Consider the following 72,089-nt stretch of genomic DNA (forward strand, 5'->3'; position numbering starts at 1 on the left):
GGTTACAACTCCACTCGGCATACCGAGGCAAATTTAAAGCGTCGAGCTTAGAAGAAGTTTTTTACCCCTCCTGTGGAGGGCTGGAAGGTGCAACAAACTCATCAAGATCAATTCCATCTGCGATCCGAGTGGCAGCAGCAAGGAAAGTTTCCATAAAGGACCTGAAGTCGTGTTTCTTGGTGTTGGCCACCCGGAGGGCAGCCAACTTGTCTTCTCGCGCATCTTTGCAGTGGACTCGGGCCAGACACAGAGCAACATCTGCACCACACCGAGCCGAGGACTTTTTCCACTCTTGCACTCGACCAGGGACAGCGTTCAAACGAGCCATCAGCGACTCGAGGTCGTTCTGGAGTGTCTCCCCGGGCCAGAGCGTCGAGTCGATGTGAGATGTGGCGACCTTCAGCCTTGCAAGATAGTCCACGGCAGCTGCAACACGGGACTCCAGTCGGAAAACATTCATGGCAACTTCATCGTTCACCAGAGAATTGACGGGGTCAAGGTTTGGCTCCAGCCGGCTAGTCTCTTCTTCAAAGTTTTGACAAAATTCTGCAAGGACGATCACCGAGTCAAGGCAATGGTCGAATGAAAAAAACCACAGTTGAAAATGATTGTTGAAGGTTTACCTTCAAGCATAAGAAACAGCTTCTTGGCAAGACCACTCAGGAAGACCTCCAGATCATTTTTCTTCCCAAGAACAGCTTTCAGAGTAGCATTTTCTTGCTCAAGCTTTGTGACTGAAGCTAACTTCTCGTCAACAAGCTTGATCTTCTTAGCTAGTTCAAGGTCTTTTTTCCTTTGGGCCTCCCTCACCTTACCTGAAAGTTACAGCAAGATCAGATTTTGAAACAAATGAAGGGAAAAAGCAGTCGTCGAGGTCTCACCAAACATACCTTCGGTCTCCTCCTTTGCCTTCGTCAGATTCTCCTGAACCAGCTTCAAATTCAGCTCGAGCTGAATGTGCTTGTATTCCAGTTCAGTGTAGCGAGCCGCAAGGTCACATGAGTTCTGCGAAGAACCAATCGACTAAATGTCAAAAATAATTCACTTCCGAGTGGAAAAGGAAAAATCACGTGTTTCTAAGACTACAGCCGAATTCAGCATTCGACCGTAGTCTCGGGGACTACACCCAGTGGGTGCACTCAGCGTGCCCCCACTAATCCTAGTGAAGACAGAGTCGACCAGTCGACCGGTTTGCGAAATCCAGTCGCCATAGTCGAATGACGGAAAGACTGAACTTATAAAGCCTAAGGCCGACTGCCAGCAGTCGACCTTAGCCTTGGGGACTACACCCAGTGGGTGCACTCAGCGTGCCCCCACTAATCCTAGTGAAGACAGAGTCGACCAGTCGACCGGTTTGCGAAATCCAGTCGCCATAGTCGAACGACGGAAAGACTGAAATTATAAAGCCTAAGGCCGACTGCCAGCAGTCGACCTTAGCCTTGGGGACTACACCCAGTGGGTGCACTCAGCGTGCCCCCACCGGTTTGCGAAATTCATTCGCCATAGTCGAATGACGGAAAGACTGAAATTATAAAGCCTAAGGCCGACTGCCAGCAGTCGACCTTAGCCTTGGGGACTACACCCAGTGGGTGCACTCAGCGTGCCCCCACCGGTTTGCGAAATCCATTCGCCATAGTCGAATGACGGAAAGACTGAAATTATAAAGCCTAAGGCCGACTGCCAGCAGTCGACCTTAGCCTTGGGGACTACACCCAGCGGGTGCACTCAGCGTGCCCCCGCTAACACGGAGTTTAAATCGACACACCCAGTGGGTGACTACTATAAATTCTGGAAAGAAAAGTTTTTGATAGCATATCCTAACAGAACAAACGGTGGTCGACTGACCTGAACATTGCTTTGGAGGGCGGAACTGGCGTCGTAAGCTGCCTGGCTCGCATCCCGGATGGTCTTCAACTGCTCCATCATGATCCCTGCCTGGCGTATCGCCTCCTTCACTGCGCCAGCTTGGTCCTCTGGGACGTGGTGCGTCGTGAAGAGGGAGGGCTGCAGAGCACTCGTCAGTGGATCTGCGAAGGACACAGTGTGTCGAGTGGTGTTCTCCTCCTCCGCGACCAGAGTCTCAGGCACCGTCACATCCTGGGGCACCCTGCTGGCAGACGCTTTCCTTCTCATTCTGTGCTTCAGCGGTTCCTCATCTTCATCATCATCAGGGAGAGTGATAACAACATTGGATGGAGCTACAGAAAAGAATCAGAATTAGAGATCATGAGTCAGTCGACTAGAAACGGGTTAAGAGTATAGTACCAGGTTTTGAGGTTGCTGCGTCCTCCATCTCATGATCGTCAGCCCGGGCTGAGGTCTCAGAAGTAGCAACACTGCAACTCCAAAGAGTCAGTCGACTAACTCCAGCGCCAACCAGAGATAAAGTTCACACAAAACAAGAAGACTTAAGCAACATGATTACCCTGATATGGTGGGGATGGACACCTTCATCTTCGGCAGGTGCTTGGTCGGCTTTGACGGGGCCGCCCTGGGATGCTTCGACGCCTTTTCAGTCGACACCGGAGAGGTGGTCCGAGGGCGCTTGGTCGACTGGGTAACAGTCGCAACCCCCTCGCCGCGTTCAGTCGCAGGGTCATGGACAAGTTTCGACCGCCTTTTCGAGCGCGGTGGTGCGACCTCCTCCTCCTCCTCCTCTTCCTCGTCCTCATCGTCATCATCATCATCGTCATCATCATCATCATCAGCCTCAGCGGCGTCCGAGTCCCACTCCTCCTCCTGGCTCTCGCCCCCGCTCGCTTCTCCCTCCTTGGTCGGAGCCTGTGCTCCATTGGGCATCGAGTACAGCTCAGTGAGGGCCTGATAGACATCAAGACAAAGATCAGTCGACTGATCGGCAGAGAAAACAGAAATAAATGCGACGAGAATACAATGACATACCTTGTTTGGATCACTGTGGCAGTCGAGTGGAGGAATCCTTCTGGCTCCGCGAGGGTTATCCTTGTTCCCAGTAAGAGCGGCCATCCACCTTTCCAGAGTGGCATCGTCGACTGCTTCTGGATTGACCCGAGTCACATCCTCAGTCCCGCAGTACAACCACATGCAATGGCTCCGGAACTGAAGAGGCTGGATACGACGCCTAAGAAAAACCTCCAGGAGATCCATACCCGTCACTCCCTCCCGAACCAACTGAACTACACGCTCCATCAGCATCTTCGCGTCAGCTTTCTCCTCCGGAATCACCTTCAGAGAGGAGGGCTTGTTCACTCGACCCATGGTGAACTGAGGGAGTCCACTCGACTGCCCCGGCGTCGACTGATCCTGGCAGTAGAACCAGGTCGACTGCCAGCCTCTGACTGACTCGGGAAATGTCATGGCTGGGAAGGTGCTCTTGTTCCTCACCTGGATCCCCAGACCCCCACACATTTGGACAACTCGGGTTTTTTCGTCGCCTGGGCTCGCCTTCTTCACGGTCTGAGAGCGACACGTGAATATGTGCTTGAACAAACCCCAATGCGGTCGACAACCCAGGAAACTCTCACACATGGACACAAACGCGACAAGATAGGCGATAGAATTCGGGGTGAAGTGGTGGAGTTGCGCTCCAAAGAAGTTCAAGAAACCACGGAAGAAAATGCTCGGCGGCAAAGAGAATCCGCGGTCGACATGGGTAGCCAGAAGCACGCACTCACCCTCTTCCGGCTGGGGCTGCCACTCTTTCCTCGGAAGCCTCGCAGCTCCATGAGGGGTCAGGCCCTCGTTGGCCATGTCGAGGAGATCCTTCTCCGTGATGGTCGACTGGATCCAATCTCCCTGGACCCAGCCTTTCGGCAGGCGAGATCTAGACGAAGACCCGCCGCGGCTGGTGGATCTCCCCTTCGCCTTCTCCGTTGCCGACGCCTTCTTCGCACGTTCCAGCGCCGCCGTCTTCTCCTTGACCATGGCTATCGGCGAGGCGCGTGAGGAGAAGTTGTGCGGAGGCGAGAGCGAGCGCGTTGGGCGGAGACGAAGGGAGCAGAGAGAGAATGCTGAGGCACTGTTCAAAAAACCCTCGTCGGGCGCATTTATAAGATCCCTTCCGAGTGGATGACAGGTGGGCCCGGTCGATCTAATCATATCCTGAAACAGTTGCGCGAGCGTGATACGTGGCGAAAAAAGCGGCGCGGGGATCGAGGCGTCTATGCCCCGTCCCATCCGAGCGCCGCGGTCCGCTCCGCTTCGCGCGCTCCCCCAAATTCCGTATCCCGCGGAATCCGCGAACGGCAGATCAGTCTGCCAGACGCGGGATTTCCTGCGATCCGTCGCTCGGAAATCAGCGAAGTCCAAAAGATCACTCGACGAAGAAAAAGAATGGATCGAGTCGACTGAAGAAAAGTTGTTCACTATCAACAGAGAGAATTTTTTGGTTCAAAACAACGCACGACCAGTATGCGAAAGCTAATCGGAAACAACATCAACTCCTTCATCACTCAAGCCTCAATCCATTCGGGGGCTAATGATGGAGTCACGTACCTAGGGTAGGGTCACAGACCTGATCTAAGTACCCTGCCCGAGGACACCCTTAGAAGAGATCACCTTCCAGTCGACCTACGAGGGACTCACTCGACTGACGTGAAGGACTCGACCACGAAGACTCACTCGACCACCAGAAGATCAAGAAGCACTCTGCACCGCAACGGTCTGTAATTAAGTAGTCTTTATGATAGTTAAGACACTTTATGTGGGGCGTTACCTGTAACGCCCCGGACTTAATACACCTTAAACCCTTCATTACGTGGGCTGGCTGGGGTCCTGGCGCACTCTATATAAGCCACCCCCCTCCACAGGCAGAAGGGTTCGGCACCCTGTAACTCATATACACATAATCCACTCGACCGCCTCCGGGCTCCGAGACGTAGGGCTTTTACTTCCTCCGAGAAGGGCCTGAACTCGTACATCTCTTGTGTTTACAACCTCTCCATAGCTAGGACCTTGCCTCTCCATACCTACCCCCACTCTACTATCAGACTTAGAACCACGACAGATATACCCCCGGCCTCTGCATCTGGACGATGCATGCAGCCATTTTATTAATTATTCACAAAGACCATACCAAGTAATACATCAGTCAGCCTGAAGCCACCATCTAGACAACACCCGTTGTTATTCCTATCCCTTCGATGAAGGTGTGCCGAATACCAAACAGACATTGCACCAAACCCTAACATCTAAAGCCGGATGCCCCAGCCCAGCCACACACCGGGACTGGGTCACACACCGGTCCGGTGCACTCTCAAAGGTCACCGCAGCCGTCTTCCACCGATCCCTCTCCAGAGCAAGCGCTGACGCATCACCATTGCCAGGCCTGCTGTCGACGCCACCACATGCCACCCAGCGCTACCACCCTGCACGTATCCATCCACACGCGCCCGTCGCCGAAACTCCGCAGCGCCATGCCACCGAGATCCGCCGCCGGCCATGCGGTAGATGTAACACCGCTCGTCCTCTTGTCCCCTCCAGCCAGCAGTTGCTCCAAAAACGATGCCCCCAGGAGGGAGAACGACACCGCAGGCGTTGTCATCGTCCGATCCCGTAGACCCAGATCTAGGGTTTCCCCCGGAACATCCCTATTGAGACTACTGCTGAACGCCACCCAACCAAGACGGGCCCACCACCTTCCCATGCTCACCGAAGGCGACACCTCCATGAAGATGACGATGCCGCGAGAGTCGCTGCCGCCCAATCCGGAGGGATTTGGGTTTTCACCCAGGTACACGAGCAAAGGAGGGAGGCAGAGGCGGAATGGAGGACCTTGACGGCGCCTATATGTAGGGGACAGCGCCCGCAGGCGTCGCCGTCGTCGTGGCCGGATCGCCTGCAGGCGTCACCGTCGTCGTGGCCGGAAGATCCGGCTTTGGATTTCTCCGAGCTCCACCCTTCCCCATCCCTTTCCTCAGACGCGGCACCGGCGGCAAAGGGCGGCCGGAGACCAAATTGTGAGGCTTAGCTTAGCGCCGCCCCATCCCTTTCCTTCTTTCTTTTCTATTCTGCAGGGCACATGTCTATCAAGTACAATAAAAGTATTGTAGTTAACTTGTTGGGTATATCACTGCTGTTGCCTGGTGTGCATTTTACGTGTAAATCCGAGATGCCTAGAAAGGTTGGGAGGTGAACTTTTACTGGTGCTTCCTCCTGCAATTTCAAATGCTCTGACAAAGGTTAGCTTAGCTGCTGTGTTGGAATGGGCAATAGCAGACAAGTATACTGCAAAGTTAATACAAGCTGATTGAAGTGATTTATTTTTACCTCGCAGTTGTATTTTGTTGGCAGATTTTGGTGGAGTTTGATTGCTGTTGTGGATTGGTGAGACATTGTCACTTGCAAACAGAGTTCTGCTGCAGATAATTTTGGTGAGTAGCTAAGTTTGTAGTTTGCCAAGTTTAATTTATTTGACTTTCCTGTGCAATTTCAAGGAAAGTCGACAGCTTATCTGAACAATGGCCTGTAATTGTAAACAAACCTGTAAGAAATGACATTATTTCATGTCTGGGGCAGTTTTATTAACTACATAACAATTTTAGCAAACCAAAAAGTGTACTATTTGATACAGGGCTTCTACTTAGTGCGCGTTAAATGCCACAGTACTTTGTTTTTCGGATAGTGTCAGTATAATAATTTAAGCAAGTAAACAATAGAAGGGGCAGAATTTACCCATTAGTTGATAGTGACTTTCTTATTGTTTTATTGAACATATTATTCCAGAGCACCGTCCAGCAACAAGTTGAACCCATTTAAAGCTTCCTTCAAATAGGATGGATCCTGAGAGATCTACTAATGCCCTTAACACCTTCAAAGATGCCAATCACTTTTTTTTAATATTTTGTGAATTTTATTAAATTCATACAAATGTGAAAATGTATCTCAGTCACATGATGTTTTTTTATACGAAAAGTCACGTGATGCATACAATATATTTCTTTTCTGTAATCACACCTACCATGATGAATAAAAGCTCATTACATCTTCTTACATAGATAGTTAAAGGTTCTTATACAGCTATACCAATCAAGATAATCAATGCTATACATACTCTGCCAATTCAGAACCCATCCCTATGAACCAACCGATGGCACATACATATCTTTTCATGTGACTCTTGTCCAAACTAAAAAGAAAAAGAAGCTGAGTATGATCATTCGGTATGTTTATCGTTACATTATACTCAGATCTATAAATATCTCATAAGATATAAAAATGCTATTTGAAGATATGTGGCATGAGACTAGGCAGATGGCCCCAGACGCTTCTTCCCTGACAAGGATGCTTCAGGCTTATCATCCACACAACTTGGAACAAAGCGAACCAGATGAACAAACGCAGTGTATGGTGGTAACCTTGATTCCCAAGAGATCAGCCTAAAATCTCCCTTTGGTTGAACAATATGGCATGCTTCTGCTAGCAAGTCCCCTAATATGACTTTGGGTAGACTACTATCCGGACAGCCAGCAGAGGGTATAAGGCATGATGGAGTAGCAGGAGACAAGAGGTGGTGAGGGCCGAAGTGCACCGGACGGCCTTGATCGAAAAGGCCATTTGGATGGCAGCCAGACCTGGATATGTTCACCTTCCTTGTGATTCTGATCTTGTTCAATGTGCTAAGCCAGAAATGGGCATTCAGATTCTTTCTTACTGCATATCCAAGCAAGTTAGCTGAAACGAGTGATCCTTCGAACACCACAGCGAATTCTTCCATTATCGTTGCTAACTGCGGATGGTCTCCCGGGTTCATGCTTCCGAATGCGAGCATCTTGAGCAGGTACCTGTACTCCTCGAATGCTAGAGGGTTTAGAGATATAGTCTGGACAGTCCCAAGTTTCTTCAAGCTTTCATTTCGGCCTAAGATTATCACTTTGCTTCCTCTGTCCATGCTCGTAACAGATGAATAAAATGTTTTCCAGTCATCGTCATCTACATCAGAAGCAAACTCGACAACTACCAGTATCTTCCCTGACGGAATTTCATTGTCTGTTATTTTGGTAAGACCGTCTCCACTCAGGTGCAAACTGCGAAGTGAGAACGCACCCTATCATACCTGCATACATGTGCAACAAGAGTTTTCTTCCCAACTCCACGTCCACCAATGATCGGTAGTACCACCGGAGGACCAGGTATGTCCTGTTGCAGCAAGAAGTTGATGATCTTCTGCTTCTCGACATGCCGACCAAACATGAAGTTCTCGACCTGAAGATAGGCATCATACGGTCTTCGGGAGACGTGCTCGCATCCGGCCAAAAGCACAACGAACTCCACCATGTGGTCAACAACAGCTTCCAGACTCTGAAGTGCACTTTGTAACTCCGAGTTGGTGGCCTTGTTTGTCGAAGAACTTGTGCGAGCACGTTTGAATGGAATGATATAATCAGACGAGGTAAATGAATCGCTCACCAAGTCCTTGGATGCCTCCTTTTGTTGCCGGTACCTGATGCTGTCCAAGACATGGTACCCTTGATACATGGCTGCCGATAGCTGCTTCAACTGCATGAGCATACAAGAGTTGGTGATGTGCCGTCCATCTGCCTCCTCGACGACCGTGTGAACTCTCAACAAGAGTTGCTGTAGCCTCTCCACCTTCTGCTCCGAGTACAGATGATCCGCATATTTGTTCATGAGGAAAGAGATGAATCGGCTGGCGAGGTCACCTGTAACGGCGGATATTGCAAGATCCATCTCAAATTCTTCTGAGGTAGGTGTGCCTGAATACTAACTAGAGACTAGCTTAGGCCGGAGGTGAGATGAAGAGACTTCCTTCATGCCTATGGCAGCTGTTACATCGCATTTATGTAAAAAAAAGTGTTGACTACTGGGATCAAGGTGCCAAGAAGAAAGATCCTAATTTTACGTCAGTCCAAGGCTACCTGTCGGCTTTCAACATCGTAGTACTGATAGTCTGATACATAAGCAAGGATACGGACAGATGAGGTCAATTCAGCTTGATGCAATATGTATTCGTCAACATCCCGTCTCGATTCAGCTACCGTTTATGCATGTATGGTCATTCGTCACCCTATTGGCCAAGCTTGCCGTCCACTCAAGGCAGTGCAGTAGCGACAGGTTTATCTTTCGGGTCAATCTCATCATTCGATGATAATATAAAAAAAAGGGCAACCTGGTGCATGTAGCTCCCGCTTGCGCAGGGTCCAGGGAAGGGTCCGACCACTTTGGGTCTATAGTACGCAGCCTTATAGACCCGAAGTGGTCGGACCCTTCCCTGGACCCTGCGCAAGCGGGAGCTACATGCACCAGGTTGCCCATTCGATGATAATATAATTCAGTAAAATTTATAATTGTATCAAATTTACTACAAACTGTATAAAACTAACCCCGATCCTTGTATGCACACATCCAAAACAAAGGAGCACATCAAGTAGAAGGTCTCCTCTCCAAACCGGAGAGGAGCATATACGAGTTTCAGGCATTAGTCATATTTGCTTTTACGACTACATTATATGGTTGGAGTCATTGTTATTGCATATATGAGTTTCAGTCATTATTACTCTTATTTGCTTTTATGGCTACAGTATATGATTTTGAGTCATTGTTACCATATATTTTCTTCTGATGCAAGCCTGTATCTACACTCCCATTCTCATTTGATCATTTCCTTCTTTCTTTTCTATTCTGCAGGGCACATGTCTTTCAAGTACGATAAAGATATTGTAGTTAGCTTGTTGGGTATATCATTGTTGTTGTCTCCTAATTTTTGTGAGGAACAAATGGTGTACATTTTGAGATGCATAGAAAGGTTGGGAGGTGACTTGTACTGCTGCTTCCTCCTGCAATTTCTAATGCTCTGACAAGGGTTAGCTTAGCTGCTGTGTTGGAATGGGCAATAGCAGAAAGTATGCTACAAAGTTAATGCAAGCTGATTGAAGTGATTTATTTTTACCTCACAGTTGCATTTTGTTGGCAGATTTGGTGGAATTTGATTGCTGTTGTGGATTGGTGGGACATTGTCACTTGCAAACAGAGTTCTGCTGCAGATAATTTTGGTGAGTAACTAAGTTTGTAGTTTGCCAAGTTTAATTTATTTGACTTCCCCGTGCAATTTCAAGGGAAGTCAACAGCTTATCTGAACAATACCCTGTAATTGTAAACAAACTTGTAAGAAATGGCACTATTTCATTTTCCGAAGCAGTTTTATCAACTACATTGCCATTTTAGCAAACCAAAAAGTGTACTATTTGATGCAGAGCTTCTACTTAGTGCGTGTTAAATGCCCTCTTTCATAGTGTCAGTATAATAATTTTAAGCAAGTAAACAATAGAGGGGGCAGAATTTACCCATTAGTTGATAGTGACTTTCTTATTGTTTTATTGAACATAGTATTCCAAAGCACCGTCCAGCAATAAGTTGAAACCATTGAAAGCTTCCTTCGAATAGGATGGATCCCGAGAGATCTACTAGTGCCCGTAACACCTTCAAAGATACCAATCGTTTTTTAATTTTTTTGTGAATTTTATGAAATTCATACCATTGGGAAAATGTATCTCAGTCACATGATGTTTTTTTACACGAAAAGTCACGTGATGCATACAATATATTTCTTCTCTGTAATCACATCAACCATGATGAATAAAATCTCATAACATGTTCTTAGATAGTTAAAGGTTCCTATACTAATCAAGATAATCAATGCTATACATGATCTGCCAATTCGGAACCCATCCGTACGAACCAACCAATGGCACATACATATCTTTTCCTGTGACTCTTGTCCAAACTAAAAAGAAAAAGAAGCTGATTATGGTCAATTTGGTAACTTTATTGTTACATTATACTCATATATATATATATATATATATATATGTATGTATGTGTATATATATATATATATATATATATATATATATATATATATATATATATGTGCTACTTGAAGATATGTGGCATGAGACTAGGCAGATGGCCCCAGACGCTTCTTCCCTGACAAGGATGCTTCAGGTTTATCATCAACACAACTTGGAACAAAGCGAACCAGATGAGCAAATGAAGTGTATGGAGGTAACCTTGACTCCCATGCGATTAGCCAAAAATCTCCCTTTGGTGGAACAGTACGGCCTGCTTCTGCTAGCGAATCCCCAAAAACCAGTTTGGGTAGACTGCTATTTGGAGAGCTAGGAGAGGGAGCAGCAGGAGACAAGAGGTAGTGAGGGCCGAGGTGTACCGGACGGCCCTGATCCAACAGCTCATTTGGATGGACGCCAAACCTGGAAATGTTCATCTTCATTGTGATTCTGATCCTGTTCAATGTGCTAAGCCAGAAATGGGCATTCAGGTTCTTTCTCAGTGCATGTGCAATCAAGTTTGCTGGGATGAGTGATCCTCCCAACACTACAGCAAACTCTTCCACTATCGTTGCTAACCGCGGATGGTCTCCCGGGTTCGCGCTTCCGAATGCGAGCGTCTTGAGCAGGTAATTGTACTCTTCGAATGCCAGACGGTTCAGAGAAATAGTCTGTACGGTCCCAAGTTTCTTCAAGCTTTCATTTCGGCCTAAGATTATAACTTTGCTTCCTCTGTCCATGCTGGTAACAGATGAATAGAATGTCCTCCAGTCATCGGCATCTACATCAGAAGCAAACTCGACAACTACCAGTATCTTCCCTGACGGAATTTCATTGTCTGTTATTTTGGTAAGACCGTCTCCACTCAGGTGCAAAATAACTGTGAAGTGAGAACGCACCCTGTCATACCTGCATACATGTGCCACAAGGGTTTTCTTCCCAACTCCACGTCCACCAATGATCGGTAGTACCGCCGGAGGACCAGGTATGTCCTGTTGCAGCAAGAAGTTGATGATCTTCTGCTTCTCGACATGCCGACCAAACATGAAGTTGTCGACCTGAAGATAGGCATCATACGGTCTCCGGGAGACGCGCTCGCATCCGGCCAAAAGCACGACGAACTCCACCATGTGGTCAACAACAGCTTCCAGACTCTGAAGTGCACTTTGTAACTCCGAGTTGGTGGCCTTGTTTGTCGAAGAACTTGTGCGAGCACGTTTGAATGGAATGATATAATCAGACGAGGTAAATGAATCGCTGACCAAATCCTTAGATGTCTCCTTATCTTGCCTGTACCTGATGTTGTCCAACACATGGTACCCTTGGTACATGAGGGTCGACAGCTTTTTCAACTGCATGAGCATACAAGAGTTGGTGATGCATCGTCCGTCCGCCTCCTCGACGACCGTGTGAACTCTCAACAGGAGTTGCTGCAGCCTCTCCGCCTTCTCCTCCGAGCATAGATGATCCGCGTATTTGTTCATGAGAAAAGAGATGAATCGGCTGGCGAGGTCACCTGTAACGGCAGATATTGCAAGATCCATCTCCAAATCTTCTGAGCTAGGTGTAGGAGAGAGAGAGGGGAGGGAGTCGTGTAGTTTATGCACCTGAATACCTGATATGTGTCACAGATACTAGACCTAGAGATGAACAAGCTTGCTTCAGGCCTATGGCAGCTGTTACATCACATCTATAAAAAAAATCTACTATGGGATCAAGGAGCTCCGGGGGTCCTCCTCCTTTTTTAAAAAATGGGATCAAGGAGCCAAGAAGAAAGATCCTAGTTTTACGCCAATCCAAGACAACCTCCTCAGTCCTCAGCTTTCAACATCGATTTGGTACAGAAGCAAGAAACTGTAAGACAGCTGGTAGGTCAGTTCAGCTTGATGCAACACGCCAAGGTCCTTGTCAACCTCCAAGACCCAGCTACCGTGTATGGTCATCTGTCATCGTGCCGGTCAAGCGTGCCGTCCGAGTGAGACAAATGCGGATAGGTTTTTCTTTCGGGTCAATCATGTTGTTACTAAAGGACGGGACTACAGTCTACAAAACAGAACCCTGTGTGAACTGACCAAAACTATTGGACGCTGGTACTTCCTTCGTCTCAAAATGTAGCGTATTTAGATTTTTTTTATGTTAGACTTAGCGAAGTTTAACAAATTTTATAGAGGTATCTAATACAGTACTAAATAATATCCAACACGAAAATATATCTCAGGACCTTATCTAATGATGTGTATTTCATATTCTAAATGTATATATTTTTCTTTAGAAACTTGGTCAAAGTTTATGAAGTTTGACTTTTGAAGAAAGGGCTAATTGCATTTGTGTCCCTAACTCGAACTCACTACTAATATTTGCCCTTCCCTTAGGTCAAGGTCAAGTTAGGGGGGAAATGTAAATGTCCCAAAAAATGTATATGCACATATTATGGGATGAAGGAAGTAGTAGGAGTATCGCGTTTTTTTTTTGCGGGGAATGGGAGATTGATTAACTTAACAAGGCAAATCGTTCATACAAAGACTCAAAATATGATCCGTGCTCAAGCCTGGCCACATCGTAATTCGCGGGTGCTTCGCCCATAGGCAGCTAGGCCATGGCTAACCTTACTTTGAGTACGACTAATTAAGCTAACACAGTCTCCTTGCTACTATTTGCAATAATATCCACTGGCTTGTTTAGTTTCAAACATCAGAAATTCTAATCGGTCTAATACGTTTTGTCTCTCAAACTGCTAATTTGAACGATGGTATACTTTTTTAGGTACATGATTTACTTTTATTGTTGGCTTTCTCGCAGTGAGATTTTCAAATTAGATCCCATATTAATGTATTTCAGTAAACAAATCGCCAGTACTTGTCAGGTTATTGTACTTACTTGCATATTATTTACAAGCAGTTATCGTGATGTTGTTGCATGCTTGGTTAAGATTTTAGTTGTGTCAATTACCACGTTATTTCATACAGCTTTTCATTTTTACAAAACTGTGGCTGCCGGGATAATTGCTATGGTTGCTTCCACCGGCAGAGCTTCAGCAAGGCTGAAAGGGCCATCGCCTGCCCTGGGTTGGAGAAAAAAATTACACGAAGTCTAGCCCATATTAATGCATTGATTTTTAATTTGGTCGTGCTGTTTGTACTATCCGGCCCGTCCAACATATTTTTGATAGCTCCGCCACTAGTTGCTTCCCTAGTTGCCAGATTAATTATATCAAGTTTTCATGTGTATTTTGTGTAACTTGTCATGCTTGCACAACCTTTAATTAGTTTGTCATCCTACACACAGGGGGTTGCCACTTGCCATATATGTACACACACACATTAATTTTTTCAAAAGGGGGGACTCCCCGGCCTTTACATCAGAATGATGTATACGGCCAACTTTATAAATAAGCAAATAGGTTCAACAAGGTCTTAAAGCCTGAAATAAAAGTAAAGACAAGCTCACAAAGAGCCACAGTGTCAAAAACACAAAAGCCAAAAGGCCACAACCGGCTGGCATAAGAAAGATAGGAAAACTAATTGCCCATCCTATTACATGACCGCCATCCAAACCGGTTAAAGATATCCAGCGCTACCATCTCCCACTGAATAGATCCAGTAACCAAACGCTCCCTGGCCTCCATCGGAGTAAGTAGCGACCACATACGGATCAGCGCAGTGGCTCGGAAGATAACCTGCAAAAAATGAATATTTGTTGTTCTATTAAAAACCAAATCATTTCTGCAGTTCCAAATTGCCCACAATAAAGCACATACCCCTACGCGAATGTGTCTAGCTGTTTCGGACTCTATCCCAATAAGCCACGTTCCAAATAACATGCTGACAGAATTCAGATGAGTAATGTTAAAGGCAATGTGCACCGTCTGCCACAAAAATTTGGCCAACGAGCAATCAAGAAAAAAGTGTTTGATAGTTTCATCCCGATCACAATTACACCTAGTAGATCATGTCCAGTTGTGCTTTACCAAGTTATCCTTTGTTAATATGACTTGTTTATGTACAAACCACATAAACACTTTATTTTTCAAAGAAACTTTGACTTTCCAAACATATTCTGAACTAGGAATGGCGCTAGAGTTGATAGCATCAAGATACATCGATTTAACTATGAACTCTCCAGCCCTAGTGAGCTTCCAGCGCAACTGGTCGGGCTGTTGAGATAGCTGAACCTCCACCAGTCTACTCACTAAATGAAGCCACGCTTCCCAATGATTGTCGGCAAGCGTCCTCCTAAAATGAATATTAAGGGGGATGGACTGAAGTATCGTTGTAACATAAGCATCACGTCGTTGAACAATACTATAAAGGGACGGGTACTAAAGCGCCAGTGGCGTCTCTCCTAGCCAGGTATCCTCCCAGAAACGCGTGGTAGTGCCATTACCGATTATAAACTTTGTCCTATTGAAAAAGACTGATTTGACTCTCATGAGCCCCTTCCAAAAAGGCGAGTCCGTCGGTCTCACTGTCACCTGGGACAAAGTTTTGGACTGCAGATACTTACTATGGAGAATCTGCGCCCACGTGGCATCAGTCTCAACTGATAATATACAACCACTTGCTGAGAAGACATTTGTTCTTGACTTCAAGATTTTCAATGCCAAGACCCCCTTGGTCTTTTGGTCGACAAATGATATCCCATTTGGCGAGTCTGTATTTTTATTTTAGTTCATCGCTCTGCCAGAAGAATCGGGATCGATAGAAGTCCAGCCTTTTCCTAACACCAACTGGGACTTCGAAGAAAGACAAGAGAAACATAGGCATACTCGTGAGCACCGAATTAATAAGAATTAATCGGCCTCCGTATGACATGAGCTTGCCCTTCCAGCAACTCAGTTTCTTCTCAAACCGATCCTCGATACACTTCCATTCTCTGTTTGTCAGCTTAGATGGTGAATATGTATACCTAAGTACGTAAAAGGTAAAGTCCCCAATTCGCATCAAACAATTGCCTATAAGCCTCTTGTTCCTCATTGGCTCTACCAAAACAGAACAATTCGCTTTTATGAAAGTTAATCTTTAACCCGGTCAATTGTTCAAATAAGCGTAACATCAGCTTCATATTTCTCGTTTTTGCCAAGTCATGCTCCATAAAGATGATCGTATCATCAGCGTACTGTAGGATAGACACACCTCCATCAACTAGATGAGGCACCAAGCCACCCACCTGACCAGCCTCCTTAGCTCTTTCTATTAGAATTGCCAACATATCAACCACAATGTTAAACAAAATAGGAGACATCGGATCACCTTGTCTCAGACCCTTATGTGTCTGGAAATAATGACCTATGTCGCCATTCACTTTAATTCCAACACTCCCTTTTTGCGTGAAAGATTCTACTTGGCGTCGCCAGGCTTCATCAAAACCCTTCATATGTAAGGCCTGTTGAAGGAAAGGTCATTTGATTTTATCGTACACACACACATAGTTATCAGGTTTAACCAAGCGTAATTGCCAGATGTATACACATGGTTGCCAAGTTAGTTTGGTTGTCGGGGATTTCTTTGCCAGGGGTTGCCGGGTTTTAAGCACTGATTTATAGACAAGTTGCTAGGTTTTAACATGTATAATTGCCATGCTTTAAGAAAAAATGAGTTACTTGTCAGGTTTAGCGGGACAAAGGGGTGTAGTTGCTCAGTTAAATCTAGGGATAAGAAAAAGCTATGATTAATTTTTGTCGGCTGCTACGAATCAGCCGTCTGATCAGCGCGCTGGTGACCGTTGATGACAGCAACGCCACGGCATCAGTAAGCACGCGACTGCTTCGATGCAGCGCTGCTATCATGTTATGTTTTTACACAAAAAGTCACTCTCAGTAATCACACCTACCATTGACGAATAAAAGCTCATAACATGTTCTTATAGAGATAGTTAGGTTCCTATACTAAACAACATAATCAATACTGTACATACGCTGCCAATTCGGAACCCATCCCTATGAACCAACCGATGGCACATAACTTTTCCTGTGACTCTTGTCCAAACTGAAAAAAGGTGATTATGATCAATTTGGTACGTTTATCGTTACATTATACTCAGAGCTATAAATATCTCATAAGATAAAATGCTACTTGAAGATATGTGGCATGAGACTATGCAGATGGCCCCAGACGCTTCCTCCCTGACAAGGATGCTTCAGGCTTATCATCCACACAACTTGGAACAAAGCGAGCCAGATGATCAAACACAGTGTATGGTGGTAGCCTTGATTCCCAAGAGATCAGCCTAAAATCTCCCTTCGGTGGAGCAATATGGCCTGCTTCTGCTAGCAAGTCCCCAAATATCAGTTTGGGTAGACTACTCCGACTGCTAGCAGAGGGTATAAGGCATGATGGAGCTGGAGCAGCAGGAGACAAGAGGTGGTGAGGGCCGAAGTGAACCGGACGGCCTTGATCGAGAAGGCCATTTGGATGGCAGCCAAACCTGGATATGTTCACCTTCCTTGTGATTCTGATCTTGTTCAATGCGCTAAGCCAGAAATGGGCATTCAGATTCTTTCTCACTGCATATCCAAGCAAGTTAGCTGAAACGAGTGATCCTTCCAACACCACAGCCAACTCTTCCACTATCGTCGCTAACCGCGGATGGTCTCCCGGCTTGACGCTTCCAAATGCAAGTGTCTTGAGCAGGTACCTGTACTCCTCGAATGTTAGACGGTTCAGAGAAATAGTCTGGACGGTCCCAAGTTTCTTCAAGCTTTCATTTCGACCTAAGATTATCACTTTGCTTCCTGTTTCCATACCTGTAACAGATGAATAGAATGTCTTCCAGTCATCGTCATCTACATCGGAAGCAAACTCGACAACTACCAGTGCCTTCCCTGACGGAATATCATGGTTTGTCATCCTGGTAAGATCGTCTCCACTCAGGTGCAAAATAACTGTGAAGTGAGAACGCACCGTGTCATACCTGCATACATGTGCAACAAGAGTTTTCTTCCCAACTCCACGTCCACCAATGATCGGTAGTACCGCCGGAGGACCAGGTAAGTCCTGTTGCAGCAAGAAGTTGATGATCTTCTGCTTCTCGACATGCCGACCAAACATGAAGTTGTCGACCTGAAGATAGGCATCATACGGTCTTCGGGAGATGCGCTCGCATCCACTCAAGAGCACAACAAACTCCACCATGTCAGTAACAGCAGCTTCCAGATTCTGAAGTGCACTTTGTAATCCCGAGTTGGAGGCCTTGTTTGCCGAAGAACTATTGGTTGTGCGAGCACGTTTGAAAGGAATGATATAATCAGACGACGTAGATGAATCACTCACCGAGTCCTTGGATGCCTCCTTATGTTGCTTGTACCTGATGTTGTCCAAGACATGGTACCCTTGGTACGTGGTTGCCGATAGCTGCTTCAACTGCATGAGCATACAAGAGTTCGTGATGTGGCGTCCATCCGCCTCCTCGACGACCGTGTGAGCACTCAACAAGAGTTGCTGTAGCCTCTCCACCTTCTGCTCCGAGTACAGACGGTCCGCATATTTGTTCATGAGGAAAGAGATGAATTGGCTGGCGAGGTCACTTGTAACGGCAGATATTGCAAGATCCATCTCAAAGTCTTCTGAGGTAGGTGTCGTGGAATTGTCACGTCAGATGTCCTCGTGAAAGGACTTAGTTGTGGAGCCATCGCAACTAGGAAGCTTGAAGGGGTTAATCGGGACAAAGGACACGAGAGGTTTTATACTAGTTCGGCCCCTTACGGTAAAGGTAAGGCCTACGTCTAGTTGGGTTGGTATTGATGTTTCGATGACCAGGAAGCGAGATATGCTATGCCCGGTTCTCGATGAGTTGTTTCTTGCCCTAAGCCGCCAGCAGGTCGTCCCCTTATATACACGGGTTGACGCCCTGTGGCCTACAGAGCCCCGGCCGGCTTATAACAGTGTCCGGCTCGGTGACTAGTTAAAACTACCTTATGATACAAGTCATGCCATTACGGCGGTTTACTACAACGGGCCTTAAGTCGCCTGTGGGCTTAAGCCCCCTATTGAACTGCCATCTTCATGCTTGGTCTTGGGTTTGAGTATTCTTTGTGTAACCCGGCCCCTCCTGGGTGGCTTACACAAATAGTTATATCCCCAACATTAGGCCCCAGATTGATTTGAACTTGTTCATGTCAATCTTAAAATACCTTTAAAGAATAACTTTTCAGTCTTCTGACTGTGCAGAAGGTTTTCTTTAAACCGCCATGACATCATCTTCTGGATCCGTGTTAACCCGGCGTGACGTCATCCTCTCTTAAATTCCTTTTCTATTCCATCGTATCCTTCAACGGATCTCTGCTTTATTGACTATTCCGAAAATCGAGGCGTCGGGGCCGCTGGATAATAACTCTTATCTCCTTGTTTCCCGCGTCATCTCAGTTATCCTCTCCCTATAAATAGGCGCGACTTAGGTCTTCCACTTTCCCTCTTTCAGTCATCTTCTTCCTCTTGCCTCCTCTCGAGCTCCGCCGCCGCCGCCGTCGAACCCCTCGTCTTCATCGACTCAGGCCGCTGCATCAACCTGACTCTGACCAGAAATCGACGGCAAAACTCCGCAGCTCGTCCACATCCGTGAGTTCCTCTCCTTCCCTTTCTTAGATCTGCATTGGAACTTTGTTGAGTTCGTCGGTGTTCATCACCGCCCGACGCAAACCCTCGCTAGTTCTTACCTCCAATACCCTGTTTAGATCGTAAAAACTACGTAGAACTGCTGCAGTACTTGTTTGTGTTGATCTTGCATAGAAATAGATCTCATTTCCCTTTGTTTGGAAACCCTCTTCGAGTGTATGAACTTCTCTGCCCTGTTTTTAGGTCTAGAAATTTTCTTTTCAGAGCAATAATTTGATCCAGAATAATAGCTGTCATCCGTGAAACTTGTTTTTATCACCCGGAAAACTTCTTCTGGTAGATGCCCTTAAACACAACTGTCGAGGTGTCCGGCTTAAATAAATGACACGGAACCTTAGTTGCTTCTCATGACCTGAAGAATTTTGAACTGCTCTTGATACTTGTAGCGGCTTAAATATTATTGCACAATCATCCTTATATCATTAGGCCCCTCCTTAAGCCGCCACCTTGAATAATTAGGATTTTTCTCCCTGGTTAAAATTGAACCGGGTCTTCTTATTTTGTCATAGGCCAACTGTTGTCATGGCTCCTAAGGCGGCCAAGGCCCCTGTAACCTGCAATTGGGTCCCATCCATAGTTACCAAGAGTAAACTGGCTGAGTTCGTGAAATTTGGCCACCTGCCAAAAAGGGAGGTCATGTTTTATCATGTCCCTGACCCGTCTGAAGAGAAGCCTCAACCCAAAGAAGGGGAGGTGATAGTTTTTACGGATCACATGAGCCGGGGATTTGCCCCTCCCGGCTCAAAATTCTTCAGGGAAGTTTTGAATTTCTTTGACCTTAGACCTGAAGACATCGGACCCAATTCCGTGTCAAATATTTGCAATTTCCAAGTCTTCTGCGAGGTGTACCTGGAAGAGGAACCAAGTCTGCTATTATTCAGGGAACTTTTCTACATGAACCGGCAGAATGAACGTGCCAACGGGCCCAGTCTTGAGCTTGGCGGCATCTCAATCCAGCGAAGGAGAGACTACCTTTTTCCTTATGCTGAACTGCCGAGTCACCCAAAATCTTGGAACCAAACGTGGTTCTATTGTCAGGACACTTCTCCGGCTGATGAGAAGCCTCTACCCGGCTTTCGCGCCCTGCGCCTTGAGTCCAACCACCCGCTACCAGACAAACTGACGGCCGTTGAACGTCTGCCTCTCAATCCCACCATCAAGAAGATCAAAGCTCTCTTGGGAAACGGTTTAAATGGCATCGATCTGGTCCGAGTCTGGGTCACTTGGCGAGTACTTCCATTAAGCCGCCGTTCCGGCTTAATGTGTACTTATACAGGCGAAAAGGATGACCCATTACGCCATAGTCCTGACGACTTACCAGATGATGTGGTGGAGGCTACGACCCAGTCACTGCTGAAGGAGGGCACTGTGACAAGTAACACCTTCAGCTTACTTCCCTTTTGCAAGAAGAACCCGGCCCCTGCAGTAAGTTATCAATCTTAATAAATACTCTTTGTTATGTTATACCTTCTTTGGTACTCATAACTCCTTATCCTTTCCCACAGGCCGATGATAACTTCTGGAAGGTCAAATATGACCATGAGGCTGCAAAACAAGCCAGGGCAACCAAAAAAGCCGAAAGGAAAGCCGCCAAGACGGGAACCTCAAAGAAGAAGAAACCCAACGCCTCCGACTTACTAAAATTGGAGGATAGTTCTTCGGATGATGAAGAGGTAATCTTTAAATTTTCTTTATTCCCTTGTTATTACCTATCTGACATTCTATCCGTTCAGGAGGACACGGGGAACAGTCAAGCAGCCAATGAAGAGGTAACTATAATCTCCTCCGACTCAGAGCCTTTGCCAAAGCAAAAGATCCGAAGGGTGACCCGGAAAGTAAGATTTTCACATACTCTTGCTTATCAAGATCCTCAATTTCTTTTGAAGCAACAACAGCTTGAGAACCGGAGGCAGACCCGGAGCAACAAGGACGCGGAACTCTCCTCCGGCTTACCTGACGTAACCAGGAAGCGCCGGACTGAGGTTATCTCCGATTTACGTTCTGTTTTACCTTTAGCAGGCTTAATTCGTCATCCTCTCAATTCGTCTGACTCCAATTATCAGGATACCTCTCGTTCTTCCGGTGAATCCATGCAGTCAAACATGCCGGCTTTCAAAACTGCTCCCGGGTAATGTAACCTTATGTACCTTGAACTTTACTTTACCCATGCTTGCGTATTCATCCTTCTGCCTTTGTTAACAACATGCAAGTGAAACCTAGCAAGAGGGCGAAGAAGAATAAGCCGTCCCAATACCTGATTGTAACTGAACCGGTGATTAATGCGTCTACTCCAGACAACTCTACCCATCAGCCGCCGCCTGATCCGGCTTCTGAAATTCCAGTGCCAACTTCTGATCCGTCTGCTGAGGATACTCTCAACACAAATGACCCGGAGACTCCTAGCCCGGTCAAGACAAGTGAACCGGAAGTTGAGATTGTGAGGTCTCAGTTTGTTGAACCAGGGCGGCCTACCGTCCTTGCCAAATGTTCCGCCAAGGAAGAACTTGCCGAACGCCGAAAAGCCAAGCAGGACATTACTGATTACACTCACTTAAGCATTGGTGATATAGTCTCGGGCTATCTGAATCAAGTGCATAATAGCCGTGACCTGGAAATTGACATGGTAAAACAAATACAGCACAAATATGAGGTATAACTTATACTTTTTACCTGAGTCTTACATACTGTACCAGCCCCCAAGTCTATCGCTTATGAATAAATATGATGTAGACTTAGAAATCTATTTTACTTATTAATTGAGCCGGTTCAAAGAGAATATATTTAACCTGGTCATAACATGATATTTGTAAATTTGCAATATACATTAGTCCCCAAGTGTCAAGTATCTTTACTTGTAACGTGCTTGAGACTTAATATGTGTGACCCGGTATGATAAGTTTAAAATTCTTCAGCATACATTAGCCCCCAAGTGCCAAGTATCTTTACTAGTAAAGTGCTTGGGACTTGAATGTTATCTTACTATAACCCTTACCATAACCTGGTGTCAATGCAGGCCACCATAAGTTAGTTTGAATCGGAGCTTGCTGTCCTGAAGAGTCGTCTGGAAACTCAAGAACTTGAGACTCAGAAGGCTAACTCCAAATTTGAATTCAGTGTCTCTGAAAATGAGAAGCTGAAGAAGAATTTTGAGTCGGAGAAGAAAGCTTGGGCTAATGAGAAGGCTTCACTGGTGACTCGGGCCGAGACAGCAGAAGCATCTCTTGCAGAGGCAACAACCGAGTTGTCCGACTTAAAACGACAGATATCTCAAATGGTCTCAGCCATCTTCGGTAAGTTACTGTGCAAAACCTCAAACATTGTAACCTTTCAATGACTATTGTAATAATTACTTCTGGCTGACTGTTATATTTGTGTACATACAGGCCCCAGGAGTACCAACCTTAAACAAAACATGCTGATCAAGCTTAAAGCAGTTTATACCTTAGTGGAACAGCTGTACTCTGGGTCACAACGTGCTTTGTCCGTTGCAGCCTTATCAAGCCCTCCTCCCCGCCTTCTGCAAGACGTGTTGAAGAGCCTCGCTTTCCTGCCTCAGCAGATCCAAGACTTAAGGCGGGCGTCCTCAAGAGCCGAGGCCGTAGCCGCATTGAGCCGGGCTAAAGCATGGCTCCCAGAACTAGACCCGGCCAACCTTGCCCTTGGATACCCAAGTCTGAAGGAAGACGGCACTGTATTTGACGACCATGATTTCACCGCCTGCATCAAGGCCATACGTCCCGTGGCAACCCATGTTGGAAACGACACTGACCTTAGCAAGTATGCGCGGGCTTATGACAGTGAAAACCGGAGAATTTCAAACACTCCATATGATCAAATCAGCCTGATCCCTCCAATTCGTAAGCATACTTTTGCCCCTGAAGTGGACCCAACCGGTTTAATAGATGATGAAGCTGAGTTTGAAGCTTTGAGCGACATTGACTGGGCCTCGTCAACTTTCCAGGAAAAAACAGCTGACGGAGAAGCGGAGAAGGATAACCCGGAGACTTCAAGCCCGCCGAAGGAGTGAATCGCCAGGTGTTTTGCAAAAAACAATGCTTCACTTATTCAGACTCAGGGAGTCTTGTAATAGGATAGGAAAAACCTCTCAACTTTTGTCATGCCTTCGCGCATGTTTATGGTGCTTAATACTTCCATAAGCCGCCATTGTTATATATTTCCAGCTTATGTTGATCGTTTGTCTCCTTGATGTTAAATTTGCTTGTCTTATCCTGCACATGAACAAACAAAAGCTCCTTTGGCAGTTTATCACAACGGGGGTCACATAAAGTATTTGTAACCCGGAATACGAACCAAAGGCACCCTACACCGGCCGGTTTTATGACTAGACTTTGCTAAGCATAAGCATAATAGCATACATGTGATCCTTTGATAATCTTTCCTGCTGACTTGATGCTCACCTGGTACTTAACAACCTGGTGTGACCAATATTAAACCAGAAAGACAAAAAACATCTCATAATGTTTTCCCAAGGCCTCAGGATAGTCAAAATAACTTACAGGCTTCTGATTCGAATACGATCAGTAAACCGTTCCAAAGGGGTTAAGCTAAGATTCGGATACGATCATATAGCCCCCAATGGCTTGGTGATGCCGATCAAATGGGTATCGACAGCTATGTTCTCTTTGGTTCAAATACGACCTATATTTGAATAGGAAGCCCCCAAGTGACCATGAGATTTGTTTAATGATGCTGATTCGTATACGATCCACGTCAGACCCAAAGGAGTTAAGCTGTGATTCAAATATGATCAAGAAGCCCCCAAGTGGGTTTGGCAATATGCCGATCAAGCGGGTATCGACAGCTATGTTCTCTTTGGTTCGAATACGACCTATGTTTGAACAGGAAGCCCCCAAGTGATCACGGCTAGATTCAGATATGATCATAAGCCGGACCAAAGGGAAAGCCGAATTCAGATATGATACACTCCCTGTTGGTAGTGTCTACTACCTGATAAAGAAGACATAAAAACATTCTTTATGGAAAAAAGTACATAGGTCCTGCTTTATTGCTTTATCTAATATGTATATCATCAAAAGTATATACATCCTAAGAGCCAGTGGCTCAAGTATAATAAGGCCGAAGATGAGCTATATTCCATGGCCGGTGGGTCTCCTCCTCCGACTTACGTGAGTCCTTGTGTTCTCGAATATCAATGAGGTAATATGACCCATTTTTCAAATTCTTGCTGACCACAAAGGGTCCTTCCCAAGGTGGAGATAGCTTGTGCATGTCAGATTGATCCTGGATGAGCCGGAGCACCAAATCACCTTCCTGAAAGGTTCTGCTCTTGACCCGGCGGCTGTGATAACGGCGCAGGTCTTGCTGGTAAATCGCCGAGCGGGCCATTGCCAAGTCTCGCTCCTCATCCAACAAGTCCAGTGCCTCCTGACGAGCCTTTTCATTGTCTGCCTCAACATAAGCCGCCGCACGGGGTGAGTCGTGTCGGATGTCACTTGGTAGAACTGCCTCTGCTCCATAGACCATGAAAAAAGGTGTATAACCCGTAGATCTGTTAGGCGTAGTGTTGATGCTCCATAGTACAGAGGGTAACTCCTCCACCCAGCAACCCGGTGTCCGTTTTAAGGGGACTAAGAGCCGGGGTTTAATACCCTTCAGTATTTCTTGATTAGCTCTTTCTACTTGACCATTGGATTGAGGATGAGCAATGGCCGAAACATCAAGCCGGATATGTTCTCGCTGACAGAACTCTTCCATGGCTCCCTTGGAAAGGTTAGTACCATTATCAGTTATAATGCTGTGTGAGAAACCAAAGCGAAAGATCACCTTTTTCATGAACTGAACCGCTGTGGCCTCACACTTACTGACTGGCTCCGCCTCAACCCACTTTGTAAACTTATCCACTGCCACCAGGAGATGTGTGTTTTTATCCTTAGACCTTTTGAAAGGTCCAACCATGTCAAGCCCCCAGACGGCGAATGGCCAGGTAATCGGGATCATCCTCAATTCCTGAGCCGGCACATGAGTACGTCGTGAGAACTTCTAACAACCGTCACATTTACTGACCAGTTCCTCCGCATCAGCATGAGCCGTGAGCCAGTAGAAACCATGACGGAAAGCCTTGGCCACAAGAGATTTTGAGCCGGCATGATGACCACAATCTCCTTCATGAATCTCACGAAGTATCTCTTGTCCCTCTCCAGGTGGCACACAGCGTTGAAACGCCCCTGTCACACTGCAATGATGCAACTCACCATTAACAATCATCATGGATTTGGATCGTTTGACAATTTGTCTTGCCAAAGTTTCATCCTCCGGTAACTCTCCCCGGGTCATATAGGCCAAATATGGCACGGTCCAATCCGGGATGACATGAAGAGCCGCCACCAGCTGTGCCTCCGGGTCTGGCACCGCTAGTTCTTCCTCGGTAGGCACCTTGACAGAAGGGTTATGCAAAACATCAAGAAAGGTGTTAGGTGGCACCGGCTTACATTGAGATCCCAGCCGGCTTAAAGCATCAGCCGCCTCATTCTTCCTTCGATCAATGTGCTCCACTTGATAACCCTTGAAATGTCCAGCCACAGCATCTACTTCCCGACGGTAAGCCGCCATAAGGGGATCTTTAGAATCCCACTTGCCTGAGACCTGTTGAGCCACGAGATCTGAGTCACCCAAACACCTTACTCGGCTCAAATTCATCTCCTTGGCCATCCGGAGACCATGGAGCAAGGCCTCGTATTCAGATGCATTGTTAGTACAAGGAAACATGAGCCGGAGCACATAGCGAAATTTGTCACCTCGAGGGGAAGTTAAAACAACGCCAGCCCCTGAGCCTTCTAACTGCCTGGACCCATCAAAGTGAATAGTCCAATACGTATTATTCGGCTTCTCCTCAGGTGCCTGCAACTCTGTCCAATCATTGATAAAATCGACCAAGGCTTGAGATTTGATAGCAGTACGGGGCATATACTTCAAACCATAGGGCCCAAGCTCAATAGCCCACTTAGCGATCCGCCCTGTGGCCTCCCTGTTTTGAATGATGTCTCCCAGAGGGGCTGAACTTACCACCGTTATAGGATGACTTTGGAAGTACTGCTTCAGCTTCCGGTTTGCCATGAACACACCATAAACAAGTTTCTGCCAATGTGGATACCTTTTCTTAGACTCAATGAGCACCTCACTGATATAATAAACTGGTCGTTGAACCGGATGCTCCTTGCCAGCTTCCTTACGCTCCACCACGATGGTAACACTGACCGCTCGTGAAGTAGCAGCCATGTACAACAGCAACGGCTCTCTATCAATGGGAGCCGCAAGAACCGGTGGCTCAGACAACTGTCTCTTCAAATCTTCAAAGGCAGTGTTAGTAGCGTCACTCCAGACGAAGGTGTCTGTTTTCTTCTTCATCTGATATAGCAGTAAGGCCTTCTCCCCTAACCGGCTTATGAACCGGCTTAAAGCGGCCACACGACCCGCCAGGCGCTGTACATCATTGATACATGTCGGCTTAGCCAGAGAGGTAATCGCCGTGATTTTCTCCGGATTAGCTTCAATGCCTCTGTTTGATACCAGAAAACCCAAGAGCTTGCCTGCAGGTACACCAAACACACACTTGGCCGGGTTAAGCATCATCTTGTAAACCCGGAGATTGTCAAAGGTCTCTCTTAAGTCATATATCAAGGTTTCCTTTTCTCTGGATTTCACCACGATGCCATCCACATAAGCATGAACATTACGCCCAATTTGATCATGCAAACAGTTCTGTACACATCGCTGATAAGTCGCCTGGGCACTCTTGAGTCCAAACGGCATAGATACATAACAGAAGGCCCCAAATGGAGTGATGAAAGCTGTCTTCTCCTGGTCCTTAACTGCCATCTTGATCTGATGATAACCATAGTAAGCATCCAAGAAGCTCAAACGTTCACAACCCGCCGTAGCATCAATGATTTGATCAATACGGGGGAGAGCAAAGGGATCAGCCGGACAAGCTTTGTTTAAGTCCGTGTAATCCACACACATCCGCCAAGTGTCGTTTTTCTTGAGCACTAACACCGGGTTAGCCAACCACTCCGGGTGAAAAACTTCAACAATAAACCCGGCCGCTAAGAGCCGGGCGACCTCTTTCCCAATAGCTTTCCGTCTCTCTTTGTTGAACTGTCAGAGAAACTGCCTGACCGGCTTGTACTTTGGATCAATATTGAGAGTGTGCTTAGCGAGTTCCCTCGGTACACCCGGCATGTCAGAAGGTTTCCATGCAAAGATGTCCTGGTTCTCATGGATGAACTCGATGAGCGCGCTTTCCTATTTAGGATCCAAATTGGCACTGATACTGAACTGCTTAGAGGCATCTCTTGGGGTAAAGTCAACAAGCTTTGTCTCAGCGGACGATTTAAACTTCAACGCCGGGTCATGCTCAGTAGTTGGTTTTTTGAGGGAGGTCATATCTGCCGGGTCAACATTGTCTTGATAAAATTTAAGCTCCTCCGCGGCACAGGCAGTCTCAGCGTAAGCCGCGTTGTCTTCTTCACATTCCAAGGCCACCTTTTGACTCCCATGCACTGTGATGGTGCCCTTATAACCCGGCATCTTGAGCTGTAAGTAAACGTAACACGCCGTGCCATGAACTTAGCATAAGCCGGTCGCCCAAACAAAGCATGATATGGACTCCTGATTTTGACCACTTCAAACGTCAATTTCTCAGCCCTGGAATCATACTCATCTCCAAAGGCCACCTCCAATTCAATCTTGCCAACTGGGTAAGCCGACTTGCCTGGAACCACCCATCAAAAACAGTGTTGGATGTTCTCAGATTCTTCTCAATCAACCCCATGCGCTGGAAAGTATCATAATAGAGGATATTGATGTTGCTACCTCCGTCCATGAGTACCTTAGTGAATTTATATCCACCAACCTGGGGTGCTACCACCAAGGCTAACTGACCCGGATTATCGACTCGTGGAGGGTGATCCTCTCTGCTCCATATGATGGGTTGCTCTAACCATCTCAAATAACGAGGAATTGCCGGCTAAACCGAATTTATGGCCCTCTTAAGAACCTTCTGGTCACGTTTGCATAAGCTAGTGGTAAACACATGGTACTGCCCACCAGTCAACTGTTTCGGATGGCTCTGATAACCCGACTGCTGCTGCTGTTGTCCTTCCTGACCAGATTGCTGCTGATTATTTCCACCCGGCTGTCCCTGAAAACCGGAATTTGAACCACCGCCCGTGCCATGAAAGCCGCCAGCCCCTGAACCGCCGCCAGATCCATGACCACCGTCAAAGGTATTGGAATTTTTAAACGCCTTCATGATCGCGCAATCTTTCCACAAGTGTGTAGCGGGGTGCTCCCGGGTGCCGTGTTTCGGGCAGGGCTCATTGAGTAGCTGCTCAAGAGATGGGCCTGACCCGCCGGATCGAGGCCACTTACCCTTACGTCTCTGATTGTTACCCTGTGTATTAGCGTTGGCTACAAGCTCCGGGTTGCCGTCCGCCTTACGCTTATTGCCGCTTTGATTCACCGGGTTGTGCTGTTGACCCTTTCCATTGCCGTTCCGTTTTCCCTTCCCTGTCTTCTCATCATCAGATGCGGGATCCTTGGTACTATCAAAATCGGCATATTTGACTAAAGCCGCCATTAGCGTGCCCATATCCCTGCAGTCACGCTTAAGGCGCCCCAGTTTCTGCCTCAGCGGCTCAAAGCTGCAATTTTTCTCCAACATGAGGACTGCAGAGCCGGCATCCATCTTATCAGATGAATGAATTATCTCCTTGACCCGGCGTACCCAATGGGTGATGTATTCGCCCTCCCCTTCTTACAATTTGTCAAGTCCACGATTGACATAGATTGCTTACAGGTGTCCTTGAAGTTCTGGATGAAACGAGCTTTTAACTCCTCCCACGAACCAATGGAATTGGGTGGTAAACTCTTTAACCAAGACCGGGCCGTTCCATCTAACATCATGGTGACGTATTTAGCCATTGCCGCGTCACTGACTTCCAACAGCTCCATGGCCATCTCATAACTCTTAATCCATGCTCCAGGCTGTAAGTCGGCCGTGTAATTCGGCACCTTTCGAGGTCGCTTGAAGTCCTTGGGCAGGCGCACGTTGCGCAAAGCCGGTATCAAACAAGGAACACCACCGGTTCTGGTGGCTACTCCCATCTCAGTAGAAGTCGTTGGATACTCTGGAATATCCTGATGTGACGCCTGTTGAGCCGCCAGCTGAGCCGCCCGATCGTTCTCCCGACGTACTCGGTCTTGCACCGGGTTATAGCCACCATGTTGGTCACGGTGTTGGGCGTTGCTTGACAAAGCTTCAGATTCCATGTGCCTGCTGTAACTCGGGCTCCGGTTCTGACGAGGCGGTGCTAACCAAGGCGGAGGAGTTGAATGAATCCTATCTCGACTATAAGAATAGGTCTCTTGCTGAGCCAGGGCCGTCTGAACAAGTTTCCTGATCCTCTGTGTCTCCATCGCTGTTGGATCATCACCGTCCACTGGAAGAGCCGCCAGATGCGCTGACGCTGCGATTAAATTCTCCATGGGGTTGGAAAAGTGACCCTCCGGTATCGGCACATAACGCGGTGGTGCCATGCTCACATGAGGAGGTGGCATCTCTCAACGCTGAGCCGGTCCTCCTGCTCTGGATGTCATAAATTGATTGGCATCTGGCGGGTTACTTGAGCCGGCTCCGGATGTAGCGAAAAGAACCCGAGGGTCGTAATTTGGAGGTAACCGGGATTGGGTCTTCTGGTGTCTCCTCCTCATTACCTCATTGGACGCGTTTAAGCTCATCGTGAGCTGGTAAGCCTCTGACTGCAACCGCTGTGCCCGGGCGTCGAGAGCTGCCCGCTCCGTAGCTAGTCTAGTATCCTCAGCTGCCAAGGCCTCCTTGGCCTGAGCTATTTCCTCTCGTACCCGTGCCACCTCCGCGTCATGCTCGTCTTTGTTCGCAGGGATAACCGTGGCGGTTAACAGGGTTGTAAGCTTGTCCATGAGGCCTATCAGCACTTGAGCCGGCGGGCGCACAGGGCCTCCTGCCCCGGCCGCTCCTATCCCGTACGTAATTGCAGTAGCGGCTGTAGAGTTTTGACCGGGTTGAGTCCCAGCCATGAAGACTCCTGCCCAATTCGGCGACTCACAGGGGTCCGGAATACTGAAGCCATCGGAACAGCCCCTGAGCACACCATCTTGAACTTGATACAGAGAATCTGTTGAACCGGCGGACAAATCACCGTCAGAGTGGACGGCCGCCTCACCACCATCTTCAGATTCTTCAGAAAGCTCTTCTCCGTGGACGCAGCCCACAAAGACACGCTTCATGCCGGGTTGAGCTCGAGCGGGTTTCGCACGCTGAGCCGTCTCGACGAGGTCGGTGCAGTTGTCCAGCTCAGGTCCCGGCTCACCAATCCGGCCGATGAAGACGTGGATCCCTCCAAAAGGGACCCGATACCCGTACTCAATTGAGCCGGCGTCGGGGCCCCAGCCTTCGTCGTCGATGTAGATCTTGCCGCGACGACTCTTGATCATCCGGCCCACTACGTATCCCTTGAGCCCTTCGAAGTTGCCCTTCAAGAACTCAAATCCACCATGCGTTGGCCCCACGGTGGGCGCCAACTGTCGTGGAATTGTCACGTCAGATGTCCTCGTGAAAGGACTTAGTTGTGGAGCCATCGCAACTAGGAAGCTTGAAGGGGTTAATCGAGACAAAGGACACGAGAGGTTTTATACTAGTTCGGCCCCTTACGGTGAAGGTAAGGTCTACGTCTAGTTGGGTTAGTATTGATGTTTCGATGACCAGGGAGCGAGATACGCTATGCCCGATTCTCGATGAGTTGTTTCTTGCCCTAAGCCACCAGCAGGTCGTCCCCTTATATACACGGGTTGACGCCCTGTGGCCTACAGAGTCCCGGCCGGCTTATAACAGTGTCCGGCTTGGTGACTAGTTAAAACTACCTTATGATACAAGTCATGCCATTATGGCGGTTTACTACAACGGGGCTTAAGTCGCCTGTGGGCTTAAGCCCCCTATTGAATCGCCGTCTTCATGCTTGGTCTTGGGCTTGAGTCTTCTTTGCGTAACCCGGCCCCTTCTGGGCGGCTTACACAAATAGTTATATCCCTAACAGTAGGTATGCCTGAATACTAACCAGAGACTAGCTTAGAATGGGGGTGAGATGAAGAAACTTCCTTCATGCCTATGGCAGTTGGCAGCTGTTACATAGCATTATGTACAAAAATGTTGACTACTGGGATCAAGGTGCCAAGAAGAAAGATCCTAGTTTTACGTCAATCCAAGGCAACCTCAAAGCTTTCAACATCGTAGCATTGATAGTTTGATACATAAGTAAGGAAACGGACAGATGAGGTCAATTCAGCTTGATGCAACAGGTATTCGTCAACTTGCAGTCTCGATCCAGCTAGCATGTATAAATATCGTCATCTTACTGGCCAAGCTTGTCGTCCACTCGAGTGCAGTGCAGTGCCGACAGGTTTATCTTTCGGGTAAATCTCGTCGTTCGATGGTAAAATAATTCATTGAAATTTATAATCGCATCAAATTGATACTACAACCGTATAAAAGTAACCCCAATTCTTATATGCACACGGCCAAAACAAAGGAGTACATCGAGAGGTGATTTTTAGGACCATGGTTCACCTGAACCTATGGTCCACGCCGTAGGATGTACCATCCCCCATGTGTGGATCTGTGTCCTGTTTTGAATTCAGAATTTCATGTTAAGCCCTAACTGGTCAAAGCCCGGGGTTAACCCTGGTGCTTATAAGGACCCCCTAGGCCTGCGTGGGAAGTAGATTTTTTTCCTGGGCTGGCACATGTCTCTAGGTATTGTAGCTCTTTTGCACACGTCTCTATGAGCATATGATCTGGATATAAAAAAAGAGAAGAATTCATTGTGACTATTGTAAAAATATCAGGACAAAAGAACCTTCTCAAACTTGTTGCGCAAACTCTAAAACTTGTGTACAAATTATACAAAATATTCATTGATGCTTGTGAGCAACTGTACTGATGTCATGTCGCAAACAATAATTTTCTAACATTTTTCTTGTTTTGTTTTGGACGCATGATTAGTAGGACATCAACCTATATAGGAAAAAGGCAAAAAAAAAGAAGAGAAAAAGGTTCAACGTGACGTACCATATAGCACAGTATTTAAGAGATAGGAGTTCTAGATATACCAACGACTACAAGCAATTATCTTCAAAACTTGTGACAAGCAGATGTGTTTTAAAAATGTCCAGATCAAGATCAAAATAAGATGCCCTTGTTGTGAATCACTTAGCGCGATTTTTTTAGCCTACTCAATGCAAGTCTTGGGGAGAGAGCTGATGCACAAAATGAGGCAATAAACAATGATGAACAGTGTTTGTATACATGCAACAATACTTTTTTACTATCTATGATGTAAGCATTAAGTAGGCTTATTTTAGCAATGTAGGGCTTCTAACCTTCACTAAACTATTGGCGCCATGTATAATTGTTCGCCATCTCACGTAAACTACTCCCGCCATGCACATATTTCGAAAAGTGTTGTCCAAAGATCAATGGCGTGGAGCGTAGGTTCGGGTGAACCATGGTCCCATACAACATTCTTGGGAGTACATCAAGTAAAAGGTCTCCTCTCCAAACCCTGGAGAGAAGATTTTCAGGATGCACCACGCCGACACCCCTCCTCCGCCGGCTTTGCTGGTCTGGGAGTGTGTAGAGGTCCTGATTTGCCGGATGTAGCTCTAGTTTTTACCCGCTTTGGGACTTTTAATTCGATTGTGCGGAGGTGCTCTTTGGTGATGCCGATCTGACGAATATTTTTTGTCGAAGCTCTCCATCTCAACGTTGTTAACGCTACGGCAGCATCGATGGCTCGTTGCGGTAGAATTCTGCCAGTATTTCGGGTTGGTGAGGTTAGAGTATGCAGGGTAGTTAGTATGGTGGCAGCGACGACTTCCCTTGAAGTTGGTACGAAATCTGGTGCCACCGTGAGGTATGTGAGATCGTTGGGACATTGTACCTGTGGATCTTCTGGCGGCGACGCTTTCACAGTTTTTTCTCCAAAGCGCTGGTCTGGCAAGACCGTGGCCTTGATGACTTCCCGTCCACGATCAACAATGATTGGTGGCTCATAAGATGGAGAGGCAGTGGTGGCGGCATGCCATCGGCCCGTTCAGAAGGAAGAGGGCGACTGGCCTTCAAGAATCTTGATGCATTTTCTTTACTTTTCAAGGGTGTCGAAATAATCAATATATCTGAGGCCTTTTGTAAAAAAATAAGAAAAGAAAATCACAGTTTTATCATTAATGTATGTGTCTAGCTGAATTAGGGAGCCATAGGAATCAAACCCCCAATGCGATAGGATTTACAGAAGTGAAGGATAATAGTAATACAAGTTTAATTGTTGTTGGTTATCTTTTTTTTAGGCAGTTGTTGTTGGTTATCTAGTTTCCTCAGTTTCTCTTATTTATCACGAAGACAAGACTTGACTTAATTAGTGGGCTTTGTTTGGTTATGCCAGGATAGAGACCAACAGTATGTTCCTTTTTAGGCCTTAAATTTTTCTTCCGCCTGCAAAAAGGAAAATGTTTTGAATATTTTTATAATTTATATGGGGTAAATGTGGTTCTGCATAGAAAATAACCATACATACCATATAAATTTCTCGTGCCGTTGTGAACATTGTGGCATCCAGGCAACATATTCATGTATTCAAAAAATATGTTCATGTACTAAAAAAACATTTGATGTATAAATAAATAAGAAAATAAAAGGATGGATAATGAAAAAATAGAAAATAGAAAAATGAAATGTAAAACCACAAAAATAAACTATACAATATTTCTTAAGTGTCCGGCCTAGGGTGGTAGAGAGGAGATGTTGTGGTTTTAAGGAAGTATCTAGTGTCATTGATGTCTTAGGTGCTACTACTAATGCGCAACTAGGTAAAAAAACTGAGATTTTTTTTTACATCATTGACACAAGGCATATCTACACAGGACAAAATGTTCAAATCCAAATTTGACTTACACATGAGGAAACAAAAAGAGAAGTCATGTTGTAAATAATAGCTCATTTTACTGGAAAAATAGGAATGAGGTACTAGTCATGGTGAATGTGTCCCATTTTATTTCTCGGTTTATGTATTGAATTATACTTTAAACTCATGAAATTGTGCAATATGTTTATATAGTCTATTGTTCCTAAAATTTGGAGACTTCTTAGTAGTCTAACCATTGACTGTTAGTCTAACTTTTCTAGACGTACATTAGTTAATATTGCCTAATTTCTTAAATGTTTTTGTGATCTTATAGTGTTGATAATAACATTAGATGTTCTTTTTTTTATATGCATGCTTTCCTCTATTTCTCCTTCTCTTTAACATCTTCATTACTTCCTCTTTTTATTGAGAGAGATTGCATTACTTCCTCTTGTTTTATTTTGTTTTGGGTTGGGAAAGGGCAGAGAATAGGAAGAAGTGAACAGTTTTGGACAACTCCGAAATTTTAGTCAGGGTTCTTTTTACAAAAAACAGCCTAAACAGCAGGACACATCAACATATGGAACCCGTATGTGACTGGTTCATTATACTTCTATTTACACCTGGAACCCTCTTGTTTTCTAAAAATTGACTATTTTAGAAAAAGATTGACCAACGTGATTTTTTTTTCGAGAGGTGACCAACGTGACTTACGGTACAATTATCTCAAAAACAAAGTGAATCCTTTTCGTGGGCTCACCTCGTCACGCAGTTAATTGGGCTTCGATAATGCGGGCCGTTAATGCAACGTGGACTTTTTCAGGGAGTCGTCTGAACTAGAACAAAGCTCATGGATGATGATGGAGCATAAGAGAGAATTTTGTTTCACAGTTGCCAACCTCTTAACAAAAAAAAACACATTCACACAATAAATTATGTCGTAAAATTATGTTTACCCGTAGTAACGCACGGCATTGTCCTAGCGAAATTACTAGTTGAGGAGTACTCCTTGCAAAGACCTTTCCAACTTTCCCAGGTTGCGACAAGTGGCGCGCTGCATGTGCGTCACTTGGCGCAACCTGGGACTTTTTCCTTTTTTGTAGATCCGTTTATTCAAAACATTTTATCTCTTAAACCGTGCGTCCAAATCTCGAACCGCTTTCGCCGTTGGATTCCTCGCGTCGAGATCTTCAAAACTAGATCCCATGTTGATAGGTTTTGACGAACTTTTTTTTCACGAAAATCGACGAAAAAAATGAACCAGGAACACGGGTTTTTTCCCTTTCCGAAAGAGGCACGCCTGTGCCTCTGACGAAATCACAACCGTGCCTCTCGCGGAAGCAAAATCGTGCCTCTTACGAAATAAAAAAACAGAAAACACGTTTTTTTCCTTTCCGAAAGAGGCATGCCCGTGCCTCTCGCGAAATCACAACCGTGCCTCTCGCGGAAGAAAAACCGTGCCTCTAACGAAAGAAAAAAAAGAAAACGTGTTTTTTCCTTTCCGAAAGAGGCACGCCCGTGCCTCTCGCGAAAGCACAACCGTGCCTCTCGCGGAAGCAAAACCGTGCCTCTAATGAAAAAAAAACAGAAAACACATTTTTTTCCTTTTTCGAAAGAGGCACGCCCGTGCCTCTCGCGAAAGCACAACCGTGCCTCTCGCGGAAGCAAAATCGTGCCTCTAACGAAAGAAAAAAAACAGAAAACGTGTTTTTTTTCCTTTCCGAAAGAGGCACGCACGCCTGTGCCTCTCGCGAAAGCACAACCGTGCCTCTCGCGGAAGCAAAATCGTGCCTCTCACGAAAGAAAAAAAAGAAAACACATTTTTTTTTCATTACCAAGAGGCACGGCCGTGCCTCTCGCCAAAGCACACTCATGACTCTCGCGAAAAAATGTGTTTTTTTGCGCAAAAAATTTATTTTTTTCAAAAAAAAAAATTTGGTCGAAAAGCTAGGAAAGACCGATAGAAAACCAAAACGTCAAAAAAACCAGATAAAAACCGTTTAAAAAGCCAAAAACGCGTGCGGAAAAAAAAACAAAATCCGAAGGACTCGTCCAGAGCGCGACACGTGGCAAACGGCTGAGAGCACGCCAAGTGACGCTGATTGTTGCGAGGTTTCCGAAGGAGCGCTCGTTAATTAGTTGCTCCCTTGTCCTAGTTACCTCAAAACAAAGTGAATCCTTTTCGTGGGCTCACCTCGTCACGCGGTTAATTGGGCTTCGATAATGCGGGCCGTTAATACAACCGGCCTAAAAAAACTCCGATTCCGAGTACCATAGGACCCAACGGTAAAAGGATGGCGACCAAAGCAGCCCCACCGACCCTGGTGGTCTCGCACCATTAGAATCCCCTTCCCCAACCCAAATCGGCCGCCGCCGAGCCCTCGACCGTCACCGGAGCCGCCGAGCCAACCACCGAAGCGCCTCGAACCCCTCGTCCTCCTCCTCGTGCCTGCCATCCTCCACCGGATCGGCGCGGATCGGAGGCTCCCGCGAAGCGATTCCTCCTGTCAGGCAGTGTAAGCCCTAGCTTCCCTGCGTCGCCATCGCTTTCAATCTGGATTAATCCGGCGTCGTTTGCTGCGAGTAATCGCTTACGAATCTTTGCCCTCCAAACCATCGGGACGTCGGGTGTAATTTCGCTTCGAATTTGTTCGGTCTTTGATGTTTGCAGCGAGATGTCGGAGTACCAGAACGTCGTTGGGGGGAGGCTCAAGCTGAAGGGGAAACCGCTGGATGTCAAGGAGGGCGGAGTCAAGAAGAAGAATAAGAAGAAGCACCGCCGCGAGGAGTCGTCTCAAGGCGAGCACGGCGAGCTCCGCGAAGGTACTGCTCGTTTCTACACTGAAGCCATCCTTTCTAAACATATCCGTTCAGATTACTAACGTAATTTTATTTTGAATGAACATTATAGTGTCCTTTAGGGTTGATATCATGACCGATTTGTTGCACTCTAAGTCTAAACGATTGATTCAACACATGGGTCTGTCTAGGGCACATCTAGATGTTCTCTAGTTATTGCACATCTAAGTGACTCAATCAAGCTAGAAAGAAAAGGAAAAAAGACAAAAGAAAATGCTTGCACGAATCTTAGCGCAAAATCAGTGACATAGGACTTAGATGTGCAATACTTAGAGCACATCTATATGTACTTTAGCAAAACTGTTAACACATCTGCTGCTTAGGTCATTGATTGATTACCATTGTCTAAACGATGTTTTGCTTGTTATCCATGCCCGCGACATGGGATATATTGCTAAAATAACTACGTGCCGATGAGCCTTAGTGTGTGGTAGGGCTGGTATTATGATAGTTTTGTTGCAATCTGAACAAGGATATGATTTTGACCCATCTGATTATAGATGACCAGAGTAAGTGCTCTTTGTTTGTTCTATATGTCCACGCCATTGATGATCATAACACAAACATTTATACTTGTTTAATATGCATCTTTGCTTCCCTATGTATATTTGGCGCCAGTTGGGGTATATTTTTGCATACTTAATAGTTTGTGCTTTGTAGCTGGTTAACACTGTTTTGCTGCCATGATTTCTTCATTGATTTGGTAATACAGTAGGAATAAAAAAACATTGTAGTGCTGTTACTTGAGGGACTAATAATGTTATAGCTGGTAAGTGGGATTAGAGGTTGTATATCTATGTGAACTGAAGCTAATTCTGAACTAGGAAGAAACATGTCTTGTGTCTTTTGTTGATGATGGTACTTGTTAGATTTAGTATTCTACAGTGAATTCGTTTGAACACTTAGGCCCCCTTTGTTTGGGCTAGAGATTCCTGAGAATCACTGCGTGTGTGGATTCCTGAGAATCAGCTGTGGCTTTGGATTCCTCAGAATCAGAATCAGCTGTTTGTTTACCCTATTGTGGGATAGCAGGGGTTGTAAAAAATGTCAATAATATCCCTGCAGAGCTTACTCCAACACTACCTTGAAACCTAGCTGAGCTAGTACTCACCTAAACACACGCACTGGCCAATCTAGCCAATTTTAACTCAAACTTACGAAACGCGATACGTACTAGTCTAGTGCTAACTCACGGCTCACATAGGCATGCATGTGTGCTAGACTTGGCTAAACAAGATTTTCACTTCTAACAACAGTAAGGTTTAACCTGAACTTCTCTGAACCTTATTTTTTGAGAGAAACTTCTCTGAACCTGAGTACAAAGGAATACTCTAGCAATCTAATCCATGTGGGGATCAAACTGTGTTCCCACGAAGGTGTGGATCGAGAAATCCCTATGCATCACACATGCATGGACAACGAGGTAGCAGCACCTGCTCCATGCGCGGCCTCTTCCCGCCGGCCACGACGTCCTCGAACATGGGCCCTACGCCTGGCAACGGTGCCCGCGGACACAACCACTGAAGCACGACGGCGGCGTCTCCTGTGCACGCCACAGCGTCCCGTCGACCCGGCCTACAAGGATGCTGCCACGAGGAGACGGCCGACGAGGCCCTGTGGGAGGCTGGCATCCTCCCTTGCGGCGGCTGGGGGAATATCTCGGAAGAGAAGAGAGATGACGGGTTGGGACTTGGGGCATCGATGGTACACTCGGGTGAGGGTTGCGGTGGTAATTTCGTTGTAGTTTTGATTGAAAAAAGGGGCAAGGGTCCAAAACGAAACGTTTTCTTTTACGGAAGCTCCAGAATCGCTAGAATCACCGAAATCGCGAATTCCAGCTTCTCTTCGCTCGTAGTTCATTTTTCAGAATTGATTCTGGGAAGCTATATAGGAATCTGACGTGTTCGTTTGGGCTTCTGGTTTTGGAAGGCCTAGAATCTGGGAATCAGTAGCTGCAGCCCAAACAAAGGCAACCTTAAGGTAGTCAGATTTCCATGTCAACACTATGTCAGACTTACGGGATAGAATATGCTATCATCTTTATCGAACTGTTGGTTTCTTGACCAGCCTTTGTGAAAATAGTCTCCCAAGTTAGGCAATTAGTTTAAATTGGACATAGAAGAATGTGTCAAGTAGAAACATCACTTTGCATTGCAATGGCATCGTGCTTTTGCTGATTTGCTGAGTGGTTGAACCTAGAGAAGTTGCTTTATATCGTCGATGATTGTATATATATTCAAGCTCGGTATGCTGTGTCCATCTGTCCAACAACTTGATTGTATACATTCACATCTTTTATGTGTATGTCTGTGTTACTTCTGTGTGTGTAACAGAACTCCATAAATCTGAAAGTGCTTTCTGCTGAATATAAACCACATATCTTAACTCAATGGTTATTCTTCAGGTGGAAGCTCTGAATTGCCAGGTGACCCTGACAATGAGTTCAGTGAAGCTGACAAGCTGGGAGAGGAAGGGAGTGCGCAAGCCGATTATGATCACCTCACTCCAGCTGAGAGGCGTTACATTGAACAGAAGCAGAAGATCGACGTACACAAGTTGGCCAAGGTGGCTGACAAGTCGCACAGGGACCGCATCCAGGACTTCAACCAGTACCTCGCAAATCTTAGTGAGCACTATGATATCCCGAAGGTCGGCCCTGGTTAATTAAGGTCCGCAAGTGCTCCAGTGTGCTGGACCTATGCATGTAGCTCGTCAATTTCGCGTGGGTGTGCTCTGAAACAATGGATGATTGTGTTGTCTTCAGAGATAAACTGAGTATCTCTGCACTTATAAGCTGATTGCACTTTATCTCTGTTTAAAGACCATGTTTAATATACTTCCAAGTGTTCTGAGTACTTTCTTTTAAATTGATTGATACTTCCTCCGCACCAGTTTATAACTCATGCTCAAGTTTGACCAGCGAAATATATGGGACATGTGTTATACCATTGAATTTGTATTTAAAAAATCCAGTGATATTATTTTAAGTCTCATGCTTCTTTTAACCCTTCTTGTTAGATCATCCCCAACAGAACATGTAAAATAGCTGCCGTGCCCAAAAACCGCCATTTGGGGCACTTTGAAGAGGAAAAAACGTTAGTTACCGCACATCTAAGTGACTTAATCAATCTAGAATGAAAAGGAAAAAGACAAAAGAAATGCTTGCACAGATCTTAGTGTAAAATTAATGCCATAGGACTTAGATGTGCAATACTTTTAGCAAAACTGGAAAAAAAATCATGAAGCCCTAAAATTTGCTACAAGTGTTGCAATACCTCTAGCGGATGTCGCAAAATAGAAAAAGCTGCTACAGCAGGTCTGCCAGAAAAACTCAATCGCTGAAATTTCCTAGCCGAACGCGCGAACCCAATCGCACTGGCTGAAACTTCACTGTTGCCACCCTCCGGCCAATTCTTGCCACCGTGTCTCCGTCGCCCCCCTCGCCGCCTGTTCCCGCTGGTCGATGTGTCCGCTGCAACCCCAAGATAGACGCCACTCGATTCCAGGTGTTCCCCATCGTCGCCCGATACGGTCGTTGCAACACCACCGCAGTTGATTTCTGTTGAGTGCTTTCCCCGACTCCCCTCCGGCCATAGAAGATCAAGGCGCCATTACGAACTATACCGATAGGAATTGAGCTCACCACCTAGGGGTTTGAGGAAATTCCTACAAGTTATTTTTCTTTCTTTTTTTGTTTCAACATAGGAGTTGTTTGTGATGAACCGTGTTGTGTAGATGAGTTCGCTTGAATCCTCTTCGTGGAATGGTTCCTCCTCCGAAGAGGAATATCAGTTCGAGGAAGATGAGGACATTGTGGTGCTCATGGTTCTTCACATAGAGAAGAACAAACGGCCGAAGCATGGCAGTTCCATTGTTGACCCTGGGTGATTCGTAGGAGAAAGCTAGATGGGGATGCTCATGAAAATCTTCAACGAGATCTCACCAGGAGTGGTGAACATGGAATGAGCAACAAGACAACTAGTTCTACCTCTATGTCATGTCATGTGTGATGAACACCCTTTTTTAGGAAACGCCGTCATGGCTAACTTTATGTTCATCTACGCACCTGAAGGATCAACCCTCGCCCTACTAGCTAGCCCATAAGTGACAAGATCATGCGTGATGAACATTGTGTTATGTTTGATAAACAATGTGTTTAATTTGATGTTGTAGATTGATAAAATATGTAATAATCAAGTACTATTTGTGTTTATTTGTTTTGGTAGATGCAGAAGGCCAAAATTTAAGGCACAGTTAAAGGGGAAAAGCAAAAACTTTTCTATGCTCCAAAACCTAATCATCTATGAATAATGCACTGGGGAATCACTTACCAGCGTATGCCAGAAATTGATTTACATGTGTTGAATCAGGACAATACCTGTGTGTATAGGCGAGTGGCGGCTGAGACTTCTCTCGTGTATGCCTCACGCACCTCTCCAGACAGGTGTCTGGTGCTCTCATCTAGGTCAAATACACATGGGCTTGGGCCCTATGCCAATAGTGAGATGGGCTAGGCCCCCATACCGGTCAACACTCCCCCTCAAGATGGGTGGTAGATATCTATCATTCCCATCTTATCACACGCTGAACTGCATTCTCTAGTTCCTAGTCCTTTAGTCAAGCAATCTGCAATTTGTTGTCCTGAACTCACAAACTCTATCTTGATAATCCCAGCATCTAGTTTTTCTTTGATAAAGAATCTATCAATCTTCACATGTTTGGTTCTATCATGTTGAACTGGGTTGTTTGCTATGTTAATTGCCGACTTGTTGTCGCACCATACATTCATACAACTAGTCTTCAATATCTTCAGCTCTTCTAATAGGTTTCTTGTCCATAACAACTCATTCAGTCCCTGAGACATGGATCTGTATTCAACCTCTACGGTTGATTTGGAAACAACGGGTTGTTTCTTGCTTCTCCAAGACACTAAATTCCCTCCTATGAAGACACAATGGCCTGAAGTTGATCTCCTATCATCCAGGCAACTAGCCCAATCAGCATCACAATAACCATCCACAACAAGATGTCCATAACTTTTATATATCAATCCCTTCCCAGGAGAACCCTTCAAGTATCTCAGGATTCTATATATTGCCTGTAGATGTTCACTTCTAGGCTCATGCATATATCTGCTCACAACACTTACTGCAAATGCAATGTCTGGTCGTGTATGACACAAGTACAACAATCTTCCCACCAATTGCTGATATTTTTCTTTTTCCACCAGATCACCTGATTGGGCAGTCACTTTATGATTTTGATCAATTGGGGTTGAAGCAACTCGACAACCCAACATGCCGACATCACAGAGGAGATCCAGGGTATACTTTCTTTGAGAAAGAGCTATTCCTTTTCCAGACCTTGCCACTTCTATACCAAGGAAGTACTTGAGTCGACCAAGATCTTTAACGTCGAATGCATTACTCAGACACCCCTTTAATCTTGCTATCTCTACATCATCATCGCCGGTGATAATGATATCATCAACATAAACTGCAAGGATGGTCATTTTTCCTTTAGAGTGTCTATAAAACAATGTATGGTCACCATTGCATTGTCCATACCCCATGTCACACACAACCCGTCTAAACTTGTAAACCAAGCTCTTGGAGACTGTTTCAGTCCATAAAGAGCTTTCTTTAGCCTGCATACCTTGACAGTAGTCTCCGAAGTCGAGAACCCAGGTGGAATATCCATGTATACCTCCTCCCTCAAGTCCCCATGCAAGAAGGCATTCTTCACATCAAGTTGGTGTAAAGGCCACCCAAAATTTGCTGCACTGGAGATCAGAATCCTCACGGTGTTCATCTTTGCTAGCAAAGGTCTCATCGTAGTCAATGCCATATGTCTGACTGTACCCCCTCGCCACAAGCCTTGCTTTGTACCTTTCTACCTTTCCTTCTGCATTCTGCTTCACAGTGTATGCCCACTTGCAGCTAACTGCCTTCTTTCCTTTTGGAAGGGGTGTTAGTACCCATGTCTTGTTCTTACATAGAGCCTCCAGCTCTTCCACCATGGCCACTCACCACTTTGAATCCTCCTTTGCCTTCTTCCAAGTAGTCGGAACTGACACAGACTAAAGAGAAGCAACAAATGCTTTGTAGGCTGGAGATAATGCTTCATAGGATACATCATTTCCAATATCATTGTCATTGAATCCATACCGTTTCTCCGGTATCCCTGCTGTTGCTCGAGTAGTTCTCCTTAAGGCCACTGGCCCTTCATCTTTATTCCTGTCAGAAGAGATGGAAATAACATCATTACTACCTTGTTGTTCCATCAATGGCAGATCTTGTTGCTCCCCCTGATGTGCAACGCCCTCACCTCGCTTTCGTGAATACACCTTTAGATGCTCCTCTTGCTCTGTTGTCTGCTACGTCTTGAGCTTGCGTTGGTTTTCCTTGAAGAGGAAAGGGTGATGCAGTAATAGTAGCGTAAGTATTTCCCTCAGTTTTTGAGAACCAAGGTATCAATCCAGTAGGAGGCTCCTCAAAAGTCCCACGCACCTACACAAACAAACAAAGAACTCGCAACCAACGCAATAAAGGGGTTGTCAATCCCTTCACGGCCACTTGCAAAAGTGAGATCTGATAGAGATAGTATGATAAGATAAATATATTTTTGGTATTTTATAATATAGATGCAAAAAGTAAAGATGCAAATAAAAGTAGATTGAAAGCTTATATGATAAAAGATAGACCCGGGGGCCATAGGTTTCACTAGAGGCTTCTCTCAAGATAGCATAAGTATTACGGTGGGTGAACAAATTACTGTCGAGCAATTGATAGAAAAGAAAATAATTATGAGATTATCTAGGCATGATCATGTATATAGGCATCACATCCGCGACAAGTAGACCGACTCCTGCCTGCATCTACTACTATTACTCCACACATCGACTGCTATCCAGCATGCATCTAGAGTATTAAGTTCATAAGAATAGAGTAACGCTTTAAGAAAGATGACATGATGTAGAGGGATAAACTCATGCAATATGATATATACCCCATCTTTTTATCCTCGATGGCAACAATACAATGCGTGCCTTGCAACCCTTTCTGTCACTGGGTAAGGACACCGCAAGATTGAACCCAAAGCTAAGCACTTCTCCCATGGCAAGAAAGATCAATCTAGTAGGCCAAACCAAACTGATAATTCGAAGAGACTTGCAAAGATAACTCAATCATACATAAAAGAATTCAGAGAAGATTCGAATATTTCTCATAGATAAACTTGATCATAAACCCACAATTCATCGGATCTCGACAAAAACACCGCAAAAAGAGTTTACATCGAATAGATCTCCACAAGAGAGGGGGAGAACGGACCCGGAGGGCTGTGGTAAACTACTCACAACTCGTCGGAGGGGCTAGGGTGTTGATGTAAAAGCCCTCCGTGGTCGATTCCCCCTCCGGCGGAGCGCCGATGAAGGCTCCAAGATGGGATCTCAGGGATACAAAAGGTTACATCGGTGGAAATTGTGTTTCGGTAGCTCCCTGGATGTTTTCGGGGTACGTAGGTATATATACGAGGAAGAAGTACGGCGATGGCCGCTCGAGGGGCCCAGGAGACAGGGGGCGCGCCCAGGAGGGGTGGGTGCGCCCTCCTATCTCCTGGCCACCTCGTTTGTTTCTTGACTTGCACTCCAAGTTCTCCGGATCACGTTCATTCCAAAAATCACGCTCCCGAAGGTTTCATTCCGTTTGGACTCCGTTTGATAATCCTTTTCTTTGAAATACTAAAATAGGCAAAAAAACAGCAATACGGGCTGGGCCTCCGGTTAGTAGGTTAGTCCCAAAAATGATATAAATGTGTAAAATAAAGCCCATAAACATCCAAAAGGGGTAATATAATGGCATGGAACAATGAAAAATTATATATACGTTGGAGACGTATCAAGCATCCCCAAGCTTAATTCCTGCTCGTCCTTGAGTAGGTAAATGTTAAAAACAGAATTTTTGATGTGGAATGCTACCTAGCATAATTCTCAATGTAATTTTCTTTACTGTGGCATGATTGTTCTGATCCAAATGATTCAAGATAAAAGATTATAAAACATAAAAATAATAATACTTCGAAGCATACTAACGAATAATCATGTCCTATCAAAATAGCATAGCCAAAGAAAGCTTATCCATACAAAATCATATAGTTAGGCCATGCTTCATTTTCATTACACAAAATACTCCCATCATGTACAACCCCGATGACGAGTCGAGCAATTGGTTCATACTTTTTAACACGCTTCAGCTTTTTTCAACTCTTACGCAATACATGAGCGCAAGCAATGGACATAGCACTATGGTGGTGGTTGTAAGGACAAAAAGGGAGAAGATAGTCTCACATCAACTAGGCTATTAACGGGCTATGGAGATGCCCATTAATAGAAATCAATGTGAGTGAGTAGGGATTGCCATGCAACGGATGCACTAGAGCTATAAATATATTAAAGCTCAACAAAAGAAACTAAGTGAGTGTGCATCCAACTCGCTTGCTCACGAAGACTTAGGGCATTTTGAGGAAGCCCATCATTGGAATATACAAGCCAAGTTCTATAATGAAAAATTCCCACTAGTATATGAAAGTGACAACATAGGAGACTCTCTATCATGAAGATCATGGTGCTACTTTGAAGCACAAGTGTGGAAAAGAGATAGTAGCAATTGTCCCTTCTCTCTTTTTCTCTCATTTTTTCTTTTTTTTTCTTTGGCCTTTCTTCTTCTTTTTGGCCTTTCTCTTTTTTTTTCTTTTTTTCTTTGTAAAGTCCGAAGTCTCATCCCGAGTTGTGGGGGAATCATAGTCTTCATCATCCTTTCCTCACTGGGACAATGCTCTAATAATGAAAATCATCACACTTTTATTGATTTACAACTCAAAGCTAGAACAAGATATGACTCTATATGAATGCCTCCGGCGGTGTACCAGGATATGCAATGAATCAAGAGTTACATGTATAAAAAATTATGAAGGTTGCTTTGCCACAAATACGATGTCAACTACATGATCATGCAAAGAGCAATATGACAATGATGGAGCGTGTCATAATAAATGGAACGGTGGAAAGTTGCATGACAATATATCTCGGAATGGCTATGGAAATGCCATAATAGGTAGGTATGGTGGCTGTTTTGAGGAAGGTAAATAATGGGTGCATGCTACCGCGAAAGTTGCGCGGTATAATAGAGGCTAGCAAAGTGGAAGGATGAGTGTGCATATATCCATGGACTCACATTAGTCATAAAGAACTCATATACTTATTGCAAAAGTCTACTTAGCCCTCGAAGCAAAGTACTACTATGCATGCCCCTAGAGGGATAGATTGGTAGGAAAAGGCCATCGCTCGTCCCCGACTGCCACTCATAAGGAAGACACTCAAAAGAGCACCTCATGCAACAAATTTGTCACACAACTTTTACCATACGTGTATGCTACGGGACTTGCCAACTTCAACAAAAGTATTTCTCAATTTCATAATTACCCACTAGCATTACTCTAACATTACTACCTTTATATCTCAAAACAATTATAAAGCATCAAACTGATCCTAGTGTTTTATGCACTTTCTATGATAGTTTTTATTATACCCAACTTGGATGCTCATCATTCTAGGACCAAATTCATAACCATAGCAAATACCATGTTGTTCTAAGAGAATCTCAAAATAATATAAGTGAAGCATGAGAGACTAGCAATTTCTATAAAATTAAGACATCGCCGTGATCTAAAAGATATAAGTGAAGCACTAGAGCAAAAACTATATAGCTCAAAAGATATAAGTGAAGCACATAGCATATTTTAATAAATTCTAACCAAGTAGGCTTCTCCCAAAAGGTGTGTACAGCAAGGATGATTGTGGTAAACTAAAAATCAAATACTAATATAATACACGACGCTCCAAGCAAAACACATATCATGTGGCAAATAAAAATATAGCTCCAAGTAAAGTTACCAATGAACGAAGACGAAAGAGGGGATGCCTTCCCGGGGCATCCCCAAGCTTAGGATTTTGGCTATCTTTGAATATCTGGGGGTGCCTTGGGCATCCCCAAGCTTAGGCACTTGCCACTCCTTATTCCATAGTCCATCAAAGCTTTACCCAAAACTTGAAAACTTCACAACACAAAACTCAACAGGAAATCTTATAAGCTCCGTTAGTGAAAGAAAACAAAACCACCACATAAGGTACTGCAATGAACTCATTCTTTATTTATTTTGGTGTTAAACCTACTATATTCCAAGTTCTCTATGGTTCATACCACTTAATACTAGCCATAGATGCATCAAAATAAGCAAACAACACACAAAAAACAGAATCTGTCAAAAACAGAACAGTCTGTAGCAATCTGTAACTAACGCAAACTTTTGGAACTCTAAAAATCCTACCAAACTAGGAAGTCCTGGAAAATTTGTTTATTGATCAGAAACAAAAAGAATCAATGCAAAAGCATGTTTCTGTGATTTATTTAATTTTTTCTCGTGAGTGCAAAGTTTCTATTTTTCAGCAGAATCAAGTCAACTATCATCATAGGTTATCCTATAGGTTCTACTTGGCACAAACACTAATTAAATCATGAAAACACATCTAAAAAGAAAGTAGATGTAAAATTTATTACTAAACAGGAACAAAAACAAAAAACACAAAGAAAATTGGGTTGCCTCCCAACTAGCGCTATCGTTTAACGCCCCTAGCTAGGCATAAAAGCGAAGATAGATCTAAGTAGTGCCATCTTTGGCACTTGATTCATAGGTAGATCACATGATAGTTTCATAAGGTAATTTGACTTTCTTTCTTGGAAAGTGATTCATGCCTTTCTTTAATGGAAATTGGAATCTAATATTCCCTTCCTTCATATCAATAATTGCACCAATCGTTCTAAGAAAAGGTCTACCAAGAATAATAGGGAAGAAAGATTGCAGTCTATATCAAGAACGATAAAATCTACGGCACCAAATTTCTATTTGCAACAATGAGAACATCATTGATCCTCCCCATTGGCTTTTTAATGGTGGAATCCGCAAGGTGCAAATTTAAAGAGCAATCATCAAGATCATGGAAACCTAGAATATCACATAAAGTTTTCGGAATCGTGGAAACACTAGCACCCAAATCACACAAAGCAAAACACTCATGATCTTTAATTCTAATCTTTATAGTAGGTTCCCACTCACCATTAAGTTTTCTAGGTATAGAAACTTCCAAAATAAGTTTTTCATCAAAAGATTGCATCAATGCATCAACGATATGTTTGGTAAAAGCTTTATTTTGACTATAAGCATGAGGAGAATTAACAACGGATTGCAACAAGGAAATACAACTTTCTAAAGAACAATTATCATAATCAAATTCCTTGAAATCCGAGATAGTGGGTTCAATACTGTTTGAAGCCATGACCTCTCCAATCCCACTTTTACCAAATTTAGCATCAAGATCTAAAAACTCTGAATTCTTGGGACGCCTTATAACTAAAGTTGACTCATCTCCAGTCACATCATTATCAAGATTCATATTGCAAAACAAAGATCTAATAGGGGACACATCAATAACTTTAAGATCTTCATCATTATTTTCATGGAAACTAGAAGAACACGCCTTTACAAAGCAATCTTTCTTTGCATGCAATCTAGCGGTTCTTTCCTTGCACTCATCAATGGAAATTCGCATGGCTTTGAGAGACTCATTGATATCATGCTTAGGAGGAGTAGATCTAAGTTTAAGAGAATCAACATCAAGCGAAAGTCTATCAACGTTCCTAGCCAAATCATCAACTTTGAGCAATTTTTCTTCAAGCAAAGCATTAAAATTCTTTTGAGAAATCACAAATTCTTTCACACTATTCTCAAAATAAGAGGTCATCTTATTAAAATTACCATAAGAATTATTGTTGGAATTTCCATAATTATTAGAGGAATTACTAGGGAATGGTCTAAAATTAAAGTTTCCTCTATAAGCATTGTTTCCAAAACTATTCCTACCAACAAAATTCACATCCATAGATTCATTATTATTCTCAATCAAAGTAGACAAAGGCATATCATTGGGATCAAGAGGAGTATTTTTAGTAGCAAACAACTTCATAAGTTCATCCATCTTTCCACTCAAAACAATGATTTCTTCTATAGCATGCACTTTTTTACTAGAAGATCTTTCGGTGTGCCATTGAGAATAATTAGCCACAATGTTATCAAGAAGTTTTGTAGCATCTCCTAACATGATTTCCATAAATGTGCCTCTCGCGGCTGAATCTAGAATATTTCTAGAAGCAAAGTTCAAACCGGCATAAATTTTTTGTATGATCATCCATAAATTCAAACCATGAGTAGGGCAATTGCGTATCATCAATTTCATTCTTTCCCAAGATTGGGCAATATGCTCATGATCAAGTTGTCTAAAATTCATAATATCGTTCCTAAGAGTGATAATCTTAGTGGGAGGAAAATACTTAGATATAAAAGCATCTTTGCACTTGTTCCAAGAATCAATACTATTTTTAGGCAAAGACGAAAACCAAACTTTAGCATGATCTCTAAGCGAAAACGGAAATAACTTAAATGTAACAATATCATTATCCGTATCTTTCTTCTTTTGCATATCACACAAATCAACAAAGTTGTTTAGATGAGTAGCAGCATCTTCACTAGGAAGGCCGGCGAATTGATCTTTCATAACAAGACTCAACAAAGCAGTATTGATTTCACAAGACTCAACATCATTAAGAGGAGCAATCGGAGTACTAAGGAAATCATTGTTATTGGTATTGGAGAAATCACACAATTTGGTATTATCTTGTGCCATGGCAACAAGTAATCCAACACACAAGCAAAAAAAAAGGCAAGCGGAAAAGAGAGAGAGAGATTGGGAAAGAGAGGGCAAATAAAACGGCAAGGGTGAAGTGGGGGAGAGGAAAACGAGAGGCACATGGCAAATAATGTAAATGCGAGGGAGATGAGTTTGTGATGGGTACTTGGTATGTCTTGACTTGAGCGAAGACCTCCCCGGCAATGGCACCAGAAATCCTTCTTGCTACATCTTGAGCTTGCGTTGGTTTTCCTTGAAGAGGAAAGGGTGATGCAACAATAGTAGCGTAAGTATTTCCCTCAGTTTTTGAGAATCAAGGTATCAATCCAGTAGGGGGCTCCTCAAAAGTCCCATGCACATACACAAACAAACAAAGAACTTGCAACCAACGCAATAAAGGGGTTGTCAATCCCTTCACATCCACTTGCGAAAGTGAGATCTGATAGAGATAGTATGATAAGATAAATATATTTTTGGTATTTTATAATATAGATGCAAAAGGTAAAGATGCAAATAAAAGTAGATTGAAAGCTTATCTATATAGTTCATCCCCACTAACATATTTCTCTTGACATGCAGGCTATCCACATCAGCAACACTGCCTCGTCAGCGTTTAATTAGAGGCTTACAAGTGGGACCTATCAAACCAAAGAGCAAACATGTTGGCTTCAGTTAATGCACACGTCGGCTTCAGTTACTGTTTGGAGGCCCAGCCAGAGAAGCTCATGATACGTTGGCTCCAGCCCAGCCCATCGGCCTCACATTTTTTTGCCCCTGCGACCAGCGTGACTCCCTCCCCTGCTCTCCCCTATCTCCACTGCCTTTTCCCCGTCCCGACGCGTCGCAAGCACGGGATCCCGGTGGGCCGGCTCCCCCTGTGCACGGCACACCCTGCCTCGCCGCCCCACCCAGGATTCGTTGGTCGATCCCCTCGCCGCTCCCTCCCTCTCCGCCATGCCTCACTCCCAAGCCACCACCCACCCTTCTTGCACCCCACACCACTCCTTCCGCGGCGGCCGCCTCCTTCCTCCTCTCCCCTTCAGCGGCCACCTCCTTCCTCCTCTCCCCTTCAACCTCCTCCATACTTGTGATGCCTCCCATGGCTACTTCGCAATGGAGCAGCGGCCGGTGGTTTTGGTGGCCCGTACCTCATCTCCATGCTTGCTGATGGATTGTATGACAAGTTCAGGGAATCCAGCATCGTCTTTGCAAGTCCTTCACCTCTTGCCATGACGTCCTAGTGCTTGATGGCGCCGGTGCAGCGTGTACAACATGGACTATAAGGTGAGGGGCAAAGAACTCTCGACTACAGCGATGACAACTTTGAACTTCAAGGTTCTGTACTCTGTTCTTCATGATTTGGTGTTATGTCTTCATTATGTGTTTCTTTTTGAGAAAATAGTATTTGTTTCTTTCAATTCTTATTAGATGTCACCAAATTGTACATAGCCTACTGCTTCAGCCCTGCTACAGGCTGCAACCCAGTCCTTCCATTGGGCCACACTGTTCAACCAGTTACGATCTGCTGACTAATTGATGACGGACACTCCCTCTCCTAATAATAATGTTCTAGACGCTCCGCTTCCTCTTCCCAGCATCTCCAGAAGAAACTGATGGATTGCTCTTTAAAGTCTTGTAGGACCTTGAAGTATGTCTAGAGGGGGGGGGTGATTAGACTACTTGACCAATAAAAACTTAACCTTTTCCCAATTTTAGAGTTTGGCAGATTTTAGCTATTTTAGGACAAGTCAAGCAATCATCACACAATTCAAGCAAGCATGCAAAGAGTATATAGGCAGCGGAAATTAAAGCATGAAACTTGCAAGAAAGTAAAGGGAAGGGTTTGGAGGATTCAAATGCAATTGGAGACACAGATGTTTTTGGCGTGGTTCCGATAGGTGGTGCTATCGTACATCCACGTTGATGGAGACTTCAACCCACGAAGGGTAACGGCTACGCGAGTCCACGGAGGGCTCCACCCACGAAGGGTCCACGAAGAAGCAACCTTGTCTATCCCACCATGGCCGTCACCCACGAAGGACTTGCCTCACTAGTGGTAGATCTTCACGAAGTAGGCGATCTCCTTGCCCTTACAAACTCCTTGGTTCAACTCCACAATCTTGTCGGGGGCTCCCAAGTGACACCTAGCCAATCTAGGAGACACCACTCTCCAAGAAGTAACAAATGGTGCATTGATGATGAACTCCTTGCTCTTGTGCTTCAAATGATAGTCTCCCCAACACTCAACTCTCTCTCATAGGATTTGGATCTGGTGGAAAGAGGGTTTGAGTGGAAAGCAACTTGGGGAAGGCTAGAGATCAAGATTCATATGGTAGGAATGGAATATCTTGGCCTCAACACATGAGTAGGTGGTTCTCTCTCAGAAATGGTAAGTTGGAAGTGTAGGTTTAGTCAGATGGCTCTCTCCACGAATGAAGAGGAGGTGGAGGGGTATATATAGCCTCCACACAAAATCTAACCGTTACACACAATTTACCAAACTCGGTGGGACCGAATCGTTAAACTCGGTCGGACCGATTTAGTAAACCTAGTGACTGTTAGTGATTTTCGGTGGGACTGACATGCATCGCGGTGAGACCGATTCGGTTAGGGTTAGGGCATAACGTAATCTCGGTAGGACCGATTACACAAACTCGGTGAGACCGATTTGGTAATAAGCTTTCCAGAGAGTTGGTCAGGTAAACTCGGTGGGACCGATTTGCTCTTTTCGGTGAGACCGAAATGTTACCAAAAGGAAACAGAGAGTTTACATTGCAATCTCGGTGGGACCGATCGCTCACTTCGGTTAGACCGAAACGTTACGAAGGGAAACAAAGAGATTGCAACCCCATCTCGGTGAGACCGAGATCCCTATCGGTAGGACCGATTTGCTTAGGGTTTGTGGCAGTGGCTATGACTTTTGGAATCGGTGGCGCCGGATTGGAAGAATCGGTGTGACCGATTTTGGCTTTGGGTTTAGGTCATTTGTGGATGTGGGAAAGTAGTTGAGGGTTTTGGAGCATATCACTAAGCACATGAAGCAAGAGGCTCATTAAGCAACACCTCATCCCTTCTTGATAGTATTGGCTTTTCCTATAGACTCAATGTGATCTTGGATCACTAAAATGTAAAATGAAGAGTCTTGAGCTTCTGAGCTTGAGCCAATCCTTTGTCCTTAGTATTTTGAGGGATCCACTTTCATCATCCATGCCATGCCATTCATTGAGCTTTCCTGAAATAATAGTCTTGGAATAGCATTAGCTCAATGAGCTATATGTTGTTATGAATTACCAAAACCACCTAGGGATAGTTGCACTTTCAATCTCCCCCTTTTTGGTAATTGATGACAACATATAGATCAAAGCTTCGACAAATGATAATAAAATTTAAATAACATCGTCGCTTTGAGAAGTATGTGATAAGCAAGAGCTCCCCCTAAATTTGTGCATAGTTTTAGATTTGCTTTGGACTGCAAATGCACAATGAATTAGGCTCATGGGTTACTCTTCCATGTCACATACATCTTGGTGGAGCACTCAAAATAATAAACAATGAATACATGCACTCATCACCAAGCATACTGAGTGATCACATAAGATAGATAGGATAATATCAAGCATGCATAAGTGTAGCTTATGATCAAACACATGATCATCAATGTCTCACAAGCATAGTATCTCAACCAAAAGCAAACAAAGATTGAAAAACCACCAAATAAAGCAAGAGAGAACAAAAGAAACACTTTCTCTCGAAGCCTATGATCTATACATTTTTCTCCCCCTTTGGCAAAAAGTTACCAAAAAGTTCATAGAAAATGCATAGTGCTAGATCGACTCTCAGGCTTGATCTTCTGGTGGTGGTGTCCTGATAACTCCAAGGATGAAGGCTTCAGTTGAAGTGGATGGAGCTGGAGGAGTTGGTGCTGGAGCTGGTTGCACTGGAACTGTAGGGGCAGTGGCTGGTCCTGAAGTTGTTGCTCTAGTGTCTGTCACTGGCACTGCAACTGACCTCTGGGCTCTGGGCACTCTGGCAAACACATTGGTGGTAGTCTTGCCCTTCCTCTCCTGCATGTCATCCTGCAGCTGCTCCACAACTGACTGAATCTCAGTTACCTTGACATCTAGATCATAGAATTTTTTTCCATGTGTCACATCCCTAGCTTCTGGTGCTGCCTAGTGTTTGCATCTTGCTTGCATCATGTTTAAATTTCTCAGAAAATTGAAATGGGGATTGCCTAAACCCTAGCATCAAAGGAATTCACTAGGTTCAACTAAAATATTCTCAGTGAATCCAAATGGCTTTCAAAAACATTCATCATTTCTGGAAAATGCTGGAGACATAACCAGGGGTGTTGCACATTTTTTCCTGACATATTTGGGCTCTGAATTAAATCTTATAATATTTGCATTTGGGCATTTAAATGCTATTAAATATTTTAAATGCTCAAATAATCATAAACTAAAATGTTTACTGTTGGATATATTCCAAACAGTAGTCATGATTAGTTTCATGATTTTTGGTAATGCCCTGACATTTTTAATAAAGCCCTAAAGATTACAGAAAATAGAAAACATTAACAAAAGAGAGAGAGAGAATACCTGGCGCTTACCTGGCTGGCCTGGCACTGTAGCAGCCCACAAGGCCCATCTGCCAGTCGTCCCCCACCTCGTGCCAAAAGGACGCGAGGCGTGTGTTCGCCGCACGCCGGCACGCGCTCGTGCCACCTCCTACTTCCTGCCGCTTCCCCCTCGTCGCCCTGGGCCTCCCTCGCGACGCCACACAGCCCCGACCGCTCTCTCACTCTCTCCCGTGCTTCCCTCCCCTCTGTTTTCTCTCGCGCACAGCCACCCGAACGCGCCGTCGGGCCGCTCGCCGTTCCCGCGGCCACAGCCACCGCCTCGCCTCGCCGAAGCGCTCAGAAGCTCCGCCTCGACCCCCTCTTCCTCCCCACCGAGCCACGCCCTGCCGGAAGCCCTGCAACGCCGTCCTTGACGCCATCTTTGTCCTCTGCACCGACGGCCGCCGTTGCTCGATTCGCCGCCCACAGAGCGTCACCGGCCTCGCCCTCGCCCTCGTTGGACTCACGGTGAGCCTCTGACCCGTTCCCCTCTTCTTCCCATGCCGTTTGGCCGCTCTAGCCGCTGTTTCCGCCAGACCCGAGAGCTCACCGCCGCCCAGCCATGTCGCCGCCGTGGCCACCGTCACCTATAGCCGCAACCGAGCGCTTCACCGCACTCGTCGTGTCCCCAGGAGCCGCAGCACCGCTCCGCACCTCCTGCCGTGCCTCCTAGCGATGCCCCCGAGCTCGCCCGAGCTCCGGTCGCCGCCAAGGTCGACGCCGTGCTCAACTCCGGCCACCTCACGGCCTCCTGTCCGTTCCTTTGGATGCGGACGAGCAAGAGCTCCTCCCTAGTGCCCCCAGCGCGCCAAACCACCGCCCTAGCGCAATCCCGAGCCGCGCCGCCGTCGTTTTGCTCGCCACCGGCGAAACTCCGGCGACTGCCGACGTGTCTGTCGTTAGGATTAAACCCCCACCTAATTACCACCTCACTGCCACTGACATGTGGGCCCAGGCCCCACTGACACTTTTAGTTAGAATTAAATTAGCACTAACAGTCTCTGTTAATTAGCCTAGTCACTGAACAGTGGGTCCCAGCGTCAGGTTTGACCTGGGCTGACACTGTTGACCTGATGACGTCATTCTGACGTCAGGCTGACGCAGTAATGCTTATCTGGATTTTAAATAAATCTATTTGATTTATTTATTTTCAGAAAATGCCCAAAACTTCTAAAAATCATATAAAATCAACCGTAGCTCAGAATGAAATAATTTATATATGAAAAATGATTAGAAAAATCCAATCTATCCATCTGTACCAGTTTCATGCATGTTAGAACAACTTATAGCTGCTGATTAGCACAAATCATATAAATGGCATTTTAATATCCACATATGGAGTTTGAATTTGAATCTTGGATTCAAACCAACTTCATTTAATCTGGTTGCTAGTTGCATTAGCTCAAACTACAGCATATTGCCATGTCATGATCATGCATCATATTGTGCATTGCATTGATTGTGTTCTTCCTTGTTTGCCGGTGTTTGCCCCCTCTCAGTAGATGACGTACCGACGATGAGTACGATGACACCGATGAAGAACTATATTATCTTCAGAAGTGCCAGGCAAGCAAAACCTCCTTGTTCATTTTGATACAATCCCGCTCTCTCGCTCCTGCTCTCTTTTACTGCATTAGGACAACAACGATTCAATTGTTACATGCTGCGGTAGTTGAACCCCTTTCCTCTGCATGACCTGTCATTGCCACAGTAACTAGATGAAACCCACTAGCATGAGTAGGAGTTGTTTGAGCCCTGATGTGCCTAATAATTCATGCTTGTTTGTCATGCCTGCTACCGCTTAGAGTTGAGTCAGGTCTGATTCATCGGGAATGAATCGGAGGTGTGTGAACATGTCCTACTGTTGAGAGCTAAGTGTGTGAACACGATTTGGTAAAGGTAGCGGTGAGAGGCCATGTAGGAGTACATGGTGGGTTGTCTCATTGTAGCCGTCCTCAGGAACTGAGTTCTGTGTTTGTGATCCATGACCAACTACTACCATGCATTGGAATGCTTAAGTGCCCCTCTCGACTTATTAATCAACTTGATCTCTGTCCAGGAGTTGCAACTAGTTTCTAGTGTTTGTAGGTAGTGTTAGTAGTCTACCAAGTGGCACCCGGTACAGGTGGGCTTGGGACAGACTAGGCACAGTGGCCCGGTGTACCAAGTAGCACCCGGATGGTGGACTTGGGAACCCTGCACACATCGTTTGGGGCCGTGAGCGACACCCCGGCCGGATCTCCTTGCAGATGGAACCCGAATAGGCGATAAACCTGGACGAGAGACTTGTGTGGTTAGTCAGGTCGTGGCCGACACCCTCGCTGGGCTTCCGCTTGAAGGTTGCCGAGTACATGTCGTGTAAAAGACGGTAAGTGGTGAGAGCGTGTGTGAAGAAGTACACCCCTGTAGGGTTAACATTATCTATTCGAATAGCCGTGTCCGCGGTAAAGGACTTCTGGGTTGCCTGTACAGTTCATAGACAAGTGAAAGTGGATACTCTAAAATACGCAAGATAAGCGTGAGTGCTATGGATGGCGTTCTCGTAGGGAGACGGGAGCGGATCCATAGTGGTGTATTGATATGGTGAATATGTGGACTCGAGTGCGCCACCTCAAAAGAGTTACTTGCAGTCGTAGTTCAGGTTAGCCACTGAGTCAAAGCTGGCTTGCTGCAGTTAAACCCCACCATCCCCTTTGTTGATAATGATGCATATGTAGTTAGTTCTGATGTAAGTCTTGCTGGGTACATTTGTACTCACGTTGCTTAATTTATGTTTTTGCAGAGAGACTTCAGTCTCGCTAGTAGTACCGCGTGGACTTTGACGTATAGCTTGTTACCTCAGCTACGATCTTGTGCCCTCGGCAGGATCTGGTAGATAGACAGGCTTCTCAGCCTTTTTCATTTGTAGATGTCTGTACTCAGACATGTTAAGCTTCCGCTTGTGCTTTGACTTGTATGCTCTGAGTGTTGGGTCATGAGACCCATGTTTGTAATATCTCGCTCCTCGGAGCCTATTGAATAAAATGCTTGAGTTGTAGAGTCATGTTGTGATGCCATGTTGTATTTGCACATATCGAGCATATTGTGTGTATGTTATTGAAATGCTTGGTATGTGTGGGATCTGACTATCTAGTTGTTTATCCTTAGTAGCCTCTCTTACCGGGAAATGTCTCCTAGTGTTTCCACTGAGCCATGGTAGCTTGCTACTGCTCCGGAACACTTAGGCTGGCCGGCATGTGTCCTTCTTCGTTCCTGTGTCTGTCCCCTCGGGGAAATGTCACGCGATGAATTCCGGAGTCCTGTTAGCCCGCTACAGACCGGTTCACCGGAGTCCTGCTAGCCCAGTGCTACAGCCTGGATTCACTCGCTGATGACCGTCACGTTCGTTGTTGGGTCATGTATGCCTGTCCCTGTAAGTTAGTGCCACTTTGGGTTCACGACTAGCCATGTCAGCCCGGGTTCTTTGTTATATGGATGCTAGCGGCACTATCATATACGTGAGCCAAAAGGCGCAAACGGTCCCAGGCCAGGAAAGGTGGCACCCGTGGGAATACCGTGCGTGAGGCCACAAAGTGATATGATGTGTTACATGCTAGATCGATGTGAGTTAGGATCGGGGTCCTGACAGCTTTGGTATCAGAGCTTGACTGCCTGTAGGATTACCAAGCCAACTGGTCGAAGTTGAGTCTAGAAATTCTTTAGCTATATAAGGGAATTGATTGTGGGATGGAACGTAAGGCTCTTTTACTCCTTATACCTTATGTCCTTCTGATCTGAGTCACCCTCTTCTTCTCTACGGGGTTAAGAACTAGGCCTTCTCTTCTTTCTATCAGGATCACGTGTTACTAATCCGTAGACTTATAGGATTGTTGGTTTCAAGCCTCAGTTAAGTTCCTACTACTTCCGTATGTTAATTGTTGATCTCGAAACCTTGATATTGTGCTTCTGAGTGGCTATGCCACCATTTTTTAGCATGTCTCCAATCTTTCGAGCATTTACAACTGTTATGCTGTCCGAGTCATCCCAGGTTTCTAAATAGTCTGATGCATTTGCAAATCCCTTCCTCCTGTTCCCGATGTGCCTTTGGTCAGATTAATCACACAAATCAGTGAGTTGAGGTACTTTATTGCCTTGACATATATGTTGGAGCTAGTATTATGACCCTAGGTGTCTTAGGGGATCATCTAGTAATCTAGCCATGTTCATGTTTCCAGTGTGATGATTCTGGCCATCATTCTCGAAAGCATCCTGTGATGCCAACTAGTTAGTAGGTATTTTACTTCTGGGTTTTGAACCCGAGATTTACCCTACTTACCTCATGTTGATAGTGATTGCTAGTTCCTTTAGGATACTAGTAACCTTTGCGTTAGTCCTCGAGGTCCGTGGTATTTCCTTCTTCCAAATACTATGAACCGCTTATGGCAGAAGTTCCTTGAACCAAAAGATCACAACAGGAGTGCCCTCGATGAGTTCTCGATTCTATATTGCGACTCTGCCAGTCCTACCTCTCTGCATGGATTACCCGGAAGAAACTTGTTGAACTTGGTTCGACATACTAATCTATGCACCCACTACTCAGAAACCGTATGTTCCTTTGAGTTGTCCCGCTTTAGTTGTCTTCCGACCCTCGTCTACCAATTGATAGTCAAGAGTATGCGTGCAATTGTTCATCGATGCTTATTATTCTTGTGTTCCGTCAAGCCATTCTATCTCAGAATGACTAGGAGAAACAAACTCCGGTACCTCATCCATATCTAGGATTGGGTCAAAGTAGTTGTACTCCACAAATCAAAATGCTAATCCAGCTTTTGTACTGTTCTACCCTAAAGTATTACCATCTTTATATCAGGAATATCATGGGAATTGCACACCCTCTTATGAATTCTTGTTGCAGTGATACTTCTCGCCATCATTATTCATTTCTCGGCTTCCGTGTTGTTGCAACCGGAATGCCGACGGGTGAACTATGATGTGTGAAATCAATACCCCTAGCAACTAGTTGCTTGGTAGTAAATGGACAATGTTCTCATTCTTAGCATGTTGGTTATCGGATCATCATTCTAAGATTGATCATGCTACCCAGTCCATTCTCCTGGTGCACTCCTTCATCAATGAGTTAGGATTATTTCAAATCTTCACTCATTGTTCGTATTGTCTTGCCCTGAAAAGCAAGATTGTTCTCAATCTTAGTAACATGTCGGTGGTTCGTGATTTTCTGAATATCTTCTCAGAAGTATCACTAGGTCGTCACCTGACCGCTATGTTGAGCTCGTGAGCAAGTTGGTTTTTTTGTAAACCACCCCTTCTCCAAGGATCTGTGTTGGATACCCCTGAGCTAGTTGGTTAAGCTAAACAACAACTTGGAGAGTTGGAAGATAAAAACCTGTCCAACTTAGTTCATTCCAAGGGATATCTTTGTGTGTGCGTATTGAAGGAAGATGGTATTTTCATCTATTGACCCTCGTGATCAGTTAATGGATCTATCATCTTATCCAATCTTTGATTTGGGTATGGGTTATTGTCAAATCAAATAAGAACCAATGATGTTCGTAATGTTGTCTTACTCGTGGATTTTTCTCGAGCATACACCGTTATATCTTCTGGTTCTGACCAATGCTATCACTTGATCTCATAATTATGGAAGTCCAGTGATATGGAAATTCCGATGAGTTGCTGTTGAGCCCATCAGCAGCATTTTGTCTCCTCCATGATTCATGCTGAACATTAAGCTAGTGTTGGAAACTTTTGTAAGCATTATCTTCATGGCCCGTTCATGAAATACATGTTTGGTGTAAGAAGTGACTTTCTCCAAGTTCACGTGCATTAGGTGCAAGTAGCCACCGTGAATTGAGAAAGATTGTTTTTGCTTTCTCCGGAATCATCCGAAGTCAGTCATGCATGTGCGAAGTATTCCATGGTTTGATAGGCTTGCTACCTCCACTCCACGTGTAATCCCTAGCACACCAAGCCACTGATTGATTTGTTCAAGGAAAAGAAGTTCTTAAGTGCTAATCCTTAAGGACCCAAAGGTACATGCGCAGGACTTCGCTCTCCGCAATGATGGTTCCCAATCGGAACTCGGTAGTGTTGCATTGTAAGACTACTATGTGGTCATGCTTGTCTTGGACAACGTGTTCACATGTATGTAGCAGAACCAGCTCATGTTTTGGAGCTTGCTATCGTAGTTCATTTCCCGAGAATCTCGCAACGTCATCTCGTCGATTTGTGTTGCAAACTTTCATTTTTCTTACTAGACTCGATGAGTCTGGAATATCCTGACACCAACCAGATCTGAATCTCAGGCAGATATGATGGTTGGAACATCTCCCAAGAACTATAATATTGGTCCCTCGATAACCGGTAAAGTGGATGTCGTGGCCAACACACCCAGCCGGAAGACCTATTATTTTAGTATCTTGTTTGAGGAAGTTGGCCACCTCCCCATAAGGATTTCGTAGGATCTACTCCCTAGTTGTTCCTTATGGATTTTTGTGTTCCCGAAGTCCGACCTTTTACTTGATGTTCTAGATATCAAACCATAATTATCTATGGATTACGCTAGCACATCAAGGAGAACCTTAGAAGCGGAGTGCTAAATGTCTCTCGGTCGATCATCCAGATTTTGTTTCCTTGGCCCCGCTAAGGTGAAATCTGAGAAGCTATTATCTTCCTATGCATCTGCATCGTCCATCATTATCCATCATGGTAGTATGTTGTGTTGCCAGGATCCTTGACACGGATGTTGGTAAAACCTTGATGAATATGGAAATGCTCAAGTTCTTGAGAGCCCGCGCAAGCGCTAGGTGTTATCATCGGCACTAACTGGGATTGCTCTCAGTTTCCTCGGTTCTACTGTTGAGCTTCTCCCCAGTTACCAAAATCATCCCTTGTGTTGTTTTCAACAAGGTAATCCACATCATCCATTCTAATCCGGGTATGCCATTATATTGAACCCCTCCAAATGGTCGCTCAAGAATTGCCTTAGGCTGGTATAAAGAGTTTCAATGATCTCTAAATCAAAGGTAATTCTTTTTGCCACTTAAGGGATATTCCTACGAGTCACCTTCCCTAAGGTGCCCCGTTATGGTATCATGGCAATTCAACTCCTCGCTACGTTGACAACCGATCACCACATTCTTAAGTCTGGAATTGTTGTCTACCTAGCGAGCCCTCGTCATCTGTCTCACTCCATTTCTTTAGATGTATGCTTCGTGTCTCAGCTCGAGAGATGTGTCAATGTCTCATCCCATGAATTGATCCTGAGTTGTTCGGTCTTCGAGAAGATCGATTCTTCTAGAGTTTTCCTTTCCTCTTCTTGTCATGTTAGTTGGAGTTCTCAGAGCAAGATGACGAGACAAGATGGTGATCAATTCAACGTTCTGATGAAGTGCCACCTGGATCATGAAGATTATGTTAGTTTGCGTTCCCCCTTCATCCTACCCTACGCTTGAATCTCGGGACGGGATTCTTGTTTAGTGGGGGCGAGTTGTCACATCCCTAGCTTCTGGTGCTGCCTAGTGTTTGCATCTTGCTTGCATCATGTTTAAATTTCTCAGAAAATTGAAATGGGGATTGCCTAAACCCTAGCATCAAAGGAATTCACTAGGTTCAACTAAAATATTCTCAGTGAATCCAAATGGCTTTCAAAAATGTTCATCATTTCTGGAAAATGCTGGAGACATAACCAGGGGTGTTGCACATTTTTTCCTGACATATTTGGGCTCTGAATTAAATCTTATAATATTTGCATTTGGGCAATTAAATGCTATTAAATATTTTAAATGCTCAAATAATCATAAACTAAAATGTTTACTATTGGATATATTCCAAACAGTAGTCATTATTAGTTTCATGATTTTTGGTAATGCCCTGACATTTTTAATAAAGCCCTAAAGATTACAGAAAATAGAAAACATTAACAAAAGAGAGAGAGAGAATACCTGGCGCTTACCTGGCCGGCCTGACACTGTAGCAGCCCACAAGGCCCATCTGCCAGTCGTCCCCCACCTCGTGCCAGAAGGACGCGAGGCGTGTGTTCGCCGCACGCCGGCACGCGCCCGTGCCACCTCCTACTTCCTGTCGCTTCCCCCTTGTCGCCCTAGGCCTCCCTCGCGATGCCACGCAGCCCCGACCGCTCTCTCACTCTCTCCTGTGCTTCCCCCCTCTGTTTTCTCTCGCGCACAGCCACCCGAACGCGCCGTCGTGCCGCTCGCCGTTCCCGCGGCCACAGCCACCGCCTCGCCTCGCCAAAGCGCTCAGAAGCTCCGCCTCGACCCCCTCTTCCTCCCCACCGAGCCACGCCCTTCCGGAAGCCCTGCAACACCGTCCTCGACGCCATCTTCGTCCTCTGCACCGACGACCGCCGTTGCTCGATTCGCCGCCCACAGAGCGTCACCGGCCTCGCCCTCGCCCTCGTTGGACTCGCGGTGAGCCTCTGACCCGTTCCCCTCTTCTTCCCATGTCGTTTGGCCGCTCTAGCCGCTGTTTCCGCCAGACCCGAGAGCTCAGCGCCGCCCAGCCATGTCGCCGCCGTGGGCACCGTCACCTATAGCCGCAACCGAGCGCTTCACCGCACTCGCCGTGTCCCCAGGAGCCGCAGCACCGCTCCGCACCTCCTGCCGTGCCTCCTAGCGACGCCCCCGAGCTCGCCCGAGCTCCGGTCGCCGCCAAGGTCGACGCCGTGCTCAACTCCGGCCACCTCACGGCCTCCTGTCCGTTCCTTTGGATGCGGACGAGCAAGAGCTCCTCCCTAGTGCCCCCAGCGCGCCAAACCACCGCCCTAGCGCAATCCCGAGCCGCGCCGCCGTCGTTTTGCTCGCCACCGGCGAAACTCCGGCGACTGCCGACGTGTCTGTCGTTAGGATTAAACCCCCACCTAATTACCACCTCACTGCCACTGACATGCGGGCCCAGGCCCCACTGACACTTTTAGTTAGAATTAAATTAGCACTAACAGTCTCTGTTAATTAGCCTAGTCACTGAACAGTGGGTCCCAGCGTCAGTTTTGACCTGGGCTGCGCTGTTGACCTGATGACGTCATTCTGACGTCAGGCTGACGCAGTAATGCTTATCTGGATTTTAAATAAATCTATTTGATTTATTTATTTTCAGAAAATGCCCAAAACTTCTAAAAATCATATAAAATCAACCGTAGCTCAGAATGAAATAATTTATATATGAAAAATGATCAGAAAAATCCAATCTATCCATCTGTACCATTTTCATGCATGTTAGAACAACTTATAGCTGCTGATTAGCACAAATCATATAAATGGCATTTTAATATCCACATATGGAGTTTGAATTTGAATCTTGGATTCAAACCAACTTCATTTAATCTGGTTGCTAGTTGCATTAGCTCAAACTACAGCATATTGCCATGTCATGATCATGCATCATATTGTGCATTGCATTGATTGTGTTCTTCCTTGTTTGCCGGTGTTTGCCCCCTCTCAGTAGATGATGTACCGACGATGAGTTCGATGACACCGATGAAGAACTATATTATCTTCAGAAGTGCCAGGCAAGCAAAACCTCCTTGTTCATTCCGATACAATCCCACTCTCTCGCTCCTGCTCTCTTTTACTGCATTAGGACAACAATGATTCAACTGTTACATGTTGCGGTAGTTGAACCCCTTTCCTCTGCATGACCTGTCATTGCCACAATAACTAGATGAAACCCACTAGCATGAGTAGGAGTTGTTTGAGCCCTGATGTGCCTACTCATTCATGCTTATTTGTCATGCCTGCTACTGCTTAGAGTTGAGTCAGGTCTGATTCATCGGGAATGAATCGGAGGTGTGTGAACATGTCCTACTGTTGAGAGCTAAGTGTGTGAACACGATTTGGTAAAGGTAGCGGTGAGAGGCCATGTAGGAGTACATGGTGGGTTGTCTCATTGCAGCCGTCCTCAGGAACTGAGTTCTGTGTTTGTGATCCATGACCAACTACTACCATGCATTGGAATGCTTAAGTGCCCCTCTCGACTTATTAATCAACTTGATCTCTGTCCAGGAGTTGCAACTAGTTTCTGGTGTTTGTAGGTAGTGTTAGTAGTCTACCAAGTGGCACCCGGTACAGGTGGGCTTGGGACAGACTTGGCACAGTGGCCCGGTGTATGAAGTAGCACCCGGATGGTGGACTTGGGAACCCTGCACACATCGTTTGGGGCCGTGAGCGACACCCCGGCCGGATCTCCTTCCGGATGGAACCCGAATAGGCGATAAACCTGGACGAGAGACTTGTGTGGTTAGTCAGGTCGTGGCCGACACCCTCGCTGGGCTTCCGCTTGAAGGTTGCCGAGTACATCTCGTGTAAACGGCGGTAAGTGGTGAGAGCGTGTGTGAAGAAGTACACCCCTGCAGGGTTAACATTATCTATTCGAATAGCCGTGTCCGCGGTAAAGGACTTCTGGGTTGCCTGTACAGTTCATAGACAAGTGAAAGTGGATACTCTAAAATACGCAAGATAAGCGTGAGTGCTATGGATGGCGTTCTCGTAGGGAGACGGGAGCGGATCCATAGTGGTGTATTGATATGGTGAATATGTGGACTCGAGTGCGCCACCTCAAAAGAGTTACTTGCAGTCGTAGTTTAGGTTAGCCACTGAGTCAAAGCTGGCTTGCTGTAGTTAAACCCCACCATCCCCTTTGTTGATAATGATGCATATGTAGTTAGTTCTGATGTAAGTCTTGCTGGGTACATTTGTACTCACGTTGCTTAATTTATGTTTTTGCAGAGAGACTTCAGTCTCGCTAGTAGTACCGCGTGGACTTCGACGTTTAGCTTGTTACCTCAGCTACGATCTTGTGCCCTCGGCAGGATCTGGTAGATAGACAGGCTTCTCAGCCTTTTTCATTTGTAGATGTCTGTACTCAGACATGTTAAGCTTCCGCTTGTGCTTTGACTTGTATGCTCTGAGTGTTGGGTCATGAGACCCATGTTTGTAATATCTCGCTCCTCGGAGCCTATTGAATAAAATGCTTGAGTTGTAGAGTCATGTTGTGATGCCATGTTGTATTTGCACATATCGAGCATATTGTGTGTATGTTATTGAAATGCTTGGTATGTGTGGGATCTGACTATCTAGTTGTTTATCCTTAGTAGCCTCTCTTACCGGGAAATGTCTCCTAGTGTTTCCACTGAGCCATGGTAGCTTGCTACTGCTCCGGAACACTTAGGCTGGCCGGCATGTGTCCTTCTTCGTTCCCGTGTCTGTCCCCTCGGGGAAATGTCACGCGATGAATTCCGGAGTCCTGTTAGCCCGCTACAGCCCGGTTCACCGGAGTCCTGCTAGCCCAGTGCTACAGCCTGGATTCACTCGCTGATGACAGACACGTTCGTTGTTGGGTCATGTATGCCTGTCCCTGTAAGTTAGTGCCACTTTGGGTTCACGACTAGCCATGTCAGCCCGGGTTCTTTGTCATATGGATGCTAGCGACACTATCATATACGTGAGCCAAAAGGCGCAAACGGTCCCAGGCCAGGTAAGGTGGCACCCGTGGGAATACCGTGCGTGAGGCCACAAAGTGATATGATGTGTTACATGCTATATCGGTGTGACTTAGGATCGGGGTCCTGACACCATGATTCTTTCCAGACTCTCCTTGTTTTGAGTTAGGGTGGCCAACCCCTTCTCAATCCTCAGAGATGATGCTATCAAGTAACCAAGCTACTCCTGTTTGGTTTTCAAGAAATACTCAGATGCCTCCTCTTGAGTTGGCATCTTGGCAGCCTTCTCCTTCCTTGCCTTCTCCTTCTTCTCTTGAGCTTGAACTGATGATGGATCATCCTCATTCATGACAACCTCATTGTCTTCAAAGTCTGGATAAAGTGGAAAGTGTTCCTTATCCAAGTGATATTTTCCTGTGCCCATCTTTGAGTTGATCAATTCCTGAATCTGAGGTGCATATCCACAGCTCCTCTTATGATCTGCTGCAGTCCTCTTTATGGTTTCAACTATAAGGCTCATGACTTTGAATTTTTGTGGCACATCAAATAAATGCAACATATTGACGACATGCCCCCTGATCATGTTATGGTCACCTGACTTGGTTAACAGAGTGTGCCTCAGAATCCAATTGATAGTAGGCAGCCCTGACAACAAAAAATGGACTGATCCAAAAGTGAAAGTCTCTATGGCTTTGTCTGGGATCTCCTTGTACATGTGTGCCATGGTATTGTGTCCCATTTTCTTCTTGGCATATACATCCAGATCATCATCATTTTCCTTTGGGGCATTTATCAGTTTTGCCCATTCTTCTACAGTGGTCTGGTACCTTGTACTTTCAGACATCCAAACTATTCTTCCATCTGGGTAAAAATGTGTTGTGGAGTAGAACTGCATGATAAGCTCATCATTCCAGTTGGTGAACTTCTGTCCAACAAAATCTGCAACTCCACAAGCAACAAAGCTGTCTTGCACTCCAGGATAGTGTTGTTCATTTTCCTTGATGAATTTCCAGTCAACCCACCTCATGTCACAGACTATGGGCTTCTTGTCCAATAAGATTGTCTCACAGAAGTCCTGCTGTTCCTTTGTATGGAACCTGTAGTCAACAGCAGTTCTTCTTCTTGAAGCATATGGATCTGCCATCCTCCATATCCTCAATCCTGAGTCTTTTCTGATGTTCATGTCCTCAGCCACAGGATGGGCATCATTGTGATCTGGTATCTTTGGCTTGAGCTTCCTTAGAACCTGTCCTTCTTCATCTTCCTCCTTAGCAACCTCAGGCACTGGGGCCTTGTTCTTCTCAGCAGCTGGAATACTCCTGGCATTCCTCTTTGGTGCAGACTTGGCCTTGGGGGCAGCTTTGGGTGCTTCCTTGGGCTTAGATGTTGCAGCCTCAGATTTAATAGCATCACCCATAAGCTTTGGTGCCTTTGGTGCTGGTGCAGAAAGCTCTTCCTCTTCCATCATGGAAGGTTGCCCAACAACTCTGGCCATGGTCTTCTTGACCCTTTCCTTCCTCTTCTTGCTTTCATCAGCTGGCTCTTTGGGATCAGTTCAGGCAGTTGAGTTGATGCTCTGGCCTTGGGCATAGGTTGCCTTCTTGCAGGCCTTTTAATCTTCATGCCTGGCTTTATATCCTTTGCTGAGCCATATTCCTTCTTGAGCATAACTTTCTTGGAAGTAGCCTCATCTTCCTCAGCTTTGTAATCTTCATTCTCTGAATCTGAAGTTCTTTTCCTCCTTTGCCTAGTTGCAGCCTTAGGCAAATTGCTAGGAGTACTTCTGCTCCCTTCATCTAAAGTTGAGGGACTAGTGCCCTCACTCAAGTCCATCTGCTCTTCTGACTTGTTCTGGCTGTCACTTTGATGAGACATACTGCAAAAGCTGACTGCTGACCCTGTGAAGAGTTATAGATGAGATAGAAAAGATGAGCATCACAAAATGTAGAAGTTTTTGCAAAAGAATGACTCAAAAGTTCAGTCTTAGTTTTCCACAGAAAGCATTTTGGATCCACCAATTTTCAAACTCGATGATACCGAAGCAGTTTTGGAACCTAAACTCATGATCTCGGTTGGACCGAGTTTCAGTTTGGTGGTACCGAGACTGCTAGGGTTTCACAGAATCCTCAAATCGGTTGCACCGATTAGTAATTCTCGGTCAGACCGAGAGTCACTAGTGCAATGGCATAAGACAAATTGGTGAGACCGAGTTTTTCAACTCGGTGGGTCCGAGATGGTTTCGGCGGAAACCTAAACCTAAAAATTTGAATCACATCTAATCTATGAACTACTTTGGCTGGATAGAAGAGTTTCAATCGTGGCAAGAATCAATACGAAACCAATGTGCCAGGAATCAGACATGGATAGCACAAAGATTAAGTCCATACCCTAACTTGGCGGTGGACCTGCTAAGGCAGCAACAGCGGGGACGAAATCCGTTGACGGCGGCAGAGACCAGCGACAGGAGGCTGCTGGCGACGAGAAGACGATCCGGAGACCACGATGGCAGAGCGAGCTGTTGCGCGGGCGAAGGGTTTCAGAGAAATTTCCAAAATTTTGCCCGTGGCTATATATATAGCTCGACCCTGTCGGTGTGACCGAGTGGAACAACTCGGTGGCACCGAGATGCATAATTGTGTTCAGTTACAACAAATCGGTGAGACCAAAATGTTCAAATCGGTTGCACCGAGATTGAAAACTCAGATCATCTTGATGATCTCGGTAGGACCGAAATGGAAGGATCGGTCAGACCGAGAATCACTAAGAGGTTTTGGAAGTTTAAGTCTATGACGAATCGGGGACTCCGAGTGCTCCTCACACAGAGTGGTTCGAATCTGAGTTGATCAAATTTTGTGATGTAGCATGAATAGAGTTTGAGACGAGAAAAGCATAGATAGCTAAATAAGGTTCTTAGGCCTTCTTGTCCATCCACTTGGCACAAAGAAAAGAATCCAAACAAACAAAACAACAAGTGGATGTCATTGAATGAGTAAAATATGCACCAACATGCTGACACAATAAGATGGCAATTGAAATATGTGGCAAAGCACGCACAACCAATTTTAGCATGTATCAAGCAATTGGCGATGACTAGGTCATCTATATATGAGTATATTGACTTAGGAGTCAAATGAGAACATTTGATCATAGGTCATACTCATCGTTTAAGCTCAAGTGGGGTTACCACTTTTACATAATGCATTAATGTGTTCACACCATTAGAGTTGCTTTGACTCCATTCTTAGAGTTAAGCTCCCCCTAGATGTGAGATCCCCCCTTAGAGGGATGAACTAACCTTGGGTTTTGTCGATGATGACTTCATGTAGGTGTTGAAGATGTAGATGCTCAATGTTGATGTAGATCATTTGGAGCAATCCTTTGGAGTGAGTTGCACTTTCAACTTGCCTACATGGGTTAGTCCCACAAGGAACAAACAAGAATATCCATAGACATAGAGTGATGCACACACAAGATGATGTCCATGAAAACATTAGGTTACCTTGTCCCTTGCCTTACCAACATGAGGGTTTGTGACTCCTTGAAGTAGTGCAAGATGTGAAAGTTGATTGCACTTATTCTTGCCAAAATGATATGAGTGAAGAATGTTGGCGGAGTCACCCTCAAGAACTCTCTAGTTCTTCTTCTTTGGGATCCACATCATCTTGATGGAAATCCTTGGAGTTGTAGTTGTACTTGATGAAGTAGAACTTGACGTAGTCTTGGAGACCCACTTGAACGAGGCTTTAGGTGCTTCTTCAAATGCATCAATCTCTTCTTGAAGCTTGTCCTTGCCTTTGTTCTTGTGGTCTTGTGGTGGAAGATCATCTTGAGCTTGTGCCCCCTTGAAGGAAGTAGGATCATACTTCTCTTGTTGAGGAACAAACTTTGTCTTGGGGTATTGATCTTCTTCCCACTCAACTCCATTGGCGTTGAACTTTCGTTCAAAACCAACACCTTGATTCTTCCGGTGCCTTCCTTGCTTACGTACAATTTCCTCAAATTGCTTACTCCCGGCAAGGCTCTTGTAAACACCTTTCTCTATAATTCCCTTCAATAAACTATTTTCTTGCTCAAGTGTAACTTGGCTAAGAGAATCATTAGTGGAATCAAGAGAACTACTAGAAGCAACAACATTGAATTTGACATTATTATTGTTACTACTAGAGGAAGTATCTTTCTTGTACTTGTTACTAGACTTGACTTGAGGCATGTAAGTAGATAAGAGTAAACGCTTGGCAATGTAAGAAGAACTTTTCTTGCGGAGATCATCATTGATTGCCTTTAAGAACTCATGCTCTTGCTCAAGATTGAGCTTTTCAAAGCGTAACTTCTCATGAGCCCTTAAAAGTTCTTGATGATCTTCGAAGATAGTTTCATGAGCCAACTTAAGAATGTTTAGTTCTTTAGTTAGAAGCTCAATTTTATCCTTATCATTGTCATTCGTTTGATTAGCATGATTAATTGATGTTTCATCATAGTATTCATCACTAGAGTTGTCAACAAGTAAATCATCATCCACAAGCAAGTCATCTTCTTCACTATTAAAATCAACATACTCGGGATGTGTTACCTTTGGACCTTTGGCCATGAAGCATCTTCCAACACCTTCATTTGGTGAGTCAAATATGTCATAGGAGTTGGTTGACACAAGTGCTAGACCGGCAACACCTTCATCTTGAGTATATTCGGAGTCAGAGTGATAGCTTCTCTCGGAGTGTTTATCGGAGTTGGAGCCAGAAACCCATTCACCAACATGAGCTTGATGTCTTCGTTTTGTGTAGCTCCTTGATGACTTGTCCTTTCTTTCCGAATCCTTACTTCTCCATGAGGGTCTTCGTTCATAACGATCATCTCTACTCCTCCTCTCTCTTGGTGGCGATTCTTCTCTTTTGCTCCTTCTTCTTGGAGAATCTTCTCTTCTTTTGTAGGGTGTCGTACACTCATTGGAGTAGTGTCCGGGTCTCCCACAATTGTAGCAATTGCGCTCTCAACTAGAAGATCTCTTGTCATTGTAAGACCTTGACTTGGAGCTTCTTTCTTTGCTTCTACTTTTGTAGAATTTGTTGAAGTTCTTCACCATTAAGCTCAATTCTTCATTGAAGGTTGGTTTCTCACTTGATGATGTGGGGGCTTCAGTTGAGGCTTTGTAAGCACCACTTGACTTGTTGTGAAGTTCCTCCTTATCCTTGAGTGACATCTCATGAGCAACAATCCTTCCAATGACTTCAGTTGGCTTGAGATCTTTGTAGTTTGGCATCATTTGGATCAATGTGCACACGGTATCATACTTTCCATCCAATGATCTTAGGATTTTCTTGATGATGAATTTGTCGGTCATCTCTTCACTCCCTAAACCGGCAATCTCATTTGTGATAAGAGCAAGCCTAGAGTACGTTTCAGCGACACCTTCACCATCCTTCATTTTGAACTTGTCAAGCTGACTTTGGAGCACATCCAACTTGGATTCCTTGACGGACTCGGTACCTTCATGCATATCAATCAAAGTATCCCAAATTTCCTTTGCATTCTCAAGACGGCTGATTTTGTTAAATTCTTCGGGGCACAATCCGTTGAAGATGATGTCACATGCTTGAGCGTTGTATTGCAGCATCTTCAATTCTTCCGCATTAGCTTCACGGTTCGGTTCTCTCCCATCGAAGAATTCACCTTGCAAGCCAATACAAATAATTTCCCAAACGGCGGGGTTATGTCCAAGAATATGCATTTTCATCTTATGCTTCCAACTAGCAAAATTAGTACCATCAAAGTAAGGACCTCTACGGTGATAATTTCCCTCGCTAGATGCCATACTCTCCTAGGTTGTTAAACCAAGGCTATGACCACCAAAAGCTGTGGAAATCAAAGCAAATGGAGACCAAGGCTCTGATACCACTTGTAGGACCTTGAAGTATGTCTAGAGGGGGGGTGATTAGACTACTTGACCAATAAAAACTTAACCTTTTCCCAATTTTAGAGTTTGGCAAATTTTAGCT

General features: G+C 45.2%; 3 protein-coding genes and 1 pseudogene across 3 annotated transcripts; 1 reads left to right on the top strand and 3 right to left on the bottom strand.

The window, feature by feature from the left end:
• Nucleotides 1-6,997: 6,997 nt before the first annotated feature.
• Nucleotides 6,998-8,733, bottom strand: LOC119320037 (annotated as a pseudogene).
• A 2,138-nt stretch (nt 8,734-10,871) lies between these two features.
• On the bottom strand, nt 10,872-12,510 carry LOC119321085 (disease resistance protein RGA2-like). Its single transcript, XM_037594924.1, has one exon. It carries the CDS (start codon nt 12,326-12,328, stop codon nt 10,895-10,897), a length of 1,434 nt encoding a protein of 477 aa, XP_037450821.1. The 5' UTR covers nt 12,329-12,510; the 3' UTR covers nt 10,872-10,894.
• A 4,273-nt stretch (nt 12,511-16,783) lies between these two features.
• On the bottom strand, nt 16,784-18,334 carry LOC119321084. Its single transcript, XM_037594923.1, has one exon. The coding sequence runs from the start codon at nt 18,332-18,334 to the stop codon at nt 16,877-16,879; it is 1,458 nt and encodes a 485-aa protein (XP_037450820.1). The 3' UTR covers nt 16,784-16,876.
• An 18,331-nt stretch (nt 18,335-36,665) lies between these two features.
• LOC119323204 (protein FAM32A-like) lies at nt 36,666-40,094 on the top strand. The gene is made up of 3 exons (XM_037596802.1): nt 36,666-36,884; nt 37,040-37,191; nt 39,632-40,094. Exons 2-3 carry the CDS (start codon nt 37,044-37,046, stop codon nt 39,889-39,891), a joined length of 408 nt encoding a protein of 135 aa, XP_037452699.1. The 5' UTR covers nt 36,666-36,884; nt 37,040-37,043; the 3' UTR covers nt 39,892-40,094.
• The last annotated feature ends 31,995 nt before the right edge of the window (nt 40,095-72,089 follow it).

Source organism: Triticum dicoccoides, chromosome 6B (genome assembly GCF_002162155.2).
Source record: "Triticum dicoccoides isolate Atlit2015 ecotype Zavitan chromosome 6B, WEW_v2.0, whole genome shotgun sequence".
NCBI lineage: Eukaryota > Viridiplantae > Streptophyta > Magnoliopsida > Poales > Poaceae > Triticum > Triticum dicoccoides.

Bases quoted from the DNA above. Each gene is read 5' to 3' on its own strand.
- LOC119321085 (XM_037594924.1), bottom strand. From the start codon at position 12,328: ATGGATCTTGCAATATCTGCCGTTACAGGTGACCTCGCCAGCCGATTC.
- LOC119321084 (XM_037594923.1), bottom strand. From the start codon at position 18,334: ATGGATCTTGCAATATCTGCCGTTACAAGTGACCTCGCCAGCCAATTC.
- LOC119323204 (XM_037596802.1), top strand. From the start codon at position 37,044: ATGTCGGAGTACCAGAACGTCGTTGGGGGGAGGCTCAAGCTGAAGGGG. The intron at 37,192-39,631 runs GTACTGCTCGTT...GTTATTCTTCAG, and splicing joins GCACGGCGAGCTCCGCGAAG to GTGGAAGCTCTGAATTGCCA.